Source organism: Rhopalosiphum padi, chromosome 1, assembly GCF_020882245.1.
Source record: "Rhopalosiphum padi isolate XX-2018 chromosome 1, ASM2088224v1, whole genome shotgun sequence".
Lineage (NCBI taxonomy): Eukaryota > Metazoa > Arthropoda > Insecta > Hemiptera > Aphididae > Rhopalosiphum > Rhopalosiphum padi.
Window position 1 is genome coordinate 74,998,099 of NC_083597.1, and position 72,089 is coordinate 75,070,187.

The 72,089-nt window shown below is 26.8% G+C and overlaps 3 protein-coding genes and 1 long non-coding RNA gene across 9 annotated transcripts; 2 read left to right on the forward strand and 2 right to left on the reverse strand.

The window, feature by feature from the left end:
* The first annotated feature begins 4,570 nt into the window (after positions 1 to 4,570).
* LOC132917332 (annexin B11-like) lies at positions 4,571 to 7,217 on the forward strand. Its single transcript, XM_060978038.1, has 2 exons — positions 4,571 to 4,728; positions 6,504 to 7,217. The coding sequence occupies exons 1-2, from the start codon at positions 4,693 to 4,695 to the stop codon at positions 7,077 to 7,079; spliced, it is 612 nt and encodes a 203-aa protein (XP_060834021.1). The 5' UTR covers positions 4,571 to 4,692; the 3' UTR covers positions 7,080 to 7,217.
* On the reverse strand, positions 4,651 to 6,509 carry LOC132917334 (uncharacterized). Its single transcript, XR_009660268.1, has 2 exons — positions 4,823 to 6,509; positions 4,651 to 4,748 (listed from the first exon to the last, which is right to left on the reverse strand). It is a non-coding gene; the product is annotated as an uncharacterized LOC132917334 (long non-coding RNA).
* LOC132917331 (CREB-regulated transcription coactivator 1-like) lies at positions 7,161 to 38,420 on the reverse strand. Of its 6 annotated transcripts, none has more exons than XM_060978033.1 (13): positions 37,653 to 38,420; positions 17,163 to 17,454; positions 16,004 to 16,106; positions 15,783 to 15,942; positions 15,419 to 15,613; positions 14,530 to 14,583; positions 14,074 to 14,316; positions 13,905 to 14,012; positions 12,439 to 12,606; positions 11,010 to 11,081; positions 10,671 to 10,736; positions 10,460 to 10,598; positions 7,161 to 9,814 (listed from the first exon to the last, which is right to left on the reverse strand). In XM_060978033.1, exons 1-13 carry the CDS (start codon positions 37,767 to 37,769, stop codon positions 9,594 to 9,596), a joined length of 1,938 nt encoding a protein of 645 aa, XP_060834016.1. In that variant the 5' UTR covers positions 37,770 to 38,420; the 3' UTR covers positions 7,161 to 9,593. The 6 variants fall into 6 exon arrangements, with proteins under 6 accessions (XP_060834016.1, XP_060834015.1, XP_060834019.1 ...); XM_060978032.1 differs by having other exon boundaries at positions 15,419 to 15,616; XM_060978036.1 differs by lacking the exon at positions 15,419 to 15,613.
* Positions 38,421 to 38,636: 216 nt separating this feature from the next.
* Positions 38,637 to 44,380, forward strand: LOC132917330 (nucleolar protein 6). The gene is made up of 17 exons (XM_060978031.1): positions 38,637 to 39,086; positions 39,814 to 39,996; positions 40,066 to 40,378; positions 40,453 to 40,613; positions 40,680 to 40,800; positions 40,863 to 41,032; positions 41,096 to 41,211; positions 41,279 to 41,567; positions 41,637 to 41,864; positions 42,300 to 42,585; positions 42,638 to 42,792; positions 42,873 to 43,036; positions 43,108 to 43,361; positions 43,431 to 43,651; positions 43,729 to 43,917; positions 44,000 to 44,101; positions 44,171 to 44,380. Exons 1-17 carry the CDS (start codon positions 38,790 to 38,792, stop codon positions 44,327 to 44,329), a joined length of 3,408 nt encoding a protein of 1,135 aa, XP_060834014.1. The 5' UTR covers positions 38,637 to 38,789; the 3' UTR covers positions 44,330 to 44,380.
* Positions 44,381 to 72,089: the final 27,709 nt, after the last annotated feature.

Here is a 72,089-nt window from a genome sequence, read left to right on the forward strand (position 1 = left end):
ACCGATCATATCTAATCTGATGCGGTAGTTCTGATTTCTAAATTGTATTATATTAGTTGTCTTGTTCGCAAATGATTTTTTACAAACTTAAGTACCTATCTTGTCATCTTGATATACTGAATTGTGATCGAATTTTATTAAAAGCTGTGTAGACAGTTAGACAGCTAGGTAATGTAAAATACTAAATGCTTAGTAAATATGTATAATTCAAATCGTTGTACTGGTCGTAGTCGGCTGTCACTATTGGAAGGCATCGTCAGAACGCGATGTTTATATTAGCCGTTTTAAAAATAAACGAGAACTAGCCATACTAAGTATACTAAATGTATATTTTTACGTTTATAGTGGATTACTAATTTAAATATTCACTAATCATTACCATTCAATTATGTTTGGTTGATGAAGATTGATGAATGATGATGAGTGATGACTATACAACAATTTTATTTCTATTCCAAGTTAAATGAAATTTGTAAATCATACAAATAAATATTAATGTCAAGAAAATTCCAACAAAAAATACTGCATTATAAAAAACGAAGCAAAGAACGGAAATGGAGTAGAATTTCGGTAACAACCATGTTTTCCTAAGACTGACCGACCGATTGCAGCCTTAAAGAAAAACAGTAGACGTCGACAGTTTTCTTTAGTTTTCTCCCGTCTGATTCTCCGTTTTCGTGATCACCATTTGTGAGTGTGTTGTGCAGTGTGACTATTGAGGATATTGCGGTAAAGCGTGTATACCTATGGCTGTACATTGGTTTGGTTTATATATACACATTTTCTGGGGTTTCAAAACCATAATCTATTCAATATACCGAATTTGTCATGGAGTATTTTTCGGGGATATTTTGGTATTAGAATTTTTTTTTTTTGAGATATTAAAACAGGGACATTTTGATAGACATATTTAGACATGGCTAGAAGGTCTAGATCTAGAAGACTAGAACCATATTTAAAAAAATAAATCAAAGAATCATTTTGTAAAGATAATTTTTCTTAATAAATACATTTTGACGTTTCGACATTTTATTTTAATTAACATTGTGATTTTAAATATTTTATCTAGTCTCGAGAAAAATTGTGAATTGTTTAATACCATATTTATATAAGTGCACTGTTATCAAACATGTAGCCCACGGGCTCGTGCTCATATATAATTCAAAAAAATATTTTTAAAACTAAAATAATATTAAATATCACGTCTAATAAAAATAAAATGCTGAAACGTCAATATTTTCAGAAAAATGAACTACCTATACAAAATGGTAAAATCTCCGAATTTTTTAAAAATAATTAAATTAAAATATGAAATACTTGTAGATTTTATCCTAATGAGTCTTTAAAAAACCAAATAATTATTATGATATCTCCATTATTTCAAGAGATATTTCAATTAGTAAATCCTCACGGAACATTGTATGTACATTTTATTTTCAATAAAAAAAAAAAATTAAAAATTAAAAGATTAGTTTTTTTATTAGTTTTAGAGCTATAACATATATTATTAAAATAATAGATAATAATATTTTAAAGGACGCCATGAAGCGTTGTCGTAAGTTATAGTCATTTAAAAATATTAAAATAGTCGTTATTTATAAACAATGTACTAAATTATGTATTTGGAATAATGTAAAACGAAACGTAGAGCCCCTTAGAAGTATTGTTTTTTTTACATTTAAAAAATATGTTTTTAGCTCTTTTGCAGAAATTTATTTGCAATATAAGTGTTTTCAACACCGTAAAATATCAATTTTGTTGTATATATTAAGATTATAGTAATTGTAGTTATTCCTATAGTATAGTAAATACTGGCAAGCAGCAAGCTGCAATCACACGCGCTGTTTTACCGGGAGACTGATAAAACATAGAACAATTTGCTTTAAGAGTAGAGTATAAATATTTTATACATAAAAATGTATATTTTTATATTCTCGTACAAGTACATTTGTTAATAATGTAGAAATTTAAATTTGAGTTTTTATAGAGTACTTACGCCATAACAATGGTATAAGTATATTGTAAATTTGTAATAGTAAATTAGTAAATCCATGTCACTATAAATACTATAATGTTGATTAAAAGTTTTAACTATATAGGTACTGTTTAAGCTATAAATTGTCTACGGTGTACCTACAAAATGATATATATTATATTATTATTTATTAGTAGTCTGTATACGATTTAATTTAATACTAATATTGAATTCTATATTCTATAGAATACGAGGCTGGATTATCATCTATCACCATCAAAGTCGAAATGGCTCAATGTTGCAGCGGTGCAGTCTTTACGAGTTATAATCCAGTTATCTATAGGTGAAATGTATATTGTATTATTGTGTAATAAACTATAGATTTTTTTTTGTTTTGGAGTTGCGCAATTCTAATCTTGTGTTTCATCACCATTTTGTTCAAACTATAAAATGTATTAAAAATCATGGGGAAATTTCCACGAAATCCTGGCTTAATGGATAATTTAATAATCTAGCCATCAGCACAGTTTCTTAGTCAATTAATTATTAAAAAAAAATCAACAAAATAAGTTCTGTCATCTACCTATTGATTTTCAAGCTGCATATAACTTTACTACTTTAGGTACCTAACAACCATTAATAAACATAAGCTTGTTATAATATGCCCTTTAATTGCAATTAATTTATTCAAACTCAGATTTCTGGAATTTTTAAATATGCTTAAAGCCATAAACTTTAAAGACCTTTTTATACCTTGTATTTTAAAATACTTACATATTTTAAAAACCGCCTTTTTCAGGTTATTTTTAAGCAAGTTGATTTTTTTATAATGGAGTTAATATATAAATATATAATCAAAATTTAAAATCAAAATCAATATAAGTAGTTTCTGAGTTCTTAAGGTTTGTGTGCTATGATCCTTCATAATATAATCAGGCCTATATAAAGTATACAGGTATATAGTATAGTACATATTAATTATTACAGATATATTTACATTACATTTACACTCAAGCCAAATTTTTCAAATTATAAAATGTTGATTGATTAATATAAATTACTAAATTTTTCAAATCATGATGATACCCTTATAATATTATTTTTATCATTTAAAACCTAAATTTACAATCGATCTTCTTCGTGGACTATTATTATTATTCCTTAGTACATACAATTTGACAAATTATAAAATATTCGTTTAAATTTCGACTTGTTACTACGTCAACAATTTAAAAAATCGTCCGTTAAACAATTTGCAGAAAAAAATGTATTTAAAAAAGACGTTTGTATCGCATCAGGTCGCATATACATCCATTTGCTTGACTACAATAAAAGGAAAATTATAGGAGTCTTCAACATAATATACTCTTCTGCGTCTTCTACAGAGGTGAATCTAATTAGGGGTATATTTAGCGTGTATAGTGGTGGAGGTTGCTATAATTATTTTTATTTTACACATTTATTAGACATAAAAATAATATAATTTATTATCGTATAGTTATAATATATACATAAATAATGTACCTAGTACCTACCTAATACATTTGATTTTAAGCATTTTCAATGATTTAGGTACAATAATGTATAATTATTATAAATATATAATTGGGTATTAGGCACAAGATATATATTGGGTAATGTAAAAATATTAAATAATGTATATAACTTAGAATACATTTAATACTAAATGAAAAATCAATTTATACACACGCATAAAGCATTAAATAATATTTCCTACCTACCCATCAGTTACATCATTGAAATCCGGACGACCGTTGATGTATAAAATGTATTGGTAGTTCGATAGGTAGGTAGGTAGGTATACTTGCTGTCTATATAAATATAATATATTATTATATGTACTATATAAGCATACAATAATATTTTACTAGCAGAATCGATAATTACATATTATGTACAGTAATAATATGATATTATTTTATGCGCAAGTGGTTTGAAATCGTGATCGGGTCAGTGCGACAGGCTGGCTGCAGCGACGACGTCCGGGCCGCGGGATGAGCATCATATCGGCGTGGTCGGTTATAGGTATACACTATACATACATTATATTAATGTTATAGGTATAATATTATATTGTACATGTTATAATATAAAATATATTCATTATGTGTAGTCGTTTATCAAGGTACCCAACAAGTAACAATATAATACAACCTGTGGTGTAGTCGGACGGGTCGGTTTATAGAAACCTGTTGTCCGAGTGTCGTGTGAAATGCACGAAAAACGCATTCGTGCCTAATCACAGGAAATGGGAAAACGCACACAGCCGCATCCGTCGCCACCATAATAATGCTGCAGTATATCGTAATACATTATGTGCACATATATATATTATATATAATAAGTCGGCGATTTCGTAACGTCGATAGGAATCTGGTTTTATGCCGGGTTTGTTGAACTGCCCAAAAAAAACCGTCTTCGGCCGCAGGGTCAAGGTTAGTGCGCCTCCTATATGCCTATGCCTATGCCTATTATATACACAAAATATGCGTAGGTATAGGCATATGTTAAAGCGTGAACGATATATTATATACATAGAGATACTCTCGCTGGCGGATATATAGATATTATACTTGGACATAATTCCGGTAGGTATACCTACTTGGCGTGTGCAGTCCGTGCACTATATAAGCGCGACGATCCGGTGCCTGTGATTTTCTTTCGCCAACAGACTCAATCGCGCCAACTCGTACAAGATGGACAAGACCACCAGAGTGTTCGTCTTTTGCGTCGTGAGTATATAACAATATATCTACTTATTTTATTTATATTATTATTATATTATTAGGTACCTATAGATTATATATACTATACTTCTATACTTACTCCTATTATTCCAAAGATATTTTCCTCTCTCACTCGAAGTATCTAGATATATACTAATTTATTAGGAAGACGGACTAGTACCTAGCTGGAGTAATTATCTATAAGACCAACAAGTGCTTATTATTTTGTGATTTAAACATTATTATTATAAGATACATTTATGAAAATGTTTGAATTGAAAGGCTCTATAAATAAATAGGTAGTCACCTAACTTATTGCACTAATGTACTACCTACCTAAAGATATTCTTTGAATTCCATCACAAATATGAACGGGTCTTATAGAAATCTTCCAAGCTCCTCCGGCAGATGAATTGCATGTATCAATGTATCTAACTACTCTCTACATTCTGAACTTCGTTGTCAGTCCTCATCGAGGAGAGAATTTCATATGCATATGCTTATAAAAATAAAAAACATGCCTATGCATCAGTATTTTTAATTAATTTAAATAAGTTAGTCCTGAATCTTATAATTAATTTCAAGCTTTTTGATCCTGAAAATATTTTTTATTAACATTTTTAGAAAAAATTGCAAATGTTTATAATGTCTATGAATTAAAATATTTAGAAAAAATAATAACATAAACATTTAATGGCTGTTTCAAATATCTACGGTTTTTCATTTTGAAGTTACATCTAAAAAACAAAATCAATCTTTCCAAATACTGGTTTTAAGTAAAAATTCTCGGTTTCCTTAATTTTTTGTTGTTACTTTTAAATTAACTTTCAACCTTTAAAGAACTAGGATAAATTTGCTAACCTAGACTAACTGGAAACCACCCCCAATGTTAAAATTCAAAGCATTTTTACGGTCATAAAAGATGATGACAGTAAAAATACAATACACGCGTCATTGTAAAAATTAATATATTCATCATTTCGCTAATTTAATCTAAAAAAATAATTACGTACTTATATAGGCAAACATTTGAATGAATCTATTTTTAAAAAATCGACTTCTTCAGGATATGACTAGTGTAATCTTCTTTTTTCATTTAAATATAACTTATTAACTTGTACACCCTTATTTTATCATTTGGACATAACAAGTGTACCAGTAATTTCATTGAAACGTAATTCGTTAACAACAAAATATATGTTGTGACTTGCGAGGCTCAGATATGGAATTTTTTTTTCGTTTAGGAACCTACGATTTCGGGAACAGCATTCGCATTACTTCCGCGTCGCTGTTATCGTTTATTATTATTATGTAGGTATATAATAATTTAGGTGCCTAACTACATAGCTAATAATGATTCTATATAGGGACATGGTATTTCCTCAGGAGACTGCTACAATAACTGCACTCTTTTATGTACCTACCTGCACGGCTACGTTTCACCAGTCGATTACTCTTACTTTTTAGTCATATATATATTACAGAACGTTAAGTAGCCTTAAACCAGCATCGTAGACTTAAGGGCAATATTCATAAAATATTATGTTGTTATAAATAAATGGTGATTTAGAGGAATAGCTTGTTCTGTAAACGAATGTGTACTGTGTAAACATCTAAAATATTAAATGAGTAAATTGACTATTATTGAGTAGGTATATTGAAATACGAATCGGTATATGGTCAATTATTCCCCCTAGAGGTTTGGGAGTATTGAAATCGAAACGATGTTCTCAACTGCGGCAGTAAATTATATAGTGTTTAATTATTTGTGTATTTCATAGGCTGCTGTAGCTATGATTGCGATCAGCGAAATACCAGTTGGCACAGAAGCGTTTTTGGAGCCATTCGCCAGCCATTTGATAGCGAAAAAAATGATGCTTAAACACGGAGTGGGCGCACCTGCTGCACCGACCGGTCAAACACAGTACATTTATTACGGCGGGCAATATCAACACCAGCCACAGCCGCGGCCGTCACCGCCCCAGCCCCAGCTCAGCGTGAGCTATCCGGCGTACGGTCCTCAAACGTCCAGTTACCCGGCGTACGGCCCTCAAACTGCCAGTTACCCGGCGTACGGACCTCAAACGTCCAGTTACCCGGCGTACGGACCTCAAACGTCCAGTTACCCGGCGTATGGTCAACAGACTAATGGCTATTCGGCGTACGCTCAGGCCAGTTTCAGCGGATACAACGAACAGCCCGCGCCCGTTGTCAAACCAGCATCGCTGCCGTCCGGATGTCCACCGGCTAGCCAGCCGAGCACACCGGTCGACTACTCCAACTACGCCGTACACGGTGGACACGGTTACGGCAGCTATGGCAGCAGCAACAACAACAACGGGGGTTATGGAAAATAATGTATGCGGAAAGACCACAACCGCAATAATAATAATAATAGTAATAGTAATAAAAATACCACCAATGTATTATTGACTATGTAAGTTTAAAGAATTAAAAATTAATTTAATAGTAAAAAAATGACAATGTACAAATAAGGTTTTCATTATTTATCAATCAATTACCTACGTAAAAAAAAAAAAAAAAGTACAAGGTAAATTTGACTAGTGTTGTCAATAACTTCTAAGCGTTTCTCAATTGATCTTTGGCACCACGACGTTTGGCGTGTTTCCGAACGAAAACCCTGTGATTCAAATTTAATTTGAAGACATTTTATTTTTATTTATACGTATATCATGTGTGCTAAGGGATTTTACTATTTAAAAAATCTAAAGGAAAAATGATCTTAAAATTACCCCATAAAGTCAACAGTCTTATTATTTTCAGAAAAAAACCATCTACGTGGCAAGACGTTCTTGCACAAGAATACTTCAAATTAAACATTTACTCACAAATTAATGTCTTATTGATTTTTTTGGGGCCAAAATTATACTACCATTTGAGAAACACTGATCTAATTCAATTCAATTATTTTACAATATTTTTCTTTAAGTTTTTAACATTATAAATATATTTTTTTAAGACAATTTTAACAAATAAACACTTCATATAATAAATAATTCACAAAAAAAAAAAAAAAAAAAAAAACAGAATTTAAGTTGTATTGATTTTTATTGACTAGTATTTAGTATTTAGTAAGTACAGAAATGAAAACAACTCCATTCATGAAATGTTCAACAAACATAGTTTTTGCACATCAACACTATATAAAACAACAAAATCAAAAAGCTAAGAATTGATTTTGTTTATTTTTTAATGAACAATAAAAATTCCAAATTTATATTAATCCTAAACTTTATTTTTTGAATAATTATAAAAAATTGTAAAACAAGTAAGTAGGAATTCTTATTCATTAAAAATTTTTAACGTTGCTAATTAAATAACTAAATAAAGGATTTAGAACTCTTTTATGTTTGTATTTTTTAGTTATATACTATTTGTAATTGTTCGAATAATTTTGTAATAATGTTGCATCTTGTTCGAAATATTAATTATTCAGAATATATAAAAAGCTATAATTTTAAAATGTGAATGGTAGTTTAATGTTTCAATATAAATAAATGATATATATATTATTTATCTTTATACATACAATATGTAATAATAAATATTATAAGTAAAACATAACAGAGTTCCAAATACTTTACCTAACCAATTAACATAATAAATATGTACAATCATGTTGTACAAATATTTACAAATGATAACTAAGTATTTATTTATTTTTATTCTAAAATAAATCTATTGAAATAAGAGCAAAGTTAAAAATTTATGAATAACATTACTAAGTCTTTAGTAAAGAAATATATTATTACTTGATTTGCAGGGAAAAATATACATGGTTTATAAACCGAAAGAAAATATAATTTTAAATAAAGAACAAATTTTCCTAAATTTATTCTATAACATCCAATATTTTTAATTAAATTTGAGATTTAATATTTTTCTCATATATAAGATACATATTACACATATATATAAATATACATATGTTATATATATATAATGATAATTGTTTTTCATTAATTTCAACATTCATTTTGAGTAAAATTTTAAAAAATAAAAATTAAAAGGCACATTTAAACGAACACAATTATAAACATGCATACCAAATTTGCCATGGAAAGGCTTAAACAAATTATTACACGCACACACATATATTATATTATATACATACTTAAATACATACATACATACATGTAATATATGTATATGTATTTGTGTGCATATTTATGTATATTATAATATAAATATATGTATGTTGTATGTCTGTCTGTATGTATGTATGTATGTATGTATGTACACATAGAATATTAATAAAAATACATCTAACACGAGATCTTTTAATTTAATTGAACATTGTCTTTTAATTTTAAAATTTAATATTTTATTAATAAAAAAAAAAAAATTATATTACAAAAACAATTAAGGGTGGGAGAGGGAACTTATTAACATTATATTATAATTAAGTATTAAATATATACTGTATAAAAAATACATATTTGTCATATTAATCTTACAATATATGCACCATAGGTTCTAAAATTGTGATTCGGCAGCTAAGGATATTGAAATTTGTGCAGTACATTATTATAATATAATTATAAAAAAATCCAGAAATATGAAAAAGGTATAATATTAATTATAAAATGCAATGATGATTAGAATATCGGATGGTAACTACATAAAAAAACAACACAAATTTAATGTAATAAGAAAAAAGTATAAATTTAAGTCTTTGGCACTGAAAAAAGAAAATAGCAAGAAAAAAATTACAACAGCTTAGTTATAATCAAAATGTTCTGGCACTTTTGTGTAATAAAAATAATAACTATTACTATCCAATTCTAAGGATATATATTATCAATTAATCACAGATAAAAAAAAAGAATAAAAAATGTCAATATAATAAGTTACATTTGAAAGTGACGATTGTGATCATTGTTAGATGATTCATCATTGATTGGTTCAGCTAACATTTGTAAATGTTCCAAGTGATCTAGGTCAATTTGATCAACAAGACCCTGCCTAATGCTTTCTTCAGTGGTGAAGAAGTCGGCATCAAATGCATTTGTGGAATTTAATTCTTTCACAAAATCATTTTGGTTATCTAATTGATCTCCATTAGAAAAATCTACATCAAACAAATGCAAAATATATTAAATTATTTAAAATATAGTGATATATTATTTTAACAGTTTTTAGTTTCAAATTAATTTATCAATTACTGATGTAAAGTAAAGAAATTACAGTGTAAACTGTGAAAGTTTTTCTAGATTATACTCTATTTGAAATGAGTAGAAAAGGGTAGATCTCAGCTACAACCAGTTTTTATTGGGCGGCGATCAGACAATACTCGTTTGTCAACCCCAGAGATAACTATCTCTTAAAATAACTCTAATAGAGTATATTTGATCATGTAATATTTTGATATTATTTGATAAGCTAGCATTTAACTATAATGTTTTTTTTCATTGACGCTAGGAATTTATTTTTATAGCTAACTATTTTACTATGTGATAGATATTTGTACTACTAATGCAAACTTTATTAATTACTTGGTTAATTTAATTCTACATATTAAAAGTCAGGAATATAGTTGAACATACAAGCACTACTAAACAGCGAGTTAGAATCTTATATTTAAGTACTATATTAGGTATATTTATTATTATTTTTTTATTAATCCAATAAATAATTGAAATAATTTAATTATTTAAGATAAACTTCACTAAAAATCTGAGTCTAAGTAAAGAATATTAATAATACAAATAATTACCTGTAAGTATTATGTCAGGAATACTGGAAGGAGTATTAGGTGTTGTATGAGTCTGGTTGGGAAATTGAAGAGACTGGGATGGTGAAGTGCTAAAATATCCCATATCAGCTGTCATTTCTGAATTTACATAGTCTTCAGTCTAAAAAATAATAAATAAGTATCTAGGCTAATAATAATATACATACATTTATAAATACATGTACTGAATTACCTGTTGCAAGTATGTGTTAGTCGGAGAGCCCATGTACTCCAATCCTGTAGATACAGGACTATCAAGCTAATCAAAAACAAATAAATAAAACAATAAGGTTCAATTTGTTTTTAATAAGATTTCAGTAACTGTAAAATAATTTATATAATTATCAATAAACATGCAGTTATCTAAGATGAACATTAGTATATAACAATATATATATACAATAGATATAAAATTTACCTACTACAACAACCCTTATTTTTTTTTTATTGATAAGTAACTAGAAAATATAATGTGTACCATATAACTATATTATAAGGTATACATTTTACAATCTATTTTTGACCATTTTACCTGTATTTGGGCAGTTATCCAAGCTGATGGATTTGAATCTTTTAGCGATTGCATCACCTGATTCCAGTCCAGCTTTATGATAGCGGAACCAAAATACAATTAACTGTTTGATATTTAAATAAAAGCAATTCTAATGGTATTTGAATACAAATTTTAATATTGTGCATTTATTTTATAGTTGTTACATGAGAACATATTTAAATTCAATTATTTTTATTTTTTAACTTTTTGAATTTTAGTAATTCACAAAATAAATATTGACAGATGAAAATATATATTTACATCCATTAAGTTATTAATATAAATATTAATTTATAATTTATAAATCAATAAAATATTTAAGGTAAAAAATTATTAGTCAGATCACATATGCACTCAACCAAAAATTGTACTAAGCAAAGTTAACTTCAATTAGAGACTAATATGGATCAGGACCTATCAGATATATATCAATAAATTTACATTAAATCCCAGCCTTTAAATATTTTTTTTTAAATTAATATCAAAATTAACATTCTAAACAAAACTAACTAAACAAGCTCTTGTTAAAACAAATTTGAGCTTACAGGGTCTAGATAAAGGGTCTGCTAAGAAATTAAACTTAAATAAATAATAAATAACTTTTTAATAACCAATTTATATATTAAATTAAACCTTAAAATCTTGACCCTAAAGAAACCAACTTAAATATAAAAACAGTAATTGCAATATAATCTTATAGTAATTTCAATAAAGCTTTTTCTGATCAAATATCCTATTGTAAAATCTTTTCACCAATCTCTGACAACCCCTATTTCCGAAATACTATATGTATATAAAGAATGGTGCAGTGGGACTATTATCCCTTGATCCAAAATATAGTGTGTCAGACAATAAAGACCACTCTTCCACTCAAGATATTCGCCAATTATAATTATTAACTTTTGAACCTATAATATGATCTTTGTCCAAAATATTTAGTAAAAAAACTAAAAGAAATATTCTATAAAATTCAAGATTGAACTTGTCAGAATCAATAGGTATTATATTGTATTGAACATTCAAAATAAAACAAAACACAAAATTTGAAAATCAATTATATTAATAAACTTAGGTCTAGACTTAGGGTTTAGAGTTATTACTTATTAGTTATTTTTAACAAAAAATATGACCACTGGTAACAACCATTTTTGTAACATATTTTAAGTTGATTATAAGAAGGAAAAACATTTTTTTTTTTTTGTTTACTTACCATCATATCCTTTATTATTATGAGCATAAACCGAAATAAATTATAATCAATTAACAAATTTAAATTCTTCATCAGTAGTTTAAAAACAACTGTTTTAGAATATTTGGATAATTTATTTGATTTATATCATATAAAAATACCTATGGTTTGTTAATACTAAATAGCTACTGCATAAAATATTTTAATTCAGTGGCTTACCATAGAGAAATTTTCAAAATGGTGTTGAAGATTGTTAGTTTGTGTCAGATTTGTATAAAAATCTTTTTGCGTTTGATAGTTTTGATGTTGATTAGTGCTACTAACAGAAGAATTACTAGGTGAGGATGGGCTCTGCGGACTTCCACATAATGGACTGGAACTTCCGTACTAAAAAAATAAAAACTTATTATATAATATATACAATATATATGATATAAATAATTATTAATATAAATATAAATTCAATTTATAGTTAATAATGATATTAGATATCAAAGTGATACTAAGAAATAACAATGTTGGTGAGTAGAACATTAACGAAAAAATGCATATAATGTGTCTCAAGGTTTAATTGATAGGGTTATATTCAACTAAAACTAAATCTATGGGGCCTTGCTTGCTTAATTTTATTGTGTTATAACCAAATCTAGGTCTAAAAATCTACGAACAAAATATCCAAATTTAAAAATGTAGTAAAACGTTTTTATAATAAATACGAACATTTTAAAACGTTGATAAGCCCAAATGATATAACTATATTTTACTTTACATTTTCTAATAAAACATATTTATAAAATAAGCAGAGGAAATTTTTTTTTTTAAATAAAAAGATACACAAATTTTGAAAGTTGATTTTGTTTATGTATGTTTGGTATTTTTGTATTTTCCCCAAGATTAGATTAGGCATTTTGAAATTTTTCCAAAATTGAGCTTTAGATTTTTGTTGAAAGCTATAATAGTAAAAAATTAAAATATGCGACATGAAAATGCAGCAGACAAAACTAAAGTTGTAAACTGAGTACCATTGGACCACCACAGATAAAAAATAAATTAAAACATCTCTGTGAGAAATATAATGATGGCAGTATTCCATAGTCTTTAAACGCTATTCTTAATGTTAATAGAAAATGATTTACGTCATCGAATTATTTTATAAAAAAAATTAAAATTTTTTATTTATGAAAATTTTTTTCTAAATTTTTAGAAAATAGTTTAACTATTACACTAATATCTAATTTACATAATTTAATTATTTTACACTTTAACTTATATTTTATTTTATAGTCTTACTATAACCACAAATATTTGTGAAGCAAATTTTGGGATATTATTGCTATTAATTTAATTAATTTTACTTTTAGTAATACAGTGTATCTATGTTGAATTAATTTTTTAATTTAATACCTGTGCTAATTTTAGTAAAAAATAAAGTGTGTACAAACTTGGATACTTTGACCGATTACCATATATATATCATTAAAACCAAAATTTTGTTATCATTATATTACTCTGTTTTAAATAGAATAAGACATTCTAAAAGTTAAAGCTAAACTATAAAAACATAATAGTTGAGTTAAACTTGGAATATACACTCCTAAGACACAAAATAATTTAGTTAGGTTTAATACTTAAATATTAACTTTATATATTATTTACCTAAACTAAAAAAATAATAATACACATACTTGAATTGTAAGTCCTGGAGATGATTGTGGACTTGGCCTGTTGGATTGTTGATTTCTATATGATCCTAAAGTGTTTATATTGTTAAGTTGGGAATTTCCTATGTTTAACTGAAATTATAACAGAAATAGTATTATAATATATATTAATTGTATTGATATGATAACTTACATGCGAGGAATTTATTTCAGTTTGGCCATTAACAATACCACACGACTGGTGAGTTTGTTGTTGTGCTGGTGACAATGGAATATGCTGATACATAACTGTTTGTACAGGGTTCATTTTTATGCCATTGATTTGGCCAGTCACACAGTTCATATTTGAATTTTGACCTAATATTTGCATCTTTATATTATTATTGCAGTTCTCTCCAGAATTACCATTTCCTGGACTATTATCAACAGTAAATCCCTATAAGAAACAAGTTTATAAAATTAATCATACTAAACACATTTTTAAATGTGCATAATTTGTTCTGTCTATTATTGTGCAAATACAGGCAGTCATTTTAAGTTTGTAAGCAAAACAAATAATATAAACAAACATATATGATACACAAAAAAGGTACTAGGTACATATTGTATAAAAGAAAAAATTAAATTAATTAAATTGCGTGCAACTAACCTTACATGTGCGTTGTAACCTATGGTTCATAAAGTAAGGAACACTAAGGTGATTCTGCAATCATATCAAGGTACTTAAAATAAATAATCAAATATCTAAATAATACTTAATAGATAAAAGAAAAATTAGTTGCAAAGCAAAAACTTACGCTTATTATATTTTATATAACTGTCAGGATGTCAACACATTATTTGATTTTTTTCTCAGACTCATGCACAACATAGCAAATTTACATTTACTATAACTGACTTTGTGTTGTTAAATTTAAAATTGGGGTGAAATGATCTATTATCAAATATAAACTTAAGGTCATTATATGTCTTCTTAAATTGGATGTTAACAATATTTCAATAATAAAGAGAGATTGTAACATTTTACATATTTAGAGCTCGTATTAAAATTGAAATATTGTTGAAAGCCAACATTTTATAGGTAATGTCCTTAACTTTAAGTTTGATAATAGGTAAATTTACTTTAGTATTAAAACTAACATAAGATTAATTAAGTACAAATTGTTTATGTTCTGCGTTGGGTGAGAGAGAAAAAAAATAGTGTATTAACATCCGCTTCACTGAATGGTGCAAAATTGATAAAATGTAAAACCATGCATTAGAAAAAAAAATACTAGCAATAACCATTGGAAAAAAAATGATGAAGTTTAAGGAAACGATACATTTTTGTATATATGAACTATAAATAACTTATTTTCAAAAACAAAAAGAAATAAAACGAACGAATACTTTTTATAAATATTTGGTAAGGTTTAAATGCATTAATTGCGTATATTACATTTTGGCTACAAGAAATAACTAAAGCAATCAATCTACAAAACAGAAAATGAAAATGTCATAAAATCTATCCGGGATGAAATTTTCTGAAGAAAACTCACTGGTAACACAATGTCACAAGTGACCAAGGTAGTTTGATTAGGAGAATCAGGTGGTGGTGAACTTGTAAATGAAAACCGTGTAGGTGGTGTACGGCTGTTAATTGATACTGGGGATAGGACACTTGGACTCTGGCTCGGAGTACCTTGAGAGCCTTGAGAACCTTGTGGACTACAACCATCTGTTGTTAGTGGACTCTGCTGAAACAACCATCTAATCTAGTCACATACTATCAAGGATTTCGGTTTTCCTTAATTTATGTATTTAAAGATCTAAATTGTTAATTTTATATGGATGTAGTTAGTGTTAAATATGCTAAAAAGGAAATAAAAAGAACAAACAATAATAGTATAATATTGATCTTACGTTGCTATTATAAGGAGATGATAAGTTATATTGGTCATCCTGATCAAGAGGAGCATGGATTGGCTGAGAAAACTGAAAGTTAGTGAGGTCTGGTAATGAACCAGTATTGTTACCAATAGGTATTTGAACAACGCCTGGTTCTTGTTGAGTAGTAAAAACGCTGGAAAAATTCATAGTAAAAATGTGTTCTATTCCTAATAGAATAAAAAATAATGCCTTACTGAATTCCAGGAACTCTAGGTACGTCACAGCAAGACCTAGGTCTTTTATCCGGCGATGTTGATAAGTACCTTTTCTTATCATACTGTTGATTATCAATTAACGCTAAATAAAACAAAATTTAAAAGTATTAGTGAATTTATTATTAAGAGTAAAAAGTCAGTTTCGCGGTAAAATTGTCCATAATAGGTACTTTAATAACTTTCATAATTTTTAAAAAGTGAAAAAAATGAGTTTTTTTTTTGTTTATATTGTATATATTTCTAGTTTCTACGTTCACTAACGTTAATTTTTTATTTTTATACGAAAGTCGAATACATAAACACTTAATTTTATACTGAGAAAGTCAATAAATTTTATATTGACATAATTGTGAGTAATACTTGAAAGGTTAATTCTTATACGTAAGTATGTATATTACTCATCATTATAGAAAAGTAATGTGCTGTTTGATGCCCTATTCGATTTTTGTCCTCTCATTCAATCGAAAGTAAATTATACTGTGCATAATATGTATTTTAAGTCATTTTACAAGCTTAAAAGATTTCCTCTACCTGCTTACTACTTCATTATGAGATCTTATCTCTCAGAACATCACTTTTAAATGTACACACTTTGAAATATTAGCTATTAACTCCGGTGTTTCTTATGGCGGAATTTTATCCCGTATAATATACAAAATTTTTGTTTCTAATTAATAAATCACTTTTAATACATGAATAGTTAATTACGCTAATGACGAAACAATAAATTCCATTAACAATGATCCTCTCACTTTCTTAATAAATCTGCAAAATCATCTTGACTGTATGGAAAATTTGTTTACTAAGCGGAGTTTTAAATTTAACCAAAATCAATTGAGACTTGCCCCATATACTAATCAGTAATCACTAAAATGTACATTCTTTATATAGTATTTGAATTTCCACGGGAATGCATTCCCTATACTGACTATACTCTCTCAATGTTAAATATCTTGGTCTAAAAATTTAACAAAAAACAACTTAGGCTCACTATGTTTATTGTTATGCCATGCTAGTTACTTTTAGTGTATATTCGTACTGTATTAAACGATACCGATTATATACGTATTATATATCATTTATACGTAAAAATAAAAAATAATAAAAATAGTAAAAGCAACATAGTCCAAGTGCTTACTTCTGCGCTGAGATCCAGGACTGTGTAAATGAGCCAACGATTCAGTAGAACTGCTTTGCGACACACTCTGATGTAAAGCTGAATCTGAATGAGTACGCCTCCAGCTGGTATCAGGAGGAGGAGGTGATAAATAAGGACCGCTAGAGTAGGGTGACTTATCAGATGATCGTTTTTCTGATCGCATTGGACCTACTGAACCAACACTACGGCCACGCTCTCTGTAACCGACTGATCGACCTCGGATTTGTTGGTTTGGATTAACAACCACTTCTTCACAACCATTAGCCATCAACTGTAAATAATGTATTATAATTATAATTATAATAATTTATAAAATAGAATGTAAAGGAAGAAAAAAAGAAAGAAGTGTAGTAAATTATTTTTGGAACATTTTAGCTTTTTCGCGGTTAATATTAAGCAATATTGAGTATGGAATTAGCAATGTTACTTTATAGTATAACTTTACCCAGATTTCAGATTTAACATATTCATCATTTTTCGTAAGTGTGCATACATTAAGTATTTGGCCAGTGGGTCTATATTTAGAATTAATATGCAATTTGAACATAAAAATTATTGTTAACTAACAGAATTTACAAAGTAATAAGTAATAATGATCATGATTGAAGTTTAGCTTTCTATTAACATTTTAATCATTTGTTTTTGAGAATAGTTAAGTTAGATTACTTAGTGAAAATTTAAGTTTTATATTAGTTATTGTATTAAGTATCTTAATGTAAATGTATATTTCCATTAACTGACGTTCAATAATAAGTTTAATGACACTAGTCACTAATCGTACTTTATTATTTTTTATTTAATAATACGTTTAATTACTCTAAGTAAATTATATTATATTTAAGTACATTAAATTAATAACGTTTTAATGTTTTATCAATGGTTATTTATCTCATTTTCTGTGACAATTGACAAGGGTAAATAGTAATATAATATACAGGCGGGTACGTTTCATGTTTAAATTATATACTTGAAAATGGTATTCTGTGCGTGTAAACTACACATAGACTATAATGACAATAAAAACAACAACAAAAATAATAACTAAATTTATTATGCCTAATTAATAAATATCCAATTATGGTGAAAAAGCGTTAAACGCACTATTATTTTAATAAATACCTTAAAATATGTATATACTTATAAATTATAAGTTATAATAAAGATAATTTTGTCTAAATAAAAGCTCATCTGATTATAAATATTGCACTAAAAAAGTGCATATTCAAAATACGTAGCTTATAACATTATATGATATATCTATTGGTATTATACCAAATAGAATTAATCAGCACCGCGTTAAGTTATTTGGAGGCGAGGAGAAAACTTTAGCAAGCGCACTCCACCGCCCTATCAGAATGAATCGGATTATGAGGGATAAACCTCCAAATCAGAAAAAGTGGCTCTATAATCTATATAATATAATGTATTATGTATTATAGTAGTAGACAGTAGTGTAGTACTACAGTCAATAATATAAAAAAAAAATAATTATATAATTCTCCACCTCGAACTTTTTTCTACCTGTACCAAAACTCTTCTTATTTTCATTTATAAACTGCTATATTAAAATATGTTAGAATGGTACTTCATAAACGTCATTATTATTATAAATTAGGTAAATTAGGTAAATATTATCACTGATTTTGCCGCGGTATCTTAGGTAGTACAATAATTACACCAATCAACGTAATATTTACATTATTTTTGATATTTTATTTTGTTATTTGAATGGATTAGACGATTTAATAGAAATAATCTATTAACACAGTATTTCTAAAATAAATTATATTGGCCAAAATCAACGAGGAATAGTATTCCTATTTAATTATCTAAATATTTACGTTAGTTGTAAAAGCGATATATAGCCACACAGGTGTATCATTACTACACCATAACCTCTATTTTAGTGAGCAGTACGTATATGCAAATGTATAGGTATAGTAAAAATTAAAAAAATATGTAGCTTTCATTATAAATGAATAATAAATATTATAAAATTGTATAAAAATTGTTTATAATTTCGTAATTTCAGACACATCATATACCTAAGCTTGGTTAATAAATAGAAAAACGATGCTGGGTGATTTTTTTTTTTAAACAATTGCTAGCTGTTGCATTAGTCGCGGATCTAAAATCACAATGTTTTTATATAGTTTTTGAAGTAGTGACCAAGGAACTATTATGATATAAATTTATTATAACGATAAAAGCATTCTAATAACTAACTATGTACTTACTATAATTTAACGTCGAACAACGGGAATATAAATTTAAAGTTTGAATAGAAAAATAAATTGCGAAATCCGTAAATATGTTTTCTAATTAATATTTTATAAATTCATTTAAAATAAATCCAATTTAATTTTCACAATTGTTCTTTGTTATTACGCAACCGGTATTATGAGACTTTCAAAGGATTAAACTGTCAAATTTTAAATAATGAAATCAGTACGTTGCGTATACACTTGCAACCTGCAAATAAGGGTTAAGGGGTTACCCAGATTTATTTTGTTTTATTCCCAACAGATACTATATTAATCAAAGTAAATTTGTACACTCAAGTGGCTATCTATATCACGTTTTAAATACAAATTCGCAACAGTAATACAGATTTTATATATTTTTAGCGCTGATTAAATTTTAATAGAATTGACAAAACCAATTCCAACATAAATTGAAATGTTATTATAAGGCATATAAAGTACAACTTTCTAATTCATAGTCTTAAATATTTTCTGCTAGATTAAGTTCACATTAGAAAATATTAAACTTGAGTTTTGGAATTTTATACAGTTTTATCATGAATAATAGGTTTATAAATGTATCTATTATGATTGAATATAGCATATACTATTATAACTTACATGCCATATAGGTTATAATCCATATACTTTTATTAGTTTTATTATATAATTGTATAATTCGCTATTTTAAAGTAGTAAAAACTTGTGGTTAATTAAAATTATTATAGTGTTAAACGTATTTTCGTACTAAAAAAAAAATGAAAACGAAAATATATTCATCAATTGCTTGTTATCGACAATGATGTATAAAAAAATCTTTGTTAAAAAAATAAAAAGCAGTTACGAAATCACTTATAATTAATTTTATTTTGAGTATTTTGACGTTTTTGGAGAGACAATAATATTTTTTAGAAAAAATCGTAAGATAATAGGTTGATAAAAATCTTTTATTTTCAGATGAAAACGAAGAAATCATTCCATGTATGTGAAATTAACCCCTCCACTTTATCCTAACTACATCAAAGTTGTACAACGTAATTTATAAGTAATCGTAAGTTGGTTGTCCGGTAAAATGTAGACAAAGTAGGGGGATGGGCTCACTTCACACACACATCTTCACTTCTGCCACATACCAAACAATTTCTGTGGGTATCGATGCATACTAATATAATATTATATACATAATAAGACGATATTTTATTTTCACGTGACGAACGATATGAGTTGGTTGTGGATGGTATTCGAGGAGCATTGATTCCAACAATAGTGGCGTGATATAGGTATAGACTATATTATTATAAATAACTTGATATCATTTTATAATAATAATAATAATATAATATATTTGTTTACAAAGTTTATTCCATTATTAACATAAGGTAACCGAGTTTTATAGTTTAACACGCATCTAAATTATTATTATAATATACGTACATTAAAATATATTAATTAATAAATTATGTTATGTCGATCGCCGATAATTATTTAATATTTTTTTTTCGTGATATTTATTTTAGGTATCACGAATCCGTCGGCGGCGCGTAAAATCGGTGGCGGTGGTGGAGTAGGCGGGTTTCGCGTGCGTCGCGTCCCTTGCGATATTGATTGTGGTGTAGGCAAGCAAAGTTGCGTTCTATGCGGACGCGTGATCACAAGTAGGTCATCCACCGCCGCCGTCGCGATTACCGAACAGACCTGTGTGATGCGTGCGTGCGTGCGTGCGCGCGCGTGTCGCCACAGCCGCTCGCACAGCCGACGGGTGCGCGCGCGCGAATGCTGTCCGTCTCAGTCTCCGCAGAAAATGCACCGACGGCGGCACTCCGGAAGTAGGGCACCGCGGGCCACGTGCCAACGCGCGGAAACGGTGCCGGTTAGAGGAAGGACGAAAAACAAACTAGCGGGGGAAAAAAAATAAAACCTACTAGGCCTGTTCCCTTCGTATTCGCGATTTCTTTCGGGATAAATACGTTTGGCGAGATAACACCGCGTAGCCATTATTTCGAACGCATATTTTTTTTTAATAAATTGTATAGTACGCATTGCGTAACAACTAAAAACAATGATTGGTAGGAAATGTATTACGCGTAAACATGAACGACGACGCGGACGTACGTACGAGCGATACTATTAGAATATATTGTTGTGTACGCGACTATGACGTTGTGTTTATTGTTGTTGTTGTTGCAAAAAGAATAAGCGTTACACCTACCCTGTTATACAAGACGCGCGTGCCCCGGACGGAATTCGCGCTCGTCGTTCACAAATAATGAACGTTTTCCCCGCCGGATTGATATACTATTATAACACAATATTATTAATTGCGACTTATTTTAATATTATTGATTATATTTTTACTGTTACGTTATTGTTATTATTTGTGAAATATAGTCCATTATATTATTATTGTGTGCGTACGACGATCGATAGCGTCGTAGTCGGTTTATTTCACAGAATCGTATTTTTTGTTAACTCATGTACCGCTATTGCTGCATCGTCATGTGTCTAGTCTTTAGTCGTACACTGCAATACGGATACTATCTGTACTGAAATCCGTTTATTTTGGGTTTTCGGATGTTGAATAATATATAATAAAATTACAGATTTGATTATTGGGGCTTTCATTGTAGGTTAGATAACCGTAATGACTATAAATGTTTTACACTATTTTTCATTGCGTTTAAGCATTTGTAGGAAATAAATAATTAAATAATAGCTTTAAGTACCTTTTAACTGTTATTCATTAATTCAAATAATACAGCACATTAATGAATTGGCGTATTTTGATGTTATTATTATATTCATTTATAAAAACTTCATTCATGTCACTATTTCGAAAACGACACAGCTTCAATACAATATTATGAATTATGATTAATTTTTTTTTTTTAATTAAAAATTGAACCTCTAAATAGGTAAAAACTGTAAATAATCATTGATTTATATTATATTGTTATCATTTTTTAAATTCATTAGTTTAGTGTCTACCTCTACACTATGAAATTGCACAATTCATATTTTAATATGTATTTGTATTTATAATTATTAGGTATTTTAATACAATAATAACATTTTTACCATTGTTTTATTATAATTTCCATAAATACTAAAATATTAAAAACTTGTTTGATAATGTTCATTTTTAACAATTAGGTACTCGAATTTGTTGATATAATTCTTGTATATTAATATTTGCGTAACGTAATATAAATACTTAAGAATTTGATTATATTACGATGACTGCATAATGTATAATATAAATACAAATTTTTCGTCTCGAGTAGCTACCTAATAAAACAGTAGCTTGTTTATTATTTCAATTTAATTTTATAGTTTTATCATTGAGTACGTGGCAAAAGCGATAATGGTAGCTATAGTGTGTCGCATGGCACTATATATTATTTAAACCATGCACCTACCTACTCAAATATTTCATTACAAAAAGTTGACACAAAGATCTAAATCTCCTATAAATACATTGTTGGCCGAAAAATAGTTTTATAATAGATAGTGTTATACAGTAGGTTATTGATTAGTATGCTGCAGAGTGAACTGCCGATGTCCGCCGGATGGGACGTATATACACAGTTACTGCAGCAAATTGCAAAATGTAATAAAAATGCTTGCAGCGGCCAATGGACACATGTTCGCAACAAGTATAATACACGTCATTTAATAATAATTGATGAATAGCGTTTAAACATAATCAATTGCATTCTATGGTAATTTGTATAATTAATTTACAAAGGTTTAGGCAATATAATTATCAATTATACTTGTTTGATAACATATTAAGTATATTAAAATAATAAACTAAAATACTACATTATACATAAAAAACTCGTATATGTTCCAATAAAAACAATGAAGGCAAACATCACGTAAATAATAAAAATAAGGTAGTTTTGTGTTATTAAAAATAGTAAATATCATTACATTGCGAAACAAAATTACTCGAATTTTATCATATATGTTATATATATTGACGGCAGGTACTTAATTATAAACACCAAAATAGTAATTATAAAATGCAATGATTATTATATATATGCATATTGAAATTTAACTACAGAAAAGAATCGGGCGTTTAGGTATTTATTAAAATGTAAAAGTACATGGAAATGAAAAAGGTATAACAGGTGCGAAAGAAAAGTATTCAGAGTCCCGGTTGTATGGTTGCAAGGCGAAGTTGTCAATGGCACGAAAGCCCAACTTAAAACATGAATGTAGGCCATGACGCAGGCTCAACAAAGTGATCCCGGCCGGTCCAGAAACGCGAAATATTGAATAGGCCTCCGTGAACCCACTACATGAATGAAATTGGAACATTTTATCAACGAAATTATTTCACGATGCATCAATGGGCAAAATTGGATACCACAGTTCAAAACTAATTTGTTTATTGGTTATTAAATATTATAGTTGTTTTCAAATTTCAATTCAACATAATTTTAGTTTCATACAATAAAAATTATTGGTGACAATTGTTTTGGTGTATTTATTTGATTACAATTAAAATATAAAAACAATTGATAACTTTAGAAAAGTATTTTCAAATAGTTGTATAAAATATTATATTTTATTTTCAAAGCTACGAATAGTTTGATTTAAGTTTAAACATGACATAATTAGGTTGAATACGCATAATATCGCTAATATCACTACCGGTTAACTAGTAATTACACAAATACTATTTAATAATTAGATTATTAAAAATAAAAAAATATACATAACTATAAATTCTAAAAAAGTAAGAGTTGGTAATTTTTACTATCGATAGTTATAGAAATAACGTTGATAATTGATGATTTATAATAGTCTTATAATATATACATGTTATATTCATATACCCGAGACAAACGCGTTTACAAGAGATACATTTTTCGAGTATAGTGAGATTAGTGACTGGTTGTTTATACATTAACGGATATTTAATAAATCACTAGCTGGCGTTCCCAAAAATATCAATTGGAGAGGAGAATTTACATGTAATATGTATTATAAATATTAAATACTGATTGTAGCTTAGTGTAATCGAACACACGAGGTTAATATATTATATTATTAGGCATATCCATATTTCATATACTATAATCAGTAACAAAATGAAATATTGACATATTGAAATATAAAAGTTTTGGTAGCTCTCATACAGTTGAAAAGAAGGGTCGAGGGTGTTAGCAAAACCGTCCCATATAGTTTTCAGGGTCAGGGGCAAATTAATGTGGGGGCCCCTTCAATCATGATAATACGATAATATACAATAAAATAATCACCGAGATTTGCAAAATGTTAGTAAATACGATCGACCAAGGTTATTCAAATGCATGATATTGGTGTTATAATGTTACTTTTAGTCTTCAGTATTAAAATAATAACATTGGTAACAATATTAGCTGTGCTATACTAAACAATGAATAATTAGTAATCACGAAAATATTAAACATTCAACGAGGTAATTAACTAATAACTATGTATAAACAGTAATAGTCACTGCTCAATTCTGCTATACCACATCGGTACTTGAGATAAAAAATGTCTACGTAGAATTTTGGATAATTTTATCATAATTTTTTCGCACTTCGACATCGCGACAATAATAAATGACAATTATATTCAATAATTTATAATGGTCAAAAACGTAGTCTATATAATATAATAACTAAAATGACAAAATAAAACTGTATTATTGATATTTCATTAAGAAAACCATTTTATCAATGATAGGGTTTAATATGTCATGTTGAGTAATACTTATGTTTATCCAACTATCTAATTTGAATTTAAAAAAAAAAGTATGATCCCTAGAAAATTTCCTAAAAAGGGGCACAGGGATAATTATCTAATTAATTACTTAAATAAAACGGTGGCCCCGACTGAACGGAATGTTAGCTGTAAGGATGGGTTGACGAACTTATTAGTGTTTTATGGGATACCTACATGTAAAAGGATGGTGTTTTTGAAAATATAATCTGGGCGCCACTTTTATTATGTATAACAAAATAGGAAAATATTATTAATCCCACAATTGATAATATATATATTATGTATACATTTGTAATAAGATAAACCACGTTGTATTTGAATTATAAATACCACAATACTATGATAAGTTTTTTTCAACTGTCTAAACTCTGTAACTGGCTTAACTTTAAATATGAGTATAAACCTACTTATCTAGTAATATTATCACTGTAAAATATCGTTGTATAAAAATGATTTTAAATATTGTCTTTAAAATAGTTTTAATTCAAATGTAAAATTTATCATTAGAAAATACGACGATAAATATATTTTAATTGGTGAATTTTGATTATTATAATTTATTGTGCAGTAAGAAAATCTGCCCAAAAAGTTCCGGTATGAAAACTATTATATTTAAAAACAATAATTAATTACAATCAGTCTAGATAAGATGTAATAAAAAATATACGTGCTACCCACGTTTTACTGACTATTTTAAATAAAACGCAAAGATTATCTTATCAGTTATCACAGTTAGTTTCATATTCTACGTGATTAAAAATGTTTTTCGTTCAACGTTTTCGACATACCCGAAATTAATAAACAACAAGAAGTATCCACAACGTATTTTATTATGCGTGAAACTTAGTACCTACCGATGAAACATTGTAACAAGACTTATGGAATTCTTTCAAGGATGAGACCTTATTATTTAATCATTTTAAAATTATCTATTTGTTTCGTAACTATATACATGGTGATGACTAAAGATGTCATGAAGCATTTTCTAAGCCCATTTCTTACATTATATAGTATACAAAAAATATTAACATTGTATCTTTATTAAATAAAAATAATCAACTTTTTTTAAAAATATTTTCGACCTTTATTTAATTTACATATTAGCTCTCAAATTACTATACTAAACAAATATATCTTAATATATATATTTTTTTACAATATTTACCGTGAAATAAAGATAAGTATCATAAAGTAATAAGTTAATTATTTTCTTAAATAATATTTGTTTATAATTTATAATTACTTACATTAAGAATTGAAAATTCCATAAAAGTTATATTTTCCAGATTTTTCTAAGGTTAATAATTTAATTATTAATGCAGTCTTATTTAGTTATTATAGCATATAGGTATTATAAAATATGTAATAGAAAATATTTTTATTATTTTATTGATAAATTACACATTTTATGTGGCAATTCTAGTTTCTAAACTTATTTAATACATATTTTATGTGTACTATAATGTTAGGTTAATAAATAATAATAATTGAAATAGAACTAGCCACAGGCCACTATAGGTCGGCAACATAAGTACTGCGAATCCAGATAAGTAATAACTAATAAAGTTAAGTAAGTGTTTAATGATTATTTTAATAAATAATAAACAAAATATTATCTGCAAAATAAATTTTAAATAAATTATTAAAACAACGAGAATTACTTCCTTTATGGGCGGGCCACTCAAGATAAGATATTATTGAAATTGTGGTTTTAAAATATTGAAAAAACTATACATAGGTATATACTATAGAGTGTCTTTTGAAGAAATAATTTAAGGAGATTTTTTCACTAAAGATTTGAAAAAAAGTCAATAATTTCATTGAATACTAATCTCCCTAAAATATAGATAAGAAAGGGATTTTGTGAGAGGAATTGTTAAAACTAGATAATTTAATTCCTAAAACTTTATTATTAAGCAATAATACTATTCAAATATTTGTGTCTATTGAAATTTTGCAATTTACAATAGGATCGAATAGAGTAACTGAGGCGCTAAGCCTTCTAAAAAGTTGTTTGACGTAACGCAAAAATATAAACCATAAGAAATGTTTTTAGGATTTCATAAAAATAACCTCCTACCAAAAAAAAAAATAATTTTTAAAATTATTATGATTTGAAAAATTTTTTAAAAAAAACACCCCTTATCTGTGGGGAATTTTTTGATGTATAATTAAAAAAAATGTTTTTATATATTGGATTGTTTTCTATGCGAAAATATTTGTTTTCAAGGACGTAAAATTATAACCATACTATTTCCGTGTATCGTATAGAAGTAGGTTTTTAAAAAAGAAAAAAGTTATAGAAGAATAGATAATATAATATATTGTATCTCACACATCTAAAATTATTACCCTTATATTTACAACCCTGTAGGATCTCATCGACATTAATAATGGTAAAAAAATCATGTAGACATTTCATTTTTCTTATACAGTACCTAACATAATATATTAGCACAACAATTTTATAAAATAAAAACGCACGTATCAAACATATAATTATAGTTCGAAAAATATTTTGTCCTAATTACAACTATTAATTAGGTATAGGTGTAATATATTAAGTTTGATGATGTAATTTTTATTAAACGAATAACGAAAATACGATTTATATTTTAGATTTAATGATATTTGATTTCATGTAATTTTAAAATATTGTGTACCTTTAAAAGTGTTACATTTTATTATTACTTTGGTTATTGTAATGATAACGGTTGCAAGCCCGATTTAAATTTATCTGTGATTAATTACGATTTAAAACTATAAGAATGTTAAATTTTACTAGTTATTCTTGAATCTTGAGTAACTTTGTTTTTAAATGCATTGACAATCATTAAGTATATGATGCCAATATCATAACAAAATATGAAGAATGACCTTCATGTTAAAGGAAAAATCGAATATTATACAAAAATAATAAAATTATGTGTTTAAAATCTCAATTATATTAAAGATACGAAAAAGAATAGTTACGATTAGATGATTTTTTTATCTAGGAAAAAAGAAGAATTTTAAAGTACCTAAGAATAATTATATTTCATCGAAATATACAGATATAATTGTATTGTTGCATCTTGCATACCATTTACTAATCATATTGATACTGAACTAGGTAAATTAAATTATTTCTGTATTTATACATACATTAAGAACCATTTCAAAAACAAAGAAAAAATAGTAATTTTTAGTTAATTGTATTGTTTAATATTAGTGAATTACGACCAATACAACCGGTTCGTAGAGAAAATCTCTCGATTGTGGCAAAATTAATATAATAATGTACAGTCTTGTTAATGTGTAATAGCACCTAGCTGAACACCTATGATTTTCGTTTTTCACCTTGGATTAGGGCCTTGAAAATTAATGATATCCGGTTATTCAGGACTAGGTATAAGATAATCATACACCGTTGTACAGTGAATAGATGAAGTTTAGTACTTCTTCAGAAGTATCTTTAACGTAATAAGATAGATGTTAAATGTTAATATATTATAAGTCTAAAATTGTAGAATTATTTATAAAAATATATTCTTTCACATACAACAACTTGTAATGTAGTTGCTTAGCTAAATTAACTATACTTGTAATATTATATGCGTGCTTATTAGCTACTTTACAATAGATTTATTTTAGTTTACAGCTAGGTTACTTATTGACATAATAAAGCAATTATTATAGAATAATGATAAGTAACAACTTAAGTGTTTATTGATGTAAAACATGGTTATTAGTTATTACCCATTAATAGTTTTCATATTTTTATCCCTTTTATTGTCATTTATATATTAAATATTATATTAATATTTATTTTTTGACAATTTATTTATTTATTAATATATATATATATATATATGTTTTAAACGTTTTTTTTATCTCAAGTGAAATTATTACCATTTTTTAAAATTTATATTAGATATAATATGAAACAATCAACCAACAGAATTGTTATCATAAAATCAATCTTAAATTAAAAATAACATGCTAAGAATCCATTTTATTGAAATTCTTTACTCATAACATAATTACTAACATATTATTTAGGATTAAAATTATTATTTAAGATTTTGAATTATTATACATTTGTTATACATTTATAATAGACATGGGTCACTACATAACATTTGTAGTACTACATGTTATTTTATAGAAAAAATGCGTGTATTTTAAACGTGCATGTAGGCACAAACATCGGAAAATATTTTGATTAGTAAAAAAATTTATTCTTGCATTCTTTGCTTTTTTTGAAATTTACTAAAAGTAGGACATATTAAAAACATATATAAATTAGTATAAAAAATTCATTGAAATTATTTCACGTGAAAATATTTTCTTATGTTATTTGATATTGTATTCTAGAATAAACCCTGTGAAATTCTAGAATTTAAGAGTTGTACATATACAACAATTGTCTATGGTTAGCTATTGATTTTATAATATTGTGTTTTTTTTCTAGTTCTGAAAATATTGAAGCGACAAAATAGTTGTATGCAGGATTTTCCGTAATAAATTATTATAAAATTTGAAAAAAATTGAATACAGATTATACTCTGAATATTTAATTTTTAACATCGTTTTAAATAATCAAGCTTTATTATAAATCTTTTTTTCTAACTATATAGATGGTTATCGCATTAACATCTCAATTAAGTAATATATCACATCACTATCCTGTGCCGTGGTGAGCGGAAAGAGACAAGTTTCTATAACAGTAATCATTTATTCTAGACCCCGCTGCAGAAACTGAGTATTTCCCTCGCTATTTATGACTAGGTATATAAGGGTATACATAACTAAATGCACTATTTATAAATTAATAATTTATGTATATTATAATTGATATATTTTTTATAGTCGGGTAAATTTACTACATAATACCTACATGTTTACTTTTTTTTATACACTATGCACAACATTTGGGCACCCTTCTACATAATATTTGGTATCTTAACTCGATTTATAGTTAAATCCATAACATACACTAAGTTGAATCTACAATTTTATAATTGTAGTAAAATTAAAAACTAAACGTTTTTTAAGTTTATACTTAGTAGGAACATTGGCAATTTTAGCACAAAGTTAGGTTCATCTATAGCGTCACTTAAAATTTATGGACCACAATAAACTATTTATTTTTGAATAGTTATGACTTATGATTGATTTATGTATTTTTTTTTTAAATATTAAATAATATCTTAATATCTATATAATTTTTGGATGAAAAATTTATAATATTGAAAAATTCAAAATTTTTCAAAATAATGCCATTTATAACTACGAAGGTAGATGGTAGTACATTAGTAAAATTTTGAATTTTTAACTTCGTAGTCTAAATTCATCCGGAAAAACACAGTACCTTTAATTATTAATGGTTTTTAGAACATTTTAATAAACGTCAATCAAAATTATTTTAACATGAAAATCAAATTTATAATTGGATAGAACTGTAGATTATTTGATTAAAAATATTAATTCGAAATTGATGAAAAAAATATTTATTGGTACATCAAGTAATATGTATATATGACGTCATTGTCCCACCAATAGTGTCGAGGTTGCAGAAGGTATTTATGTACCTATAGGTATTAGTTAAAACAGATCAATTGTAACACTATTATGTATATTTATTCAAGTGCAATAATGTGTATAAAATGCATTAGTTATAGATTTTTGTGAATAAGGATAAAAGTAAAATATTTTTTTTCTTTTTGAAAACATTATTACTATATTTCAATACTTATACAATAACTTATCTACTGTCTTCATGACTTAAGCCATAGGTACACTTGAAAACTAGTTAAAACAAACAGTACCAAAATTAATTTAATAAAAAATGTATAATAAAACACATAGCGTTAACAAAAACAAAACGGAATTTAAATATTATCAATTGTGATGAAATTGTTTGATCTTTGACCGTATTCAGAAGGAATCGGCCAAATACATACATCGGGGACTAAACATACGAGTATAAATAGTATAATAGGTACGCAAGTTAAATAAAATACTCGATAAGCATTATTTAACATTAATATATTGCTCCAATAATTGAATAGAACATTAGGAGTTTTGATGCCTACAATACTAAGGCTGAAGTAGTGAATACAAATAATAACTAAATATTTAAAAAGTTTTTTTTTACCTAAAATTGTATCAGCTTGTTAAAAATTTTAGTAAAAAAAATTATCTTTACATTTTTAATAAATAGACTTATTAAGACTATAACGAGAAGACTTATTTTAATGTATAATCAAGTACTTTTTATTTTAGTTATTAAATAAGGATTATTCTCGCGCTCTGTATAATATACCTACTGCACATTCAACACGTTTATGTGTACCTATTAGTTTATTATCATTGATCAGCTTGATCCAAAACGTCATTCAATAATCTTGTTGAATAACATATACGCACATTACGAAAAAAATTACCTGCTAAATACTCACAGAAGCAATAACTAAAAAACAAATGTTTTTATTAGCTCATTAACTAGCATTTTGCTAACGATAATAATAACAATGTTTTTTATTTATTATCATGTTCTGTAAAAGGAACTATAGAAATCGTATAAAATAATTTCTCTATAGCACGTACAATTTACTAATGTATTAGCCTTGAGAAAACACGAAAATCGTTTAGAATTAACTGAACCCGATTCATTTGTCATAGAATTATATTCTGTTAGAACGTAGGTACCTATTATATTTAACAATTACTGCATATATTGCATATAATATATAAATTCACTTATTTAAATACAGCTAAAATACAAAAATAATTGTATTGACACTACAATTAATATATGATAAAAGTGGTGAATATAATATCACTATATTATGCAGGATTTTTTTAATTGAAGCCGGGTTTACTTTACACCGTGTCCTCTGTCTATATTTTGTAGGTAAACTAAATTCGGTAATACGTTACCTAAAAAAATACAAATTTTATTCATTTCTACACGGCACGGAAATAGAAACCTGACTTATGAGAAGCTAAACAAATCATGATATTAATGGAGTCATTTTAAGACACTAAGATAAATATACTGATTTTACAATGATGTGCTTTTTGTATAAAATGCTCTTTGGAAAAATAAAAAATTACAATATTCATCTAGAAAGGTAGAAAATAGGATATAGTTGGAACTTTGAAGACAAACAATTATAAGTATTTTTTTAAATTATCGGGAAAACCGAAGAAACAGAAAATTTGTTGTTTGGTTGTATTTTAAAAATGAATAACCATAGACTTGATAAACTTACAAAATATTCATATTAGCATTCCTATGATACCGATAATCTACAAAAAAATTTTAGCTCTATTTTTGTGTAATTAATACATAGTTGAAATTGTAGACTTTTTTTGATTTATGTATGACATTTTTGTGAGTGAGTAAAAAGATTTACAGGAACAATTTTCTTTTTTATAAGCGTTTAAAGTTCAAATTTTGACCAAATTAGATATTTGAGCGTATAATAACAATTTATTTAAAAATTTTTTTTTTATTATTTGTTGTCAAAATAGAAACTTTATACTAGTTTTTCATATGCAATGATTTATCATTGAAATTTAATTTAATACATCCGTTACACTGACCTACTCAATGACATGTTATACTCAACATCTGCTATACAAAAAAGTCCCATCCCTGGTATTTTATTAGATGTATTGATTGTATATTTAAAAAAAAAAATCATGGAGTATAACATTTACACATAATTTGTATGAACCAATCAAATATAATTATAATTAATTATTAATTTTGGAAAATTTTGCATCAAGTTGTAAATACCATGAAAAAAAAAAAAACAACAATGTTTAATAAATTTTTGCTATATAAGACAAATCGGTCAAATGTTAATTTTTAATACAGAATTTTATAAGTAGATAAACTTCAATGTTCAATTTTATACCGGACATTGGTTTTTAAAATAACAAATTTTATAAATTAATATGTATTACCTAATCTAAATTATTATAGGTACTCGTATTTTTGATTCAAATGTTGTGTTTGTTATTTATTAGTATAATGATTGAAACACATTACCGGCATCAATACACAAATAAAACATAAATTTATATTTTATAGATAGTATAATGTATATTTTTCAAGAATATAATAAACCTTATTGGTAATTTATAAAATTAGTGTTAACTCAGCATTTATTATTAGTTGGTTTTATTTTTGTATTATAGGTATTATGCAAAAATATAATATGAACAAGACTTATCAAGTTGGTATACTGCATATTTATAATTTTTTTTATAAAAATATAGTTAAAACACCAATTGTCTAAAAAATTTTATAATTTATAACAGTTTCACAAACTATGATATGTAGCTAGTTGAATAATAATACCTATCTATGCTAAAACTAATGTAATAGGTACTTAGGTTATTTGCCTATAAAAATAAAAAACAATAATAATTGTGAATTAAAATAAAATGTTAAAAACACGAGTCTTGGTTTTATTTATAGCACTAAAAAATTTAAATCAATGATTATAATTATCTCATTCGACTATAAATTATAACGTGGTTAGACTTGCATATACGAGTAGATTATGGATAGTTTTTATTAGTAAATTCTTTAATTCTAAGTTTGTGTCATTTATCACAGACTAATATTAGACTATCTAAATAAATTTGCAGATACACCATAAAAATTATTAGTAATGAGTTCCTGACCCATAGAATTATTCAAAAAATTATTTTAAGAGACGCTTTTTTTTTATTTATAATTATACAAACATTTTTGAAATTATAGTATTTTCTAAATTAAATACAATAAATTAGTCATCATTTACTATTACTGTATACTGTTTTGCAGTAAATTTTACAGTTTTTTGTTATATCTATTTCAAAAAGTAATTTTCTTGTAAGGCTTGTATACACTAAATATATAAAAAACAAAAATATTAACAAATTTGTTATGCAATAACAATACGCCAATATCATGTATAGCTTTTTTTAATGTAACGTTTAAGTTTTTAAATTAATATTTCAAAGTAATTTTACAGAATCGTTGATTATAATATTAAATAGGTAGGTATGTAAGTTAATGTATGTAACAGATTCCTAACTATATAATTATTTTATTCAAACAGCAGTTATTTATTTTTATTTTACATTTGTACTGTTTTAATGTTTACCTTGACAGTCAATACACTGGCAACTTTACTGTGTTACATTCATTTGACATGCAAAATTTTATGACATAGCAGGTAAGTAACTACTTCAGTTTTTAAATAACAGAAGTATATAATACTTTTATTAGATAAATATAATTCCTAAAAATTAATTTAAAATTCTTAAATGAAATAATACATGACAAATATTTACTACAATTCTTCAACCAGTATCAAACAGGTATCTTCAAGGTAGACTAAATATATAAATAAATAATAATGCAAATCAACTATAATATTTCAATAAATATTTATATATATACTTTTTAAACTTTTATAATCAAATAGTATTTAATATTGTTTAATACCCAATTGAAATTTTTCAATTATCCCAATTCTTATTAAATATATTTATTTTCGTTTTAAAGTATAAATTAACAGTTTTAATATTACATAATTTAAATAGGAAGATACCTACATATTAATAATTTTTGGTATTGAATTAAGTACATACTTTTTTATTTATTACAAATGAAATGATTCAAAGTTTAAATTGAAGGAGTTGAATAGTGTCATCTAAAAATAGATAACAAAAATTTATTCCTCACTATTCATTTAGTATAAATTATAAATTTCTAAAGTTATAAACTTTATTATTATACATTAATTTGCAAACAGATTATAATAAAAATTATGCATACAATCTTGGGACAATTTTAAATGGAAAATGAAAGTAGATACTGTATTCATAAATAAAGATAAAAAAAAAATTAATAATTTGTCATTGAAGGCTTATAATTAATTATCGATATTCATATAAACCAGGTACACATTGAAATTAATTAGCCAATATACATGTTTGCTACTTATTTTTGTTACCTACACAAATACATAAGATATATACTGCTATATTAATATATTTAGACATTGCTATGTCCAAAAATGATCTAGCTTAAACAATGATAAAAGTAAACCATTTTTGTTGTCATATAAAATTATATTTTCCACAGGACACCAACCTAAATCTTTAAATTTTATGAATAATGCATGTTTTTCATAGTTAAGCAATGCACATTAAATTCTAAGCCATAGACAGAAAAGTAACGTACATCATTTTGTCTTCAAAAATGCCAAATACTGTTTATATTTTTATGATTTGTAGGATTATTTATTGTTGTATCTACTCATTACAAATCAGTTTCATACGAAATCGAACAACAATTAAACAGCGATTAAATGACAAAAACTTAGTCCACCGACCACTTAAAACTACAAAGCTACCACACACGTGCAAAACTGTTACCAACTTTAATTAGAGGCACTAACAAAACAAACCCTATGTTAATATTTATAATAATATACTATTATGTATAAAAAATATTTTTATTATATTCTATATTGTGTTGAATTTAAGTAAAGCAAATTTAACTTTAAGCAAAAACATTATACCTAGTATAAAATATAAACATAAGAAGAGGTATTCTAATATTTTATATACCTAATACTTTTGATTCAAATTGTTTAGGTATTTTTAAATACATAATATAAGTAGGTATACAAGGTGTAACCTCGGGTGTAACAGATAGAACTAACTGACTTTTGGAATAAATTTTGATCTAATTAATATTTTCAACTTTTTTTTATTTATTATTAAGAGATCCTAGCGGTATATATAACGATATGAATAATTTAATTTTTTTTGTTTATTTTTTAGTACTGAAAATAAAAAAAATAAAATTTGATTTAAAATTTTTGGATAAATTCAAAGCAGCCAATTTGTGAATCTGACTATAGCAGTTTTGAAGGTAAAAAGATTTATCTAAGTTAAGTAGTTTATTTTTTGGAATTTTTTTTAAAAATATGATTTTTAAGAATTTACTGACTTGAGTATATTTCTTAAATTATTTACTCATCATATAATATTAACAATTTTTGTCATACTTTAAGCAGCACTTTTTTTTTTTTTTATAGATACTGATGATTTTCTTGAAGAGTTAGTTACTTCCTAACAGAAACTTAGTAATTTAAATAAGTAAATAATAAATGTTTTCCTTGAACTTTTAATTTGACATTCGCAAGACATTAGGTATGTCCATACTGTGACTATGACACACCTTTACTTTTTACTTTTCATCACATTATAAATTTGTCAATATTTATTTTTTAATATACCTATCTGTAAATAAGTATACTTAAATATTAAATAAATGATATTTAAAAAAATTTTTATTTTCATAGTATTAATAAACCTATAATGAGTGTATATAGACAGAAGATATTTCTAATTCTTATTTCATATTGATTTTTAAGAAAAAATCCACTTAAATAAGTTGAAAATAATTTTTCATTAAACATAATTTGTACATAATACTAATTATTTAAATAATAAAATGAATAACCATTTAAAACAGGAATGAACAAGTTATAATAACTTAAAATAAATGACAGATAAAAATTATTTACAGGTTTGTTTACAAACTTACAAACCTACATTACATAATATTTATTCATATTATAGATTACATAATTATAGCTTTAATGGTAGAACAATTTATTGTCAACTTGTTAAGAGACAAGGAATATAGAATCAAGTGTAGTTTATATATTACCTAATATTAATAATAAGTATAAACATTATTACTGTTGTTAGAAGAAAACCTACATTTAAGTATAAATTATTCCATTGATTATAATTTATAAACATTTAGGTAGGTACATAATAAACATAAATATTTTATACTTTCAGTTACCTTTTCATTTGTTTATCTATATTGTATGAAAGTTTACAACAATATTTGTAAATAATAAATTAATAAAGATACAAGATAAAAACAATTCTTTGATAGGATTCAAATACAACATTTTAAACAGATACTAATTAAACAGAACAAACTAAAGCTTTATAAGCAATGAATAGACTATTAAAAAATGTATGTAGTACACGATAGATTATAAATAATTAATTTTTAACAAAATAGTAAATTAATAAACTAACACCTTTGAATGGACTAAATAAATTTAGACAATTTTAATTATTATTAATTTTTAGTTAAGTTACCTAATAGGTTTTGAATAATAATTATAATATTTTGGGTTCCAAATGTAATTAAACGGTGGAAAATGAATAATTTGAACTTTGAAGTCAAACAATGATGGTAATTACTTATTTTTATTTTTTCAGGTGAAATTTATGAACTTATAGTTAATTGGATGGTTCCTGTAAGGTATAGGTATAAATGTGAACACGTTTAGATTCACATTTTGTTGGTGAGTTTGTGGTAAGGGATAAGTAAAAAACAAACATCAGTTGTGGTATATACAACATCATGCCATCATACCTTAACATTAGTGGCGTCAGAAACTTCGCGCATAATTTTCTCGAAAGCAGCAGTTTCTTCTGCTTGTTTTTGATTGTGCAAAGCAATCTTTTCGCTAAACTTTCTTGGGTTCGCCATTGTCCACAACGATGTGGCGTTTGATCGTTTACCGGGGAGGGGGGTCAACAATCGTTCAGGCCGTCAAAAACGGCACTTTACTCGTTCGAGGACGAAAAGCAGCAGCGCGGTAGCTGTTACACGTTCGCCGGTACATCAACAAAATTTCAATAAAACGCGGGCATTACATTTACATGACGTGATGCGCAATTGGTATAATATAATAGACATTTTCTAATCACTGTGGGCTCACGCGGGAAATCGCTACTTAAGAGGAACAGTGAAAAAATATTCTTTAATTTAAACTACACGAATCGATTTATTATTATAATAATATACTACGTATCGCGTAACATTCGTGACATTATATCGTCACGAAAACCAAAAGCCCAGACGAAATATCGGAACCATTGGCACGCACTTGCGACGACAGTAGCACCGTTAACATGTCGAACGATCATAAAAAAAACCAATAAAACGACGGAGGCGAACTGTCGATTAATGATATTTTGTGTAATTGCACTTAACGTCGTTGACAGTGAAACAACAACAAACACGACAAAATAATAATAAATATGGAATAAAAATGTTCGGCGACGGAGACGGAGGAAAACGATCGCGCACGATAACGACGTCTACCTGTTGGCGAATACGGGCGCTTATTGAAAAAAAAAAAATAATAATAATTCTCCGAATTCAACGCGATTTCGGGAGATGGTGATTGTGATTTGTGATAACGACGAAATGGTGGGGGCGTATCTTGGCAGAAAATCGTTGCCAAAGAGGTTTACACTAACTGCGCACTATCGTTGCCGGAACATTGCCTGCCCTGTGCACTGCGATTGACTGTTATCGTTTTATAAACATTTTTTATTTTATTTATTTACGTTTGTTATCTAGAACTACGGTTATCAACGAAACTACTGCGGAAGACTCGATTAAACACGTGCACGTGCACTGACTGTTTAACGTCTCAAACAGATCGTCTACATAATACTTCACAATATTGTTCTATGAGACAAAGTTGTTGAATTTTTCACTATGACTTTGGACATGGTTCCAATGATGGATCCGACTACCGGCGATGAATGTGGCAAGAAGCGTAAAAAGAAACAAAACCTTGACGGAGGAAAGAGGATTAAACCACCCACTGCAGAAGAGTTGAATAAGCTCCGTGAAACTGAAAACCTTTTTTTGTCAAATATGTTTCGCTTGCAAATTGACGAAATGTTAAAAGAAGTGAAACCAAAACAAACTACTTTAGACAAAATCCAAGAATGGTTTGATAAGTTTAGCGTAGCTGTGTTACAAGATATGGACACTGCAGATTATAAAAAAGTACATTTTCTGTGTAGCTATTACCTATTAAAATTTATACTAAACTATTATATTCCACTAACTATTGACATACTGAGTTATACTTATCACTAGTCAAAGCACTTATTAAGTTTTTTCAGTAGGTACCTTTGACTAATGAGGTATCCAAATTTTATTGCATGTTTAAATATAGTTTAAAAACCTACAATTAATTTTATTTTCCATACCATCATTATACTAATTTTATTTTTTATATGTTTTTGATGCTGAGCTAATTGAATGTTACTATTTAATTTTTTTAAATTCCAATTAATCGTGGTAATAGTATATTTATTACAATCTAATTCATCTCTACCAAAGTATCCAATACTTGTATTGAAATAAAATAAAATTAGTTTTCTACCATTCAATGTAAAATGGATCAATTGAAAAAAAATTAGAAAATAAACTAATATTTTGTTTAATTTTTATTTATAATTTAGATATTTGGTTAAAAAGTTTTGGTTATAAAATAAATTGAAAAAAAATCACTCATTTTTTTAATGTAATATTCAAGTTCTTATTTTTATAATGTCGACATTGTTTACAATTTTTTTTATATAGAACTTATAGTAAGCTTAGTTCAAAAATTATCTATCTACTATAATTTGGAAAACCGAAATGTTAAGAAAATAAATTGTGAAAATTCTTTAAGTTTCTCTGTAGTTAATTTTGATCTTAAATAATATTTAGTTATGTTTGTTTTTAGGAATTATTGTCAAATATGAATGTATCTGAAATTAGTACACCATTTCATCTAAACCCTCAAAATAATACAGATGGAACTTTTCGTTTTACCAAGCCGTGTTCTGTAAAAATTGTAGGTTCCCATTCTTTAGGAACATCCATAATGCCATTAATTAAAGTTGACATTTCAATTGTAATGGGAAAAGTAAGTATATATTAACTTTATATTTAAAAAGGAAATTATTAATTGTTTTAATGTTAATGGTTTATTTAGACATTTTTCCATAAGAAAGACTATGCCGATGAAAAATATTTACGTAAAAAGGCTTTTTATCTGCACTGCCTTGCCAAAGAATTAATGAAAATACCATTTATGATTGATAATGATGATGTACAGTTTTCTTTTGGAAGTCATTCATATTATTTACCTTCACTTATTGTAAAACCAATTGGTACATTGGGTAAAAAATGCTGTTTTTGTTTACGAGTTGTTCCCGAAAAAGATATTTACAATTTAAATAAATTTTCTCCAAGTACCAACAATATTAATTGTCAATGGTATTTTAATACAAGTGTAGAGAATTATGGTAATTTGAATATATATATTTTTTATTTTAAAAGATCAATAATTATAAATATAGTTTAAATATTTATATTATAGATTCAAAAAATTATTCAACGCCCTATTACAATTCATTAGTTTTGCAAGATTTGGTAATGGATATAAACGACATTTTGCTAAAAGAAATAATTGAAATCAATCAAAATGTTCAAGATGCTCTGATTTTATTAAAAATTTGGATTGCTCAAAAAAATCTTGGAGTGAGTGTTTTTGTTTATACATATTGTTAATAATCTAAATATTTAATTATATTATTTCACTTTTAGGGGGTTGGAAATGTCACTAACTATATATTGTCAATGTATGTAGTTTATTTGTTTAAAAAGCATAAAATAAACAAATTTATGAGTAGCTATCAAATAATAAGGAATGTTTGGCTAAATTTTGGTATGTTACCTTTTTTAAATAACTTTAACAATAAAATTTAAAATGTATTACTATTTTTTCAGGACAATCTAATTGGCATAATGATGGTATTACTTTAGTAGACAATGAAAGCAAAAAAGATGTAAAATTACCTTTAATGTCTGATTTCCATTCTACATTTCAAGTTGTATTTGTTGATTCTTCAGGATACTTGAATTTGTGTGCCAATGTTTTTAAATCTAACTACATTCATGTAAGTTAAATTTAAAATTATATTTACGTTTTAATGATTAATATTATTTAAATATTTTTACAGATTAAAAATGAATGTAATTTTGCTGTTGAAATGTTAGATAACTCAGACATGAATTCATTCCCATGTCTGTTTTTAACTAAAGCTTCATTTCTCCAACAATTTGATCATCTTATCAGGTAGTTATACACGCTAATAGGTGTTTATTAATATATATTCAATAATTATAATTATACTTTATTTTAGTTTCAATGACATCAAGGTAATAAAAGATATAGTTAGTCAACACAGTGATACAAAATTGAAATTGGATTTGAGGGAAGATTTAGCCTTGCAATTCCAGAAAATTATAGAACCATTATTACTTTCCAGTCTTGGTGATCGTATAACTGAAATGTGTTTCAATGTTTTTCAAGACTCTGTTCTTATTGGAAAAACTCAAGAACCGTTCAGTAATTTTTTAATTGGTTTAAAGTTAAATTCTCAAAAAGCAAATTCAGTAGTTGAACGTGGTCCAATTGCAAATTTGCCTGAGGTAATAATTTGTAAAGTACTAAAATTTGCATTAATATAAATATTATTTATTGTATGTAATGAATTGTAGGCTAAAGAGTTTCGCTCATTTTGGGGCGAAAAATCTCAATTAAGACGTTTTAAAGATGGAGATGTTTGTGAAGCAGTTGTATGGGCTGATAGTAAAGCAGCTATAAGTAAAAAGCGTTGTATAATTAGAGATATTGTGAATTATGTATTTTTACATAAATTATCAATATCTTCAGAACAATTTATTTATATTGCCGATCAAGCGGAATCAGTTTTAGAGAATCCATTTGTGAGTATACATTATCATATTATCAACATCTATATATAACTCTTATAATTTGATACTGCAAAAATCACATTATTTCTATTAATTGGACCTTATGTTAGTATTGGCAGGAATAAGAAAGGGTTTAATGCTTGTTGACATTTTAAACAAAAATATTTTTTGCTTACTTATTATACTATTAAAATTATTATTTAAATTAAGTATCAATGATTTATAGTCCATACATTATACCTTTTATTGCCGAATTTTGGTTAGTATTTGTGTATAATTATTTAGTATACTTTATATAAGAACAGAATGTACATAAAATACAACTAATTTGTTACTGTTTAAATTCTCTAAGTATTGATTTGATCTATAAATAATTGTTTTATTTTTTTTTATATATAATATAATATACTTTTAAGATTAATTATAATTTTTTTTTTTAAATTTTAGATAGTACCAATTGGATTTGATTATGGTACTGGAGAAGCAGCAAGTTTGTGTTGTATTGATAATTTTAATGATGTAGGAAAATTAATTCGTCAACTTGAAGGATTACCTTTAACTGTGAGTTCAGTACAAGGAATATCACCTGTATTGAGATATGCTGATGTTATACCACCATTATCTAGAACTCATGTCGACAATAAAAAACAAAGGAAGACTAAAGGAAATTGTATATTAGCACCGACAGATGAGGAAATGAAAATAGCTCCTGGATTTGTCGAACCAATTGAAGGTGTGTACATCTGCAATAATTATAACTCTTTTTAAACTATTTTTAAATTTAGGTATATTACAATTTGCATCCAGTGGAAAATGGCCTAATGAACTAAACGCTGTAAGAAGAATGATTACAGCTTTTTACATAAATCTAGCTGCAAGGTTACATAAGGATTGTAATTTAACTTGTCAGCCATTTGTTAATCATATAGATATCATGAAAGTATGTTCCAAAACTTATTTTAATTCATATTGTTCATACTGATAAGTGATTATAGTTGATAATTTATGTTTTACTTCTAGAATGGTTTTGTTTTCCGTTTTCGTATTTATTATCCTGGCGAAGTATCATTTATTAAAAAAGAATTAATGCCAGATGGTATGATCCGATATAGAGATACTGAAGAATCCTTGAATTTAGAGAGATCAATGGTGCAGTTGCCTACATTAACAAGCTCATTGCATGGGTATTTATAACTTATCTTTGTATAATTTTTTTAATTATTTTTCTAAAGTAATTTAAATTATTTGTTTTTAGCCTTAGTGTTCAATATCCATCGTATGGACCAACTTGTTGTTTAGCTAAACGATGGCTTAGAAGTCAGTTAATTGATAATTTTCATTTCCCAGATATGTGTATTGAATTGTTAGTGGCTAGCTATTTCTTACAGCCTGAGCCATTTAAAGTAACTTGTCAACCAACTATTGGTTTGCTGCACTTTTTACGTAAATTAGCAACAACTGATTGGTTTAGAGAATTTATTGTTATCAATTTCAATAATGATATTCCAAGTACTAAATTACTTTTTATTAACACAATTTTAATATTATAGTAATTAATAATCCATTTTATTAATCTAGAAGATCATATTTCATCATTGGAATGTTCTATTGCTAGCCAACAAAAAAATTCTTCAAGACCTGCAATGTTACTAGTTACACCTTATGACTTAGATGGTACTTCATGGACAAAAGAAGGCCCTTCATTTACAATACTTGCTCGTCTTATGCATTTGTCTAGAAAGGCTTTAGATATAGCTGAAGAAAGTTTATTAAAGAATGGCACTGTAGAAAATTTAAAAGTAACTATTAATTAGATAAATTACAAAAATAAAATAAATATTTAATTGCTATTTAATCTTTGTTTTATATTGAATAGCAAATATTTAGACCTTCGTTAGATAAATATGATATATTAATAAAGCTAAGGAACATAATGAATCCTCTTAGACATATGGCAGTTGATGCCAAAATGGCGAAAATTTACTCCTTAGAACCGCCCGAAGATAAAGAAAAAATACCAATTATTGGGTTAAATCCAGTTCAAGAATTACTAAATGTCCTAAGGGTATGTGTATACTATTATTATAAAATTATATCAATGTTTTTATTAAATAATAAATACCAAAAATATGGTTAATTCATTTTAGGAAAGCTACTCAGAGTATGCATTATTTTTCCACGATACATATGGAGGCAATGTGATAGGAGTTGTTTTTAAACCTAATGTATTTAATAAAATTGAATTTAAGGTAAATGCTAAAATATTTTACTAGTCATGAAAATTATTTCATATTAAAATAATTATTTTTAATTTGTAGGTAACTAATGTCAATGGTCAAAGATTACACAAGTCTTCAAGTAGCATAAAACATGTTGAATTTAATTTAGACGCTTTCATTGAGGATATAGATGTATATGGTGGATTTATTGTAAAAGAAGTTGAAAAATGTAACAAATCACTGTTTTGTAATAATTAATACTTATCTAAACTAATCAGTTGATTTAAACAATAAAATGATTGACATACATTGTTTGTATTGATTATTTAATATAAAAACCATTAAAGATTATCATACTTATAATTGTTATAAAATGTAGTCTGAAGTTTGGTTAATCGTTGTGATCTATTTGTGTATGTCTCAAATAAACATCATACATAAAATTACGTATTATTAGTTTCTTGGGGGAAAAAGTGTCCACAGGTGCCCATGGCCCATAAGTTAAAAACTATGTTCACTTTTTTAATAATTGTATGTGATTTTATTGATTTGAACCACTCACCTAAATATGGGTGCCAAGATTCAGAGTCGAAAATTTACTTTTTCGACCCAACAATTTTCAATACATAATTTTTTTACGGTCAGTTGTATTAAATTTACTGATAATTACAATTATAAATGTTTTAAAATGTAGTCCGAAGTTAGGTTTATCGTAACCTATTTGTATGTGTCTTGCAAAAAAACATATATAAGTATTTTTTGGAAAAATAGTGTCCGTGTACAAGTCCAAGTACAAAATATAAAACATATTTTTAAACTTCAAGTAAAATATTAAAAAGAACAACTTATAGCAGTTTAAATATTCAAAACTAAATTTATTATTTATTCTCTAAAAGTGTTTATTTACTGGTGTAATTTTAACACCATGTCACCTTTCATTTTGAAATGGTTTATAAGGCGCGATCTCTTGGACGAATTATGTTCTAATTCACGCACTCGTGATGACTACTTACAAGCAAGAGTACGCTACCACAATGGTCACATTCTCACATAATGGTATTCACAATTTAATAGGATTTCAATGGAGAATTCAGAGTATGATGAAACATTTAAAACCATTTTTAATATTTATTATATGAATTTAAGATTATTTTGTCTATACATATAAAAAATAGATGACACAGTAATGTCACTGAGTTGCTACTTGTTGAATGTTGATGTAATAAGTGATACGATGCAAATTATGACAATAATGTTCATAACTGCTTCTCAAAAGAGTAAAACTGTGAAATTTCCAATAACATGTCGGCCCTGCATTATACTTTTTATTAGGCACGTGGCACTACAGTGGCGTAATTAGGAAATTGCCTTATACTAATTTTTTTTGTAAAAACTGTAAATTTTATATAACTTTAAAAAAAAATCCCTTTAAATAACTTTAAACTCTTTTAGGAACACAATTATTATTAATATTAAATTTGGATACTATTACATTATTATATTATATGGCTAAAATATATGTATTTGTTGCGTTTTATATTTCGACCCCTATATATTTTGATATTCTGCACACGTCATGATGCATTTATTGCTTGTACAACTGTACAATAATAGTACCTATGTGGCATTGTAGCATTTGTAGCTGCTATAAAACCTCTGCAATATCGATTATTCATAAATATTTGATGCCATTTTTGTAGGTATATAGTAAATGAAAATTGTTATTTATAAGATTATATACCTAAGTACCTAACTGCTTAAAAAAAAAATACTTGCACATTTCTTACACACATGGGTATAATTATTGATATGTATTATTAAAATAATAATTTATACACAGGTACGTCATATAATGTATTAAATAATGTATAGAATATAAAGGACGTGTTCAGTTGTAGCCTTGTAGGTATCTATAGTTTATCATCACAACGATTTGGAAATAAAACGTTTCAATCCAGTCTGGTTTGGTTTGGCACGGATAGAAGAAACATTGTTGCGTTTCATGGTGTTTTCGGTGGATGAGAAGGGAGCAGGACGAGGAGATGACGAGGAATAGAGGCGTTTCGTTTTCGTAGATCGGACCCGTGCAGATTGGGAACTGCATCGATTCGTGGTACTGCAGGTCGAGCTGGATCGACTCGGACATCCGTCCAAAGTGTTTCGTCGACAATTGTGTGTGGTTCGGCGAGGCCTGCATGTCACGCACGGGTCCACCGGTGACCCGTCGGGTATTGCATAGGCTGGTAAGTACGAAGCTGCGGGGCTATCGCCTGCTGCCACAATATCGTCTTGCTGAGGTAGATTGCTATCCTGAAGCGCAAGATGCACGTATAAAGCCACCAAAACCGCCATCGAAAGATACCGCGACGTCAAAATCATCGTGTAAAACCCTTTAATTATATAGTGTTGTAGTATCGTAGCTATTAGGTATCATATATGCATTGTATTAATATTTAATGTATTAATTTATTATTATAAATTATTGGATATGACTAAAATAAAGAAACTATTAGTGGACATTTTACAATGTGTATATAATATGCATAATATATAGGTCGTTACTAGTTTGTATATTTTTTTCAGAAAAATTGTGCTTTTATTAAAAAATTTTGATATTTATTTATTTTGCACATTTAGGTATTTAATTTAATTAAGAAAAACATTTTGAAAATTCAAATTTAATCTAACTACCCATTTTTTTTTAAACTCAATTCATTTTTATAAGTTGAGTACTTAAAACAGTCATACTAACTTATTATCTAGCCGCATTGTAGTGCGTGACCATGACGAAATTAATTCTACAGCGTATTAGACCATCTTATTATAATAAAGGGATTCAGCGCAGCGCTGTCTGTTGCTATCGATAATTATTATTAACTAAACTTATTATAATGATTTAAAAACACAAAACAAAATTTTTCAGTGATTTTCACCGTATGATTCAAATGTTTTATGTCTTTGGCAAATTTAAGTTATTTATCGCTTTTAGATTTAAAGGACCCAGAATAAGATTGGGTTTGACCGCATTAATATTTAACAAATTATAATGCGAATTTTAGTTTGTAATTATCATATTATAGGTAGATAGTATTTAATATAGATATTACATATAATATAATATTATGATATATATAATTTTTTAAATCATACACACTTCGAGGTAAACTCAATGAGCAATATAATATTAAGCGAACCACTGTATACAAGTATAGTTTCATAAATATATATTTACAGTATTTTATTTTTCATTAAAATAATGCTTCCACCAAGGCCGATTTTAAAATGCACGCCCGATTATTGTGGCGTTCTCGTCTCAGTTCTCTGTACGTCACAAAATCACAAATATAATTACAATTTTAACGAGCCTTAACTATTGTCTTACTAATATCGACCTATTATTCTTTATTCGTATTATTTTTGCGTGCATGTTGTATTAATATGCTTTTATTTGTAACTACAATATATTCGATGTCCATATGAACACACCTATTGAATATAGGAGATATTATGCGCTAAACGTTATATATGGGGCCTAGAGCCTATTCTGTAACATGTTTAGGCGTTACTTGGGAGTTGGGGAGCTCAGGGATAGAACAATTTTTTATGCTAATAATATTATTATAATTTATGAAAAAACTTGAATAACTGGATGAATATACAAGTATTGTTCGTTCAAACCAATAAAATTATCAATAGGCAATTAATATCATAATATAATAAAACTGATAATTTTTGTTTAAATTACCTATAAATAATAACAAATTAATTAATTATTAATACCAAATTATCAAAATAATAATGTATATAATATATTATATAATTATAAATAAAGATAATTTTTTTATAAAATATGTAAAAACCATCAATAAATTATGGATAATTTATTTTAGCTAACTAACAATGAAGCCTTTATTTGTATTTCAACTTGGAAGCTAGTCTTGGTGTTTTGTAAACTATAGCATTCATTTTAAATAGATTATACAATAATAAATTAAGAGGACGTAGTTATACCCGCATGTGTTGTCTCTGTCTTTTAAAAACACACAATATGGAAAATGTTCGTTTAACAGAATTCATTTCAGTATATTATAATTTATGGTAAATGAAAAAAATAAGTTGAATTCGATACAAACCAATTAATAGCCGAACAAAAAATACATCTTCATTAACATCTCTCGAAAGATATTTGCAAATGTTATTATAAATACACTAGAACTAGATTTGACAAAAATCATAGTAATCAACAGTTTGATACCAGCAAACGAGCTTTGAGTGCTTAGCGACAACTACATAACGACATATAAACATGTGGGGGTTGCCGCGTTAAGTTTTTATTTGAAATATTAAATTCTCACTATATGATTGAAACGATGAAACGTATAATATTCGAATATACATTGTAGGTGATTTTTTTTATTCTTTGGCTTTTATTTAGATTGTATTTATAAATTTCTAATATCAATGTTTAATGTTTATTTAAAATAATAGGAAATAAATAAACTAATAGCTTATAAGTAATTGTTTAAATTTTTAATTATATTTTGTGTAATAATGAACTATTATTTATTGGTTAAAAAATAATAAAAAAATTTTACCATATTAGTTTACACAATTTAATTTAAATTAAATTGATCAAAGGTCTTTTAAATATTTCGTCATATGTACAGGCGTGACTCAATCTCATATCAAATTGGTATGAGAATCGGTAAGTTATACATAAAACAAATTAAAATAAATTGATATCTATAGTATTATTATGAGTAAATTTTCAAGGTTTTCAAATTTTACATTAAATAATGTATCAATTCCTAAAACTGATATAATTACACACATGAGATTTAATTTGGACAAACGAGTAACGACATGACCAGAAGTAATCATATTTGAATTTTCGAATATGTATATGCTTAAGAATTAAGATCCCTTTTATTTATTTTAGTCATAGTACGAATCTAAAAACTCAAATTTAAATTTTTTAGCGAATCTGGACTGCGGCTCTAGGTGAATCGAAAATATCAAACAAAAAAACGTTAAACTTTCCAAAATATTGCACCCTACAATAAATGACTGATGTGTGCTAATTATCTTCAATTTAACTCATTAAAATGATTTTGCTATGAAAACTATATTGCAGAAGATGCATGCATATACGTGTTTTCATATGTAATTCGATTCGATCCTATATTGTCTAAAGTGGATCGTGAACAATGACATACTTAAAAACACAATGCAACTAATATCTATAATAATAATATTAATAAATAATATATATGGCTTATTTACAAAAATAGGTATTAATTATTTAAAAAAGACTAAAAATATAATATATTATAAAGGCTATGAGAAATTTTATTTTTATAATACATTTTGTCCCACTGAACATCAGTAAAATACCTAACTAACTATAGTTAACTATCATAAACTTTCTATACAGCTGTGTCCGTGTGTGCATTATGCCAGACGGCCAGTGTAATAATATTATCTATTATATATATAAACGATCGCTAAATTGTATAGAATTAAAGTGAAAGAATCGTACTGAAATTGCCAAAAGTATTGAGTAATAATACCTTTATATAATGATGATTAAGCACAGCTATACTGAAGTACGTATATTATTATGCTGTTTTGGAGAAAAATAACCATATGCACGTTTTTAAATTTCTTTCAAAACAGAATATTCACTTGTAAAAAATAATATTGGCTGATTTTAAATAAAATCATATTAACTAAACCGAATCAAGTAAAAAATGTGTTTTTCGTTCCATAAAGTTATGAAAAATAGTCTTTTTTTTAAAACAAAACGAGAAATCACGTTTATGATTTACGTGACTCAAATGCAACTACAGAGGCTACACAACTTAAAGCTGATAAATATTTTGTAAATGCATTTATTTATATTTGTTATTACACGTGTAATATTGTATATATTCGTATTTTAATAAATTGAATTCTTTGATATTATATTATTTATATTCATTGAATGAAATCCCACACATTTTTACACTTTATTAATCGTATACGTCTTTTACACGTACGACTTGTGATTGGTGCTCTCAATTTATTTCATTTTGTTTCAATTTATGTATTGATATACCTATGCATAAATTATTATTTAACCAATTTAACTTTCTGACCGTGACCAAATGTGATGCAATTGCACACGGTGAATACATACATTAAACAATGACTTTGGTAATTTTCCTTATTTACTGTAGGTATTACTTTTACGTGGGTTCCATGATGTGCTTTTTTAGATTACTTGTTTATAGCTGATGTTTTTTTTTTTTTAATTGTGCGTTAACTTTTTGTTAACAGTCTCGCATATAATAGTAGTTTTTCAAATTGTGTAAATTATTATAGTTTTAATTAAATACATAACCTAAATACCACTTTTTATAATTTATTCTCTTATGAGAGCATATAAAAAAAAAAAAATAAATAAAAAAAATAGCGATATAATCTATCTGTTACTAATACTGTTGCTACTTACATAGAAATTGTTACTTGTATAAATATTAAATAAATCATAAATGGTAGTTATATATTGTTACAAACAGGGACAAATGGACGCAGCTATTTGGACGTCAAGTTATTTAGACATGGCTGTTTAGGCGCAAGGACAAAATTATATAAATTTAATTATTTTACTTTCACATATACCTATAACAATATTATTACAATATATATTAGAATAATTATAAAACATATAGTTTGTAAACATAAATTTTATTTAAATAATCATTAATTCAGAATATAAATAATATAATTATTAAAAATTCATTTCAATCTTAGTGAAAATGGTAGTGGTATTGACTTTCAATTCAAGTATATTGATGAGACAATTGAATCGTTGTTGGAATATTTACCAAATGAATTACAACTTAACTTACTAGGCAATTATTTTTGATGAATTAATATAAATTATTGAAGGTCTTCGACCAGAGGCGTAGCCAGAATTTTTTTCGGTGGAGGGGGGCTGATCAATTTTTGTAAAATATAATTTAAGATTTTTGTAGCGATTTTCATAGACCATTAAAAATTTCGGGGGGGAGGGTCTGTAGCTCCCTCAGCCCACCCCCTGGATACACCACTGTCTTCAACCATTATTTCTACTTAATATTATCTATTGCTAATAGAAGATTAAGCACAAAGATGGACGTCAATCATCCAAGTTTATGGGTTTTTTATAACGTGTCTTCACTCATCAAGTAGAAGTAGGTAGAGACTTTCATTGTAGTAAATATAATATAGAAGTAGGAAATGTAGTCTCCTTAAAAAATAAAAAAAATATTTATGTTGATAAAAGGATTTTAAAAGCTTAGGTCTAAACACTCTAAATAGTCATGTCCATTTGTTATAGTTAAATCGATAATGTTAATACCTAAAACTAAATATTGATGTACCTATAATACCTATAGATTATAGCAGTGCTTCTCAATCTGGGGGCCATGGCTATATGACTGGTGGCTGTGGGCCGTGAAGTATATAATATTAAGTACCTAACCTAATCCTGGTAGGCCATAAAATAATTAATAATTTTGATTAAGGGGGCCTTGACAGTTTCATATTAAATTTAGGCGGGAGCCCCATGACAAAACAGTTTGAGAAGCATTGGATTTAGGTATGAGTGAATACTTCTCTAATGTATGTAATAAACTGATATAATAATTGACTGAGGTACTTATTATAAATTTCGATAATATCCGAATCTAACTCAATTTAAAAATAAATCAGCAATTACTATTATAAAAGCATACAATTCGTGTTATTATATTATTTAGGTATTCATATGCGGAAGACTCTATTTCCAATTTATTATACTATCCTTAGTAATAACTAATAGCTAATAAGTTATACTAAAAATACCAATAAAATATCACATTAGATATTTATAATAGTGTTAAAATCTTAAATTTCTTAAGCATATACTTAAATTTAAACAGATAAAATATCTGCAGTATTTATGATATTTCAAACATATTATATCCAATTACTTACAGAGAATATAATATTTTTACTTTTATAAATTATATATATATATATTGTTTTTATTATAAAACATTTTTATTTTTCATAGCCATATATTATTATATAGCATTATAGCGTATGTGATAATATGTATAGTAACATTTAATTTAAATATGTACGCAATAGCCATAGGGGTTCAAGATATTGAAGAATAGAAAATATTTGACAATCAGAATTCATTACAGATGATTTATTGTATATATATAAAAAAATTAAGTATAATTTTATTTTTTAAGTTTTAGTTATTAACTATTTAAGTTAAATCAGTTAAGACACCATCATCAGCTTAAACTGATAAATTTTAATCAAAATTAATAGGATCTTCGGGCATTCAAACAAAACGTTCTTAATAAAAATGTGTAGATCATAATATAGGTATAAAGATTCATTATTTATTTTTTGAATTTTTGGATTAATATAAATGTTGAAATTAAAAGGCATTATATTATCTATTTTTTGTGGACATATAGGTATACTATATTCTTATTTAAAAATATCAAAAATCTTCTAATCAATAATTATATACTACAAATATTCTTGTACTTACGTATAAGATAAAAGTATACAGTATCACTATAATAGGTAAGTATATTTTTCACATTCAATACATACACATCGTATATTAAATAGGTATACAATAAATTAATTGACAATGTTGCATGTAATACTAGTGTATTGTGTGCACTTAAAATAACTGCAGTCGTATAAGGGTTTGCTGAATACATATTTATATATTATGTATATAAATGGGGCGTTTACAACAAATAATACTATATGATATATAATATCAACAACAAATAAATAAATAACAATAGTGTGACATGCTAAAATGATAATGTGATGATACATACACGTATTCAATATGTCCATAATAAATGTCCTTGGATCGGTTACGTATAATAATCCTTGAACCAATTATCGTACGGTCGATAAAAATAAGGGATTGATGTACGCCCTTGAGTTCAGAATTCGTTTGTATAAATGTATAATATATGATATGAAACTGAGATGACGCGAAACCTTCAATCGTCTTGCCCATGATATTTTATGCGTTTATACTGCAACGGATCACTTTCGTTTGAAGGTCTGTTTTTGTGCGTATATACATAAATATACATATAAATGACCTAATGACGTACACATAATACGGTGTATACATAATATAAGGGTCAGTAGAACAAATTCAAGGTTGGTTTTTGCCCTCCCCGGGGAGGAATGACACTAAGGCGCACTGTTACTTTTCTACTGTCGACGTAGTGTTTACGTGTATATTACATAATATGTTTATATATTAATACACCGTGTGTATATAAAATAATGCACATTATCGTACAATAGAAAAGCTATCCCTGTGGAGCGACATTTACATGTGCGCTGGATTTATCCATATAATGTTATTATTTTAATTTTGTTATTGTACACAAACAAACGTCGGGGACAGTGATGGACGATAATTCAACGATCAGTGAACAATGAAAGTCAATTCATTAAAAAAAAGTATGTATTTTATATGCGGTTCTTATCGATAAATCTCGATCGGGCGCATACCAAATAATAATAACATAGATTGTTTTATAAAGATGTATTTTATAATCGAAACTTTAACTTTTTTTGAAAAATGTATAGAACTATAGAAATTATTTTAAATAGATTGTTTAAAACATTATTAAATGGAAATGTACCTATACTAATATATTACCAAAATAGATAAAAGAAACATTAAAACCAGACCTCCAATCAAATATAAGTTATAAGTTAGTATTAACTTTCTAAAAGAAACATATATTTAATTTAAGCTAAACGTATACTGTAAATATAATTAAACTGATGGCCTACAATGTTATTTGGATAAAAAAAATAATTATATTTATTTATTTAATTTTCATTAAAACATAATGTAAATGTAGATAAACGTTGAGTAAATACTAAATCAATATTAAAAAGTTAAAATTAGTTAGTAAATAGATAAAGATAAAATCTAAATATTTTACTATTTTCTAAATTGTTTACAGATGAAAAAAACCATGATATATAATACAATTTAAACGGTATTAAATATTAATTCTTAATTAATTACAAAATTAATTATGACCGAGTGCTATAACGCTATGCTTCGTAGTAATAAGAATTATAAATTCACATATACATACATATTATGTACCTATAAAACGAATATATTTTAATTAAAGTCCTGTTCATTTTTTTTTCAAATGACGTATAATTGAAAATTGAAAATTATATACCATTGAGAAAAAATTACTTCAAAAAATGTATTTTAAAGTCAGAATAGCCTTGGATAATGTTTTTTATGCTCATATAAACGGGCATAATGGTATTTAAAAAATAATATTACAAAAGTTATGGTATCGTGTATAATGATATGAAAATATAAGATTTCATAAGATATAATATTATTAGTCTTATTTACATTATTATAATAAAAATATAATTTTGATGTGCTGATAATGGTTTCTTTTATCACAAGCGATGAAATGTTCAAGTGCGACCGTTAATAATATTAATATTTTATTTTGAAGATCAAAATAGATTATACGACTTCCTGCTGTTGACTTTCGTTTAGTGTGCGTCCGAAAGTCATTTATATATACTGTATGCACGCTTGTATTATACGTATAATGTATATATATAAACGTTTATGTTGACCAATCGTAAATGTGTAAGAAAAACATTTGTGTAGCCTGATTAAGTACCAAACACGGTTTTATATTTTATTAATTAATTGTGAGGAAAAAAAGACGCGTTCCGGTTGCGGATGAGTAAGAAAACAAACACTGCGTTGTAGAGGATGAGCGGTGTCGACGACGACACGTTTTTATATAAATGTTTAATGTATATAATATATATATATATACTTAAAGGACATACGCGGTGCAGCAGTATCTCGAACGGTTTATTGTCTTAATCGATGACGTACCCAAGGTCCAGATTAAAAGCAAACATCAGGCAGGAGGGCTACTTTATTACCTTCAGCTATAAAATTTGGCCCTAATCCCCTAGTAGTGGTGATGAGGTGGTTCCTCTACTGTATTATATATTATTAGATAACAAATCCACAATGCACTTACCCTTCTACAACTCACCACCTCCCTCACTGTCGTTAAGATTTCATTCCTGACAACGATATAACCTAATTTCCACACTAGTTTAATAAAACAACAAAAATCCGGTTAGAATATACCTATACAGCAAAAATTGAAAGAACAGACGTAAATCGCTTGTCTCGTGACATTTACAGAAGCACTGGATATATCGGTGTTTTCTGATATTTAGTATTAAGTATATTATTATTTTTCTAATCAAACCTCTTGTTGATATTTGTTTAAAAATGTTTCATCCGTATTTCATTGTCAGTAATTTGTCTTAACGCAAAAAGAAACTATAATAAAAGTATACATAATATTGCAGAACACTTTAAACAGTAAAATGAACAACTTGAAAAATATTATAATATTATTATAACTCATACTTCACTCATAATATCAGAATTTAAAGACTGAAATACATGGTTATGATATTTATTTATCAGAATGAACAATGGTGATAAGTTGTTAGTCATATTCATCATCTAAGAGTCATGTCGACGGCTGTGGGTATAGTAGGTACCTATAATCTATATATATTTTTACTATTGTGGTTAAAAGTGACAAGTATGACACATGATGGAAATTGCTTATACAGATAAATTTACTGTAAAATTATCAGTTACCATAAAAATTTGTTTTTTTTTTAAAACATACATATTAGCAATTTTAACTAATAAATACAGTTAAGCATTAATTATTACATAAAAAATATTTTATCCACAGTTTCCTAAAGGCTAACATATTATATGTCGGATACACTGCAGCACCATAACGGCTTAAGAAGCTAAGTTTTGACATCAATTTACAACTATATTAGGTTAGGGTTAGGATATCCAATACTGTATTAGCCATTACTCATTAGGTATGAGTCCATTCCCAACCCGGATGGTATAATAACACTAACATCGGGACTTATTATTAATAAGTGCCTACAATGTTGGGTGATATTTTACGAATAAATATAAAGAAAATTACCTAAAAAAAGAAAAGAAAAAATTGTTTAGTACAAATTTGCTGGTTAAGACCCGGGCCTGGCTATGTATAAATAATAAATATAATATACAACAGTATACTATTATAATATTATTATGTAATTTATACTTATAATAGTATAGCTGCAATATATTTTGCAGCTGCGTAGATATTAAATACATAATATTATACATTGTCAATTGTCATAGAGACAAATGTAAGTACTAGTAATGTAAAATAATAAAAACATAAAGAAATAATTTAAGAAAAATGTCTACGAATTAAAAATAATTCAATAGCATTATTTACCAATGTTATGGATTACAAAATAAATTATTATTGTTAATAATTAATGAGTATAATATAAACAATAATTATATACTTATACCTGCAATAGGTCAATAGGTGAAATCTGTATTTTATATAGGTACATTGTTTATTATACATAATTTTTTGAGGTAGACGATTGGTTTTCGAATATTTTTATTCAAATAAGTGGTATATAGTCTGCAAATATTGGTACCAGGTAGTAAAATAAGTTTGCTTAATAAAGTTAAAAGTTTTTGTGTTAAAATTCAGGGAATTGAAAAAATATGTAGCAAACAGGGATAGCTTTTGTACGTTATTAATGGAATTCATAGGTATTAGGTTTTATAAAAAGTTCTTGTTAAATATTTAGATCGTAAGTCACCTAAAACATTCTAAATTATGTTTTTATGAAGCATGTATACTGTGTATAGGTACATAATATGTGACAATTGATTACAACTTTTGAGCTATTATGAAAAATATTTCTATATTGATGATAAAAATCATATTTTTATATACCAACAATTGTTATAAGCTTCAGAGACCACAGAGATTTATTTTTTAATTCAGTGATAATACATTAATAATTATTATATCGGCTAGCGAGGTTATATGAATATTATAATTATTATAAATTATAATCACAATTATTTATAGTGAAAAAAACAGTTAAATTGTTTTAATATGTACATTCTCAGTAAATTTGTAATGTGTATATTATTAATATTATTATTTTTTTTACTCTATCCATACTAATTATCATAACTTCTAATGGGACATTGCACTATCTAGAATGTATAATTCTCAACTTAATATGAAAAAAAAATATTGAGTAAAAATTATATTATCTATGACAAAAAAAAAACTGTGATAATTCGTTTAATTTGTTATCCCCTTAACCTTTGAAATAGGAGAGCAAAGTTAAATGAACTTTTATAAAAAAAAATATGTACATTACGTAGTGTTCGTATGACGTTTAAACAATAATATGTCAATCTTTATCATGGTATATTAATTATTATAAAGTATTGTACACAGATTTACAATTTTTGTGTACGAAATGTTGAAATACAAAATTAACAAAAATATACCTAGCTTATTTGAGCCTTTGGTTTTAAACTCTAATACATATTATACTATAATAAATTGTACATAAGTTATACATTTATAATACCATATAAAATACAAGAAGTTAAGTACGTTTAATATAGATTATAGTAAGTTTTATGGTTCATAATTTAAATCGTTTAAATATATATTTTATATAAGGTTCATGATTAGGTATTTTGAATGTCATTTAGGAAAATATTGTTTTTTTTAAGAACCTAAATTGAGTGTTTTTTGGTTATACCTCTATTCAGTAAATAACGGAAAGGATAAATTACGATGTTTTGACGGAAATAACCTAAAAATATACACACATACACTTCTTAAGGACGCTCTTAGAATACTAAATAATTTATCTTTTTTTTTTAGTCATAACACTGGCCGTAAAATCGAAATTTACACACGGGGGTATTAAACGATTGTATACACGCCAGCGTAATATATAATATATCTTAGTGCACCTATAATTATATATCGGTTGAAGTGGAAGGACGAAAAAAATTAAAAACAATTGATAGATATATAATATTCTATAAAATATGATGACAATGTATTAAAATATTATCGTATAGTACACTGCGGTATATTATATAATATATAGTAAAATAAACATTTTTATATCAACGGCGGCGATTCGAACCACTACACATGCAAGAATGCGTTCAAGTGCCGAAAAAAAAAAACTGGTAAACGGTTGTTTGTTTATCCTCATTTTCAATATAAACACATATTATATATATGATATCGATTTATTTTCTTAACGCCTCATCTTGGTGTGGGGTACTTTTGTCCACTAGATCGTTATGTATGACCCGTCCGCGCATAAACCTACACGCTACACCCACACGATACTTAGGTATATATGTGTATACACTTGCAATGCACGGGACTGAGAATTAGAACGTTTTCGGCAAATATCTCTATATACACATATTATATGATGGATATACCTACCTACCTACTCGGGACCCTGCGCCTTATTAGGCACGAACAAAAAAGTAAAATAAAAACGTGTCGGTTTTCACGCACCAGAACACGCGCGATATTTATAGTATAACGCACAAATATATACATACATGTATTAATAAAGACGACCGTAAGTCCCTCGCGATCCCTTCGCGCGACGGCCTGGTCGAAAAACAATATATATATATATCACACAGTAAACACATATGTTGTATAGAGGTGAATGAGGTGATGTATATTGTATATATGTATAAGTGTATTATTACTATTATTATTATTATTGTGACTGCGGGGATGATAACCACACGTGACCGGGCCGAGAGGTTTCGACAAGACGTATACGATTAGGTGTGTATTCGACGCCACGATAAGGCCACTTCTTCTTATATATTATTATGATCCGCACTTGACTGCACATATATACGACACACGACGACGAGACGTGTAGAATAATAATAATATGACAGTCGATTGACGATCCACTAAGTACCTACCCTGTATACTGTATACTGTATAGGTACTTGGTGTTTTTATTAGACAGCTGCATCATTATTATTACTACAGCTATATATATATATTGTTATTGTATAATATGCATTGTGTATAAACTATTCGGTATATAGAGTTTAAGCTTACTATATATGTAGGAGGTACCTGCCTATTATTCGTAATTTATACGGTCGACTTTTTTTTTTAAATCGTTTGAAAGGGACAGTGTTTACGTAATTAACGCCATCTCGACCGAAGACCACACGCGAAATATATGTTCCACTTCCACCACGTCACACACTCGACCGTCGACATGGCTATATATTATATGATAACTATACGTTTTTATGCATGATATATAAATATTGTGCACGATAGATATTAACCTGCCCACGATGCAATAACTGCAACACGTCTACTGGTGATTAAGGACTTTTGTGAATGAAATAAAAAAATGTCAATATTAGTAAAATTATTTGTCTTAAATATTATTCATGTTAAATTTAAATGACAAAAAGCACATCATAGTATGTCACATAAATCCATCATTTACACTTAATTAATTATTTTTAATAGCATTGTAAAAAAAAAAAATCAAATATTACATTATATATATTATTATGTATAAAATATATCGCGTTTAATAGACGTGATATTGACATTAGGTAATAATTATTATATTGAAATGTTTAAAAAGTTGGATGTTTTACCCGGTTAATATAATAGTTGTCTGTGAATCTTGCCAAATAAGCCTTAGGAATCAATTTATTTTTTATACGTGTCGATAGTTTTTTGATATTTAGGTGCACATTTTTCGTCGATATTTCGTCATGTGCGATGTAATGGCTCCTAAAATTTAAAAGTATTTTAATACAATATAATTCACAAAATAAATGCATGTATATAATATTTATTATTATTAATTATGTTGGATGTTTTCTTCAATTAATAAAAATACAATATGTTTAAGAATATTGGTGATATTATTATTTTATGACTAACTTGAATAATTTATCAGTAAAATTATATTTTAATGTGTACTTGAATACACATGAGGTTTTTTCAGCAGATAATATAACATAATTTGTGTAGGTAATTAGCATAAGTGTAAATAGCTTGATTTTTTTAATAGTTTATAATATTGATTAAAAAACAAAAGCGTTGCCACCACTCGACTATACTACTATAGTTATCTACATACAAAAAAATAATTTACTATATGTGTTAATTAAGCAGTGTAGCTGAAAAACGTAGGTATATTGGGATACGTGGTTTATTAGTAAAATATTAATTAGTAATTATATTATATATTATACAGTAATATATAGGTAATAGTGTCTATTTGAAAAAAGAAGTTTGTATAACCACACCACAGGGAATTTCTTAAATGGTTTAAAAATGTCGAATATTTGAAAATAAAGTTAATATAACTATATGTCTATATAGGTACTTAAAAATTTTAAAATTTAAAATTTACCTAAGTTTATTACTAAATAAAAAATTCGGATGACCATACTCGGAGAATTTTCCTGTATATATTAATGGCACACCATTTAAAAGAATTCTCGGGCTATAATAAATATGAAAATATATAAAATTAAACATTTTTAATTATAGATAACTACAAATCAAGGGGAAAAAAATCAATAAATAACTATAAAATAAAAAGATATATTATTAATATTTAACTAAACATTTAAAACAAAGAATGATTTTATATTTTAATATCATTAATCGTAAAAACGACACTGTCGTGGCATTTAGATATAAAAATGCATGCAAATTGTATTAATTTAATGGACCAGTAAATTATATTAGCTTATTTACATAATATTGATTCGTTAAAACGTTTAGTGATTGTCCATGCAATCCTGTATGACTTGCTGGGTTGCATGAAAAGTTGTTCAGTTGTTTTACACTTCATTTATAATAAGTAATTTATTCTTCGTTATGCACATAATGCCATTATGTTTAAAATTAAATATAACTATGTAACAGATTAGGTATATTTAGATTAAGGTAGTACCAGCTGTATGCCTGTATATTGGATAGAGTGTAATAAGTAATAAACTAATAACTGATAATATAGTTTCAATAATTATTTTCATTTAGATATAAAAGTAAAAAAGCAAATAGGTATTATATTTTTATCGACAGGTAAAACACTAAAACTACATAATATGATGGTATACCATCATACCAAGTATGCCTTAAAGTATTAAATAGTTAAACAAAATTAGAAGAAACAAGACATTAAATTATTTATAGTCTTCATGCTTATAGGTGTATTGGCATATTTCTTTATAAAAACGTGCTTAATTAATTTATCATTAATTGTAAACTCGAATTCAATATTAAATGATCATAATACGTAGGTACTTTAAAGTTGTACTTATAATCAATAATGATGATTAATAATACTATATTTAAGATTAAGACTAATTATGAGGATTTATTTTGTATTCAAAATTAATACAGATATATTATATAGTCCATTATTAGATAATACTGAACTTCGTATTAGATTTCGATTTTTATGTCTCAAATTAGACATCATAAATATAATATAACATTTAAACTACTAAAATATGTTTAACATACCATGAAAAAAAAATATTTTTTAATAAATAATTATTATATTTTAGTAAATTAATAGCATACCTTTATGTGAAACATTCGTTCTGATATATTTATGATTGATAAATAGTTTATCGTTAGTAATGTTAGTATATATTAATATAAAAATATAATAATTAATAATAATATATTATACATAAAATTATTTAATTAATTGTATTATATAGATTTTTATTTATGTATATTGTATTATTGTTCTATTAAGATCTATATAAAACCCAGTATTCGAATAAAATATTTGTCTTTTTCATAATAAAAATATGTTAAACAAATTTAATAATGAAGAAAACTGCAATAATAAAATTGTAGAGCAAATGTATTATTGATATTATTATTTATTAGTTTTAAGTTTGGTAATAATAGTAATCGAATCAAACTATTATGAAATGTCAAATAATGGAAACAAAAATAGTACTTACAGAACATCGTTACTGCCGGTGGCGATGAAGCATCCTGCCAAATCTGCCATAGTGTTGTGCAAATTTAGAATTGTGTTTGACACGGCGAGCGGATCTGAATATATTATTTATGCGTTTCTATGCATAGAACGCAATAGTTGTTTTAACAATATTATAGTCATACGATTTTAAAACAAATCATTATTTTTGTTATACAACTAATCGTGTATTATAAAATCTAAGCATCAATGCGAGACAATGCATAATGTTGGTACAAACTTCATGAAAATGCGGTCTATGAACAACTGCAGAGTTCAACGTTTCATTGCCCATCAGTGACTCGAACCAATTTCAATAGTACATTAATGTTAATTATTGTTATTTATAATTTGGTGAAGTCCAAGTATGAAAATACGATAATATCGTCGCATACAAAGTGTATAATATCTGTGCAAACATTGTATAATTATACTATTTATACTCATATATATAACTTATTAGAAGCCGTACCAATGCATATTGTAATATTGATACTTGATAAACATTTCTTAATATATATTATAATACGGTTTATGAGAGATTGTATAATCTGGATTTTTAATTACATGTAAGTGTTTAATACATTTATGCAGCTATAGCTAGGTGCCTAGGTAGTACCTATATTATATACAGGTGATGATATAAATCGAATATTTCTAATGACCGCAGTCAGCTGTCAAACGTCACGGATTAAATATTAATCATGCTTTAGAAAATTACTTTTTTTTATATATTATATATACTTTCAAAGATTCAAATTTACTCTATACCGAAACTTTGTATCATAAAATATAACAATAGATATATTACGATGTTATACTACTCGCGTAAAATATGTTTTTTTTATGGTGATCGAGCCATACACTCACAAAGGGTAAATAGAATAAAATACAATCCACGGAAAGATTGCGCGCACCTATATTATGTATATATATATATAGAATATATAAGTATATATATATATAGAATATATAAGACTATCCAGTATTTGCCGGATTTGCTGAATGAGGGGTGAGGGTGGTTGGCGCCGCTGAAGTCATTTTAACATTATACGCCTAACGGCAACAGCCTCTGCGTAATGGATTTTTGCGTAGTCGCCCAAAGGCGATATTTTGGCGCTGATACGCCTACACAATAATATACAATATACATAGTATATATATATATATGATATTTACTCAAACTCGATGGTGGATTTGCATGTTGAAAACCAACTACGCAACCGGAGGCGTTTCGCTTTGATGTGCGCTGTAAAGTCAAAAGTTTAGAGCCCCTTTAACCGAGTAAATATATATATAGCGAGAGAGAAAGGTAGATAGAGTGATGGAGAGGTTAGGTGAGTACACCGTCGTCAACATTTACTGTGTATACTATTGAATTTGCTGTATTCATAATATTATATAAACGACGGCGACATACCCCGAGGCTGAGTGATATATAAGAGTGAGTGTATAATATATACATAAAGTACTACGACATTGTATTACGCCGTTTGCCGTGCGTTCAATTAACTGAAAAATCACAAGCAACCGTTTATCGACGTCGTATATTGTTTCTGGTTAATTAGATTTCTGTACTGACTGTACTCTTCCCTCTCTGTTCCAACAAAGCTATAGATTATTTTATAAACCATTAATATAGCTTGTTAACCACGTACTTGGGATGTCAAATGTTGAACTTAAAAATAAACGGTACGTACCTACTATTAAATTAATATTGAAGATAAAACCATTTTACTGTTCCTAAAGGTCATTGAAATTTAGAATGTATCTATTTTATAAAATATTTTTTATAGTTAATGAAATTAATGTTTAGGGTAGGATTATAAATACATTTTATAGTGAAACCATAATGTTTTTGCAGAATTTACTACAATTTTGTGTATAATAAGGTATTTATATGAGGTACAATTGCATTATTTGCATTCGTGTCAAGTCATCATACAGAATATCACTAGTTTTTGTACTTGACATTTTTGCAATTATTGCAAATGAAAGTAAGCGTTTTGAAAAAAGATAGCATGCGACTAATTAAATTTTTTTTCGTTGCATATTTTATCTCAACACAATTTGACAATTTAGCTCTTTTACTGAAGTAACTGCTTTTCCTATATTGTGGAATACTTTTAGTTGTAGACACAATCGGTTATAAGAAAAGAATAGGTTAAATGTACAAATTTAGTGAACAATCTTGCACAGTTTAGATAAAAAAAAATAATATACATAATTATTAAATTAATTAATGAATTAATTTGCAGGACATGTATAGTTTATCTATTAGGTGAGCATCTATATCCGTTCACACTTGTGATCAGCAAACGGATTTCATATAGCTATTATATACATTATGTCATTACCATCATGTTTGTCACTAGCATTTATTTAATAAAGAATAATATTCATAAGCACAGGCGTACAGCTAATGTGACGTTCGTATACATAACGATAACATACGCCGAAGATTTATTAGCACGCATTCGATATAGGTATACGTTCACACACTGCGTCGTAAATATCGTACGCGTTTTTATATTATATACCTACCGAACAAACGTATATTATATCGTATTATCTATAACAAAATAATAACAACTAATAAGTAATAACAATAAAATAATAATTATTACCTATTGGCTATTACTATCATGATAACGGCGATGTATATATATAATAATGACTCTCTATATATAGGTATTATAAAGTACTATATAATAAGAGCCTAAGAGACTCTCTCCGTCGAAGACCGATAGGAAGAAAATATAATAGTTAAACTATAAACATTATACCCACGCGTGGGCGTGGGAAAACTAAACGAGCGCGAGGTCCTAAATATCTATGCGCGCGCGTGTGTGTGTGTAAATTATATCATATAGGAGCGAGAATTATTACGAATGATGATGTTATTATTAATATGTATAACGTTTTTATAATCGACTACTATATTCGTAGGTACATTTGGCTATCAGGCTTGTATAAACGCCTTTGGGCGATCGAGCTATAAATTCCCGCGCAGTAAAAAACCCACTGTAAGCTTATTGCGGCCTATTATCATTTCAAAGCATTTTTTAGTTTAAAATTTTAAGCAGATCGATGGATGTATTGGTAAACAATTTTTTTTAAATATATAGTTAAAAAACAGAGCTTTAAAAATATATTTATGTAGGTAAGTACATCTCCTCTTGTTAAATTATAAGCATAAACTGAATATAGACACTTAAATTTTGGTCATACTATATAGCATCACTCACTTAATCAAAAATTCCTAACATTTAATGACGTAAACTGATAATGCAAGATTTCACTTTATAACTACTATCAGGATTTGAAATATTTATAGCTTATATAGGTTCAGGTTCCAAATATTAAGACGACTCTCGTGTGTAAAATTAAAAATATTTGAATAATACATATAACAAGTGTCCATGGTACTTTTATTATAGTCAAATTTTAATTTTTCTACATTTTTTTCGTAAATATGCATATGAAATTTTGGAAATTATAAATTATTCCTACATATTGGTTATATATAAATCATATGTACGATTAAAAAAAAACTGGATTTTTAAGACATATCCCAAAAAATATACTTACATTATCGAAAATGTTATTATTAGGAAAAAATAACTTACTATGCACATTATTACATACAAGTCTGTTTCTGAAACTCTTTCTGAATTACTTTGCACTAAAAAATAAGTTGAAAAATATATTTGTGAATACACGCAACAGGTGTCCATGGCGTTTCTTTAACAGTAAAATTTATATTTTTTTATTTATGGCCTTTTTTCGGGAATATATAAATGTTAGTCAAATTGATTACCTATGGCATTATAACAATCAAACTTATAATTACAGCCACTGCATCTTCAACGTAATAATTATAATATTGTCCATTTTTTTTTCAATTAGAAATATAAGCGATTAAATAAAATACATTTTTAAAAAATATTTCAGATAATTTTCATATTAAGTATACTATGATAATGACTATATAGACTAGATAGACGAAGTTTATTACATTTTGTTGTTGTTTTATTCTGTTTGTGCATCTTTGTTATTTTATTACCTGTTCTTATATATTATAGTGCTCGTTTTTGCGTTTATGTTTTTCATTTCACCGTGTCCGAATTCGTATTACTCTATTACTCTTTATAACACGCGGTACATGTTGTATGAATACAAATAATATATTATATCTACTGCAGCAGCGTCGCGGACCGTGAACGGACTAACACGCGACAAAATATCTATCAAAACGGGGTCATGGGCAACACAAAAAAATAAATCGCTTCAAAGGGTTTAAACGCAAAGAGTACACACCACCACATGTACAGACGTATATGCACGTACTTGCATATAATATATATATATATAGCCATATAGGACGTGAAGGACCGTGACGGTGTTTTTAAATTTTTCTTTCACCTTCTGCCGTCCGAACCTCATCAGGTCTGACAACCATGTTTGGGTGTTTATGGTCGATAAATTAGATATTATGTTTAATATACAATGTATATATAGTCCCTAAATCCAATACGTATGTAATATAAATATATTATAATAGGATTGTAACATTTGTGTACGCTCGCGGGACGCCGCCGCGGGCTGCCGTGACGAATTATTATTGTCTGGACGACGAGTGACGGCACGGACGACGATAATAGGAATATCAGACCGGCGACAATTAAATTTTGATTTTTTTTCCTTTTATGTTATCATATACACACTTAAATCGTTAATAATTGTACCTATACATATAATTTATATAATATTTATATAACGATATTTTATAGAGGAGATAAACAATACACGTCGTGACAGGCGGCAGGAGCACGGTCGGTATAATATGAAGATAACCTCTATAATTTAGTGAACCAACGACTGAACGACAGGCGATTGACGACACAAAAAACAACATCCGACGAAAAATAAACCGACACGAAGAAAAAAATAAACTAAATAACAGAACAGTCAGAGCTCAATATTCATCGCGTTGACACGTTGTATCGTATCGGGAAATAATATAATATTATATAATATAGTACTAAGTAATGCCGGAATATCAAATCAAGACTCTACTGTACGCACTTATTAAGCGATAACCCGGTGGCCGGTACCTACGTAATAATATTATAATTGAGGAGGGCTGCGGACGTTATATTAATATTATTGTTACTATCACCATATATATATATATATATATATACATGTTTGCGTCACTATATTCAATACTTCAATAGTTTACTGATCCATTGATATATTATAATATTATGTGCTATAAAATTGATCCACTCGTTTTTATAAATGTTATATTATATTTTAATAATGTATCTTTTTTACAATACAATTATTATGAATTCAAAATTTCAACATTATATCACAAATCATAATATAGTAATAGCAATTGTCAGCCCGTTTATCATAACGAATAAACTCATACATACACAATAATATAATATTTTAAATTATCATCCCACTGTGTAAGTTTTTTTAAATTTATTTTTTTCAGTGTTCCGTACTTCTGTGTTAATCGGTATAGGCTTTATCTCAGTTTGTTGTCCTTGGTTGTTAACCATTTAGTTTTCCTGTTCAATCCCCGATGGGTTGAAGTTTGAATTAAAAATATATAATGCGAAAACATAATCTGAGAAGTATAATTCGTCAGATAGAGCAATAGCTAATAAAACAAATTAATTCAAATTAATTTCATACTAGGAAATTTTTATGACCGTTATTTACAATTTATTGAAGTTGCGCATCGAGTATATAAGTTTATATAGTGTACACATTATGATATAATATATATTATTATATATTATATTTATATATTTATATAAAATCCAAATATAATCTTTATAAAGTAGTCACGTTATAATTATCAAACTAGTATACTACTCGATCGTCAAATATTTTTTAAAAACTTATTTAAAATAAATGCATTTAGGCACTTATACCTATATATGTCGTAGCCACTTTGTGAAATCGATCTTTTCATGAAAATATGAACATTTCATGAAATGGAAACAGATTTTTACACTTTGTGAAGTTCGAAAATATTTCACGAAGTGCTCACTCCAATTAAATATCGTGTAATTTTTTTCACAATGTGGTCGTTCACTTTGTGTGCCTACTGAAATACAACATTTAACGGAAACGTCAAATTTGATTTTAGATTCATTATTAGTGATTCCAAGTACTCATATTTATTAAGGGCTTATTTATAATTTGTACAAATTATTCTACCCACCTAAATTTAACTTAAATTATCATGTTTAATATTATAGTATATTTGTATCCTATTAATTTATTAACAATACTTTAATTATTTTTTATTTATTAGAGCAGGAAAATGAACTGTGACAACGGCTGTTGCAATCACGAAATTAGAACAATATGTGACGATTGTGGCCTGCACTAGGCTCGAATCGCGGCCTATTGCACCTAACAGCCACAGCATCGTTTAAAATCGACATTTAGTTTTAGTACTGAAACTGGTATTATATGCCGCATAACATTTTAATAGTAAAATATAATAACAAATATTCACAGCTACATCGACACATTGTCGTTTGAAATGTTCTGTTTGTATATATATGTTACGGGTAAAGTACAAAATACGGTTAGTGTACATATTACCCGGGTAATGTTTTAATACATGTGTCGTACATATAGATATTTAAAATGACTTCACGCGAAAGATTTTACGAATGTTTTTATAAAATAGTCAATGAAAAAAATTATAATTCAGTTTATTTATCGGCAGTCAAGTATAATGAAATAGTTTCTTAATTAAATAACTTTTTTTTGGATTAGTATAATTTGGTTTTTGTTATTAGAAAGACTAAAGTATAATTGAACCATTTTAAGTGTTTGATGCGTTGGTCATGTTGTAACGATGTTATCAGTTTACGATTATAGTAATACAAATACTTTATCCACAGCACACCGCATAATGTATAAATTGATTGGATAATACATATTTAAGGTGGATAATGTATACATTACACTATTCATATGGATAAGTTTCACATTACCCGGGTAATATGTACACTAACCGTTTTTGGACCTTACCCGTAACATATACATTATAAATTCCGTAAGCCAAACTTAACGGCGGTGGGCTGTATCACGATCGAACAAACTTTACTAAATAAATTACATAACATACCTATAATATTGTGTCGACATATTTTTTTTTATTTTTTAAATATCAGTGATATTATTTTATCACGAATTGGTAAAAAAAATAATTTTCCTACAATACTTATTACTTTACATTATAAATGTCGTATACTGTACTTCTTTAGGTATTCAATATTCAATAATAATAAATAATGTTATAGGAATGTTGATAATTAGTTTATAAAAAAAAAAATTATCTTAAACTTTACATTCTTATATATTTTTTTTTAATTTGTTCGATAAAATCTGATATCTCAGTAAGTTAATTTGAGTACTACCAGTCGTATTGACAAATATGTAAGTTACAGCATTGGTTATTATACACAGTTTTTAACATTAAATATTTATATTTATACCTATCCGTAAATAATAATATTATTTATAAAAATGTATTGACATTTTAATCTTAAAAATCCCTGAATACTGTGACTAGATACGCTAAAAAAAGAATAGTTATAATAAATAGGTATTAAGTATTATTATTTTAATATAATGTATAATATATCTATAGCTTATAAAGTTATATACTATAGGTACTTTAAATTCGACTTTCGACAAATGTTGAAATAATAGATTTGATTTATACAACGAGATAAATAAAGTACAACTAATATTCTCAAACCCCCATAATAAATCTCATATTTTTCATCATCTTAGAACTATATTTTTCTTAGTACCAAAATTAAATAGCTCAAAAAACGATTCGTTCAAATTTTGATTTTAATGTATTAACATTTACAAAAAAAATTATTAGCTAATTAATTTATTGTAGAAAGGTAAAAACATGCATTTAAAAACATAAGTTTTTACATCCACAAATCGTTAAGTACTACAAAAAAATCTTAAGAATTTGAAAATATTGTTTATACTTAAATTTAAAAATTCTAAGTAGCAGATTTTGAATAACTACATTATTGAAGAAAAATTAGGGTTAGCAATGAGCATGCTTGGTGAATCATCTTGCATCTATATCCTCCCTACACCCTCGGTAGGTTGTAACTTAATATATATTAAATAAGCCAAAGACGGGAATCCTAATAATATTAAGTCACATTATTTTGTATATTTTTCTAAACGCAGTAATTGAACATACATATTATAATTTAATATATTATTATTATAATAAAACGAAATAGGTACTTCCCATGGACCCATGGTGCAGCTGTAAATATGATCGTTGTTATTTTGATGTGCGTAATAATATCTCCGATGACGGGTTTAACATTATTACATAGGACGACCGAACTGCAGTAATATTGATGCGTATTATAATAGGGCGTTTTACGATTTTCCACAAGCTCGCCAGTTTATTACAGTCGTCCCGTCCGTCGCTCTATGTTATTACGCCTTACGTTCGACCGTCAGTATTATTATTATATATAATAATTAATATAGTGTAGGTAGGAAACCTATACGCGTTTACACAATGTAACCGTCCTACCGGGCTTTTACCTGCCGCGTGCAACCGACTAAACATCATCACTATAATCTCATCGTTTTGCAGGGTACCTTTAAACACGTATCTATATTACAAAAAAGTAACCTTAGCTATATACGAGTAGGAGGTACCTACCCCTAATATATAATATGATTTGTAATGTATAATTGTTATATTTTTATAAAATGTAAACGAAAACCGTTAATAGCCCAAGTCTGCTGGAAAAATCGTCGATAAACGAAAAAATTGCCGTTATATAGGTACAATTATTTTACACTGAATCATAAAATCTACCGTAGTAGGTAATTGTATTTTTTAGAGCAACACAGATAAGTTTTGTTACACTTTTTTAATAAACATAGATGCTACAGAGTGCGTCTTATATCTTACCCTATATTATACATAGAGTTCGGAAGTTATAGAAGCTAAAAAGGCAAAATATGCATAACAAAATGTGAAATATGCAAAAAAAATTAATAAATATGCAAACAATTATTCAAATTTCATTATTCAAAAACATATTATAATGTCGTCATTACTTTTTGACTATTGTAATTTGTAACACAAAAAAATATAAGAAACTATATAAAAAAAATTGTAGGTATTATTGAAAACTAAAATATTGTACGTAACCGGTTGGCATTTGTCATTTTAATATTTTATTAAACTGAAAGAAATATATTTTCATTATTTGTGAAGTTTTTTAGAAAATATTAAATATGCATGATAATATACATACAAAAATCTAAAAATCTGCACTTTTTTCTTTAAAATTGACGAAATTGCATTTTTAATTTTCAATTTTTAAACTTAAAATTATTTAACTCAAATTTCTAATTTGTTCTGCTATAAATTAAGAGCATAAAGAACAATATGTAACTACTATAACTTCCGAACCCTAAGTATATTATACGACTACATATATTCTTTATGGCTCTGCCTTTACCCGGCTACCATATATATAATTAAAATTGACAAAATTATACTTATCGTAATCTTCGAGAATAAGTAATTCGCATTTTATAACATTTTTGTAACATTTACACCAATCGACACAGCAACAGAATTTTTATTTTGTTTTATTCTTATATCATGCAATTCAAAAAACACTGAATATTAGGTAGAATAACATTTGACGATCTCAGGCCTCGGATATAGTAATTCTATTTTCTAGTACATTAATAAGAAAAATATATTTCGCTGAAATCTTACGGATACAAATGAACCGATATAATATCACATGATATAGTAATATAATATATTATCAAAAGACCATAATATACGATTTTAAACAAGAACGCGAACGTTCGCACAAGTGGTGAGACGGCAATTAACATGTATATTATA

What these genes read in the sequence shown, in the direction of transcription:
- LOC132917330 (XM_060978031.1), top strand. Translation starts at nt 38,790, where the DNA reads ATGACTTTGGACATGGTTCCAATGATGGATCCGACTACCGGCGATGAA. An exon ending in TTAAATCTAACTACATTCAT is followed by an intron (nt 41,033 to 41,095) that starts GTAAGTTAAATT and finishes ATATTTTTACAG; the next exon opens with ATTAAAAATGAATGTAATTT. An exon ending in AATTACTAAATGTCCTAAGG is followed by an intron (nt 43,918 to 43,999) that starts GTATGTGTATAC and finishes AATTCATTTTAG; the next exon opens with GAAAGCTACTCAGAGTATGC.
- LOC132917332 (XM_060978038.1), top strand. Translation starts at nt 4,693, where the DNA reads ATGGACAAGACCACCAGAGTGTTCGTCTTTTGCGTC. An exon ending in GAGTGTTCGTCTTTTGCGTC is followed by an intron (nt 4,729 to 6,503) that starts GTGAGTATATAA and finishes TGTATTTCATAG; the next exon opens with GCTGCTGTAGCTATGATTGC.
- LOC132917331 (XM_060978032.1), bottom strand. Translation starts at nt 37,769, where the DNA reads ATGGCGAACCCAAGAAAGTTTAGCGAAAAGATTGCTTTGCACAATCAA. An exon ending in CTTGTGACATTGTGTTACCA is followed by an intron (nt 14,584 to 15,418) that starts GTGAGTTTTCTT and finishes ATATGATTGCAG; the next exon opens with AATCACCTTAGTGTTCCTTA. An exon ending in ATTTTGAAAATTTCTCTATG is followed by an intron (nt 11,082 to 12,438) that starts GTAAGCCACTGA and finishes GCTATCATAAAG; the next exon opens with CTGGACTGGAATCAGGTGAT.